Source organism: Monodelphis domestica, chromosome 1 (assembly GCF_027887165.1).
Source record: "Monodelphis domestica isolate mMonDom1 chromosome 1, mMonDom1.pri, whole genome shotgun sequence".
In the NCBI taxonomy this organism is placed as follows: Eukaryota; Metazoa; Chordata; class Mammalia; order Didelphimorphia; family Didelphidae; genus Monodelphis; species Monodelphis domestica.
Window position 1 is genome coordinate 622,485,105 of NC_077227.1, and position 72,089 is coordinate 622,557,193.

Below are 72,089 nucleotides of genomic sequence, written 5' to 3' on the forward strand. Positions count from 1 at the left end.
CTGTACAAATATTCTGTGGAGCTGGCAGCTGTGCACACAACAAGAGCAAACACAGATTTTTAGGCTCTGTTGTTAGGAAAAGCCAGCTCTCATGAACCCAATTCAGCTGCATTTGGAAACAATCAAGTTGAAAAGCGAAGGTTGATTCATTGTATGTGGCCTAGAATCCTTTTCTGGAAACAGGTGCAGAGAGCGACATCCAAGATGTGGAAAGATGATAATCCTCTTGAGGGCACCTTTCTTCCTGCCCTGAGACTTGTCCTTAATGGAAATCTGTATGTTGTCAATTAATAGGCTAATTTCAATTCTTTTCTTCACTGCAAGGAAGTGCCTTTTCATTAATTGAATAAACTCACAGCTGCCCAAGTTGTCAAATGGGAAATTTTCTGTTTTGCACATTATCTTCCTAAAATAACCTCTGAAATGAGCAAAGAGAAAGCAAGGCAAATTTGGAGGTATATGGAGACAATTTCTTAGCAAGGCTGCTTTGTGCATGGGGGAAAAGAGGGCTGATAACAGACAAAAATGGATTATGAGTCATATTTCCTTTGTGTTTAAGTTATTCCTTGGTTAAAAGTTAGTCACCTGGGGAAGCTATAGAAACTCTTTGAGGTCCTTCAGGTACTATTCAGTAAGTCACTACTTTACCTACCTAAATGATACTCTAGTGACTCCTCCCTTTCTATCCTAACTACTGTGTAGGATGGAATTTATGCCCTGGAAGTATCTATTTTTAAATGTATTTGCTTTAAGTTTCTTCCCCTCACTTTATCAGCATAGCCATCAAAGAGAAGCATTTAAAAACCCTCTTTGAAAAGTTATCTGTTCTTAATATGTATTACAATTCCTTTCTTGCTCTCATCCATTAGACAATATTTCTTGCCTATAAGATGAGAATTGTTAGAATAAAACAATACAAATTAATTCTGCTTCCAATTCATCCTATTGTAAGCTAGAGCACTTAAGAGGAACTATAGTGTCTAAACCAAAACCTATCGGTTGTTTTCATTGTAGAATATGACCAATAACTAGGTATAAACCTTAGCACTTTTTCTATCCAGAAAATGCCATAGTTTGTTTTTGTTATGGGCATCAATAAATATCCAAGCATTTCCTTTTGGCAGGATAAAAGAGAGACAGACAGAGACCAAGGCAGAGACCGAGACTGACAGAAACAGAGACAGACAGAGATACAAAAAGAGACAGTCAGAGAGAGATTCAGATACAGAGATTGACAGACAGAAACAGAGACAGACAGAGAGAGACAGAGACAGAGACAAAAAGAGACAGTGCTGTTCCTTAAACAAGACATTCTATCTCCCATCTCTGGACATTTTCTCTGGTTGTTCCTCATTCCTGTAATTTTCTCCCTTGTCAACTCTGCCACAGTGGTTTCCTATCTTTCTCTAAGTCCCATCAAAAATCCTACCTTCTAGGGGAGGCCTTTCTTAAACCCTCTTAATTCTATTGTCTTCCTTCTGTTTTATTTCCAATATATCCTGTACATAGCTTGTCTATTTGTTATTTGAATATTGTCTCTCCTATTAGATTGAGCTCCGAGAGAGCAGAATTGTCTTTTACCTTTCTTTGTGACCTCAGGGCTTAGTACAGCTCTCAATATTTACTAGACATTTAATACATAGTATTGACTGATTATGTGAATTCAAAAAAAGCAAGATAACTCATGCTTTCAAAAATTCTAATAAAGGAAGACAATAAATACATTGAGAACTGGAAGGGGGGTTAGTTCATTAGAAAAGGCATGGTGGAGAGTGAGACACCCTGGAGACATCCCCTTTTTCCATGAAGAGTGGGAGAAAGCAAGAATAAACCTAAGAAAGTCTGCTAATGGTGGTTGAACAGGAAAAGGGGTGGATGAAAATATAAGCACATACAAGATGGGCTCTTGCACTGATAAGGGCTGATGGCTTTCTTTGGTACTTCTGGGAAAGAAATTGTATAGTGAAAATAGCCCTCATGTAGAAATCAACAGAATATAAACTTGGTTCTATTACTAACTGGTTGTATGACCACGAGCAAGTACCTTACTCTTTCTAGGTCACAGTTTGCTTATTCTTTATTCTTTTTTAATTGTTATTTTATGGTTTTTTCCATATTATGTTGGTATAATTTTCAATAATTTTTCTGACATTTTCTGACTCATGTTCTCTTTTTTTCCTCCCCCTCCTCCCTCACCAGACAGCTTGTAAGTTGGACATAAGCTATCATGCAGTACATATTTCCATGTCTGTCATGTTGTGACATGATGTGAAAGAAGACACATCCCTTATACAGGAGAAAAATTCATGAAGGAAATAAAATGAAGACTGAATGCTTCAATTTGCATTCAGACTTTATCATTTCCTTCTATGGGAGTGGATAGATTTTTTTTTTAACATGAGTCCCAAGGAGTTGCTTATAGTTTCTTTATTTTTTAAAACAAAGGGATTGCAATAGGCAGATGTGTAAGGTTAATTATGGCCTGGTTATACTTATGATCTTACCTATTCCTGACCTGGAGAGGAATGCATTTTGTTCCTGTTAGGAAATTGTCTCTACCAAGAAGACTAGAAACCTCTTGGGAGAGGCAGACTAGTTAAGGGGAGTCTAATGAATATGAGTTAAAGATAGGAAGTCAAACTCAAAGCCAAAAAATATATTAGTAAGCTAAGGAAACTGCTGATAGCAGTCTCATCTTCCAAGGGTATAGATTTAGTTTTATAACTTTTCAGATCCATTTAGAGTAAATAGCCAGTAGGTAGCATTCTATCTTTTTTTTTTTTGGTTGTCTATTAGGCTTTTGTTGTTGTTGTTGTTGTTTTGTTTTTAGAAAATTAATTTATTTAGTCAATTTACAAGATTATTCCTTGGTTACAAGAATCACATTATTTCCTTCCCTCCCCTCCCCACACCCTTCCCACAGCCGACACACAATTACATTGGATATTACATGTGTCCTTGATCAGAACCTATTTCCATGTTGTTGGTGTTTGCATTAGGATGTTCATTTAGAGTCTACATCCCCACCCATAACCCCTCGACCCATGTATTCAAGCAGTTGATTTTCTTCTGTATTTCTACTCCCACAGTTTTTCCTCTAAATGTGGATAATGTTTTCTTCTCATAGATTCCTCCAAGTTGTTCAGGATCACTGCATTGCCACTAATGGAGAAGTACATTACATTAGATTATACTACAGTATATCAGTCTCTGTGTACAATGTTCTCCTGGTTCTTCTTTCACTCTGCATCAATTCCTGGAGGTCATTCCAATTCCCATGGAATTCCTCCACTTTATTATTCCTTTGAGCACAATAGTATTCCATCACCAACATATACCACAATTTGTTCAGCCATTCCCCAATTGAAAGGCATCCTCTCATGTTCCAATTTTTTGCCACCACAAAGAGTGCAGTTATGCATATTTTTGTACAAGTCTTTTTCCTTATTATTTCTTTGGGGTACAAACCCAGCAGTGCTATGGCTAGATCAAAGAGCAGACAGTTTTTTGGCACCATTTGGGCATAGCTCCAAATTGCCCTCCAGAATGGTTGGATCGATTCAACAACTCCACCAGCAATGAATTAATGTTCTGACTTTGCCACATCCCCTCCAGCATTCATTACTTTCCCTTGCTGTCATGTTGGCCAATCTGCTAGGTGTGAGGTGATACCTCAGAGTTGTTTTAATTTGCATTTCTCTGATTATAAGAGATTTAGAACACTTTTTCATGTGCATATTAAGAGTTTTTATTTCTTTAACTGAAAATTGCCTATTCATGCCCCTTGCCCATTTATCAATTGGAGAATGGCTTGAATTTTTGTACAACTAGTTTAGCTCTTTATAAATTTGAGTAATTAGACCTTTGTCAGAGGTTTTTGTAATTAAGATTGAATCCTAATTTGTTACTCCCCTTCTAATTTTGGTTGCATTAGTTTTGTTTGTACAAAAACTTTTTAATTTGATGTAATCAAAATTATTGATTTTATATTTTGTGATTTTTTCTAAGTCTTACTTGGTTTTAAAGTCTTTCCTTTCCCAAAGATCTGACATATATACTATTCTGTGTTCACCTTATTTAGTTTTAGTTTCCTTCTTTATATTCAAGTCCTTCACCCATTTTGAGTTTATCTTGGTATAGGGTCTGAGATGCTGATCCAAATCTAATCTCTCCCATACTGTCTTCCAATTTACCCAGCAGTTGTTTTTTTTTTTTTTATCAAAGAGTGGGTTTTGGTTCCAAAAGCTGGGATCTTTGGGCTTGTCATAGACTGTCTTGCTGAGGTCACTTACTCCAAGTTTGTTCCACTGATCCTTCTTTCTGTCTCTTAGCCAGGACCATATTGTTTTGATGACTTCAGCTTTAGTTTGAGATGGGACACTGCAAGTCCTCCTTCTTTTGCATATTTTTTTCATGATTTCCTTGGATATCTTTGATCTTTTGCTCTTCCAAATGAACTCTGTTATGGTTTTTTCTAATTCAGTAAAAAAAAAGTTTTTTGGTAGTTCAATGGGTATGACATTAAATAAGTAAATTAATTTGGGTAGGATTGTCATTTTTGTTATGTTAGTTTGTCCTACCCATGAGGAGTAGATGGTTTTCCAATTGTTTAGTCCAGTTTTAATTGTGTGGATAGTGTTTTGTAATTGTGTTCATATAGTTCCTGTGTTTGTCTCAGAAGATATATTCCCAAGTATTTTATATTGTCTAGGGTGATTTTAAATGGAATTTCACTTTCTAATTCTTGCTGCTGAGATGTATTGGAGATATATAGAAATTCTGATGACTTATGTGGGTTTATTTTGTGTCCTGCAACTTTGTTAAAGTTGTTGATTATTTCCACTAGCTTTTTAGTTGATTCTCTGGGGTTCTTTAAGTAGACAATCATATCATCTGCAAAGAGTGATAGCTTGGTCTCCTCATTGCTTATTTTAATACCTTCCATTTCTTTTTCTTCTCTAATTGCTACTCCTAGTGTTTCTAGTACAATATTAAATAATAATGATGATAATGGGCATCCTTGTTTCACTCCTGATCTTATTGGCAATGCATCTAGTTTATGCCCATTGCAGATGATATTGGCAGATGGTTTTAGATATATACTGTTTATTATTTTTAGGAAAGATCCTGCTATTCCTATACTTTCTAGTGGTTTCAATAGGAATGAGTGTTGTATTTTGTCAAAGGCTTTTTCTGCATCTATTGAGATAATGATGTTTTTTTTTTTGTTGGTTTGCTTGTTAATATGATCAATTATGTGGATGGTTTTCCTAATATTGAACTATCCTTACATTCCTGGTATTAATCCTCCCTGGTCATAGTGAATAATCATCGTAATCACTTGCTGAAGACTTTTTGCTAATCTATTTAAGATTTTTGCAACTATATTAATTAAGGAGATTGGTCTATAGTTTTCTTTCTCTGTTTTTGACCTGTCTGGCTTTGGAATCAATACCATATTTGTGTCATGCAAGGAATTTGGTAGAACTCCTTCTTTGCTTATTCTGTCAAATAGTTTGTATAATTTTGGGATTAGTTGTTTTTTTGAATGTTTGATAGAATTCATTTGTGAATCCATGTGGACCTGGGGATTTTTTAAAGGAGTTCTTTGATGGCTTGCTCAATTTCTTTTTTCTGATATAGGGTTGTTTAGATAGTCTATTTCTTCCTCTGTTAATTTAGGCAAGTAATATTTTTGTAAATATTTATCCATATCACCTAGATTGCCACATTTATTGCCATATAATTGGGCATAAAATTTTTTAATGATTGCCTTAATTTCCTCTTCACTAGAGGTGAAGTCTCCCTTTCCATCTTGGATGCTATCAATTTGGTTTTCTTCTTTCCTTTTTTTAATTAGATTGACTAGTACTTTGTTTATTTTATTTGTTTTTTCAAAGTACTAACTTCTAGTTTTATTTATTAAATCAATCGTTCTTTGACTTTCAATTTTATTAATTTCTCCTTTGGTTTTTATGATCATTTAGTCTTCATCTGAGGATTTTTAATTTGTTGTCTTTCTAATTTTTTAATTTGCATGCCCAATTCATTGACCTCTGTCCTCTCTAATTTGTTAATATATGATTTATCTCTGTCTGCTTCCCCACTGCCTATGTTGGACACTCTGAACCTGGAATAGCTTTGCCTACAAAGTACTCCCTCCAGACCAGTGCCTTTGCCTGCCCAGAGGTTCCAGCTGCCACTGGGGCTTAGCAATCTAGGTGGGGGAGGGGTCCCAGGACCTTCCTTCTTCCTTCCCTTTAAATTGGAGTCTTCTTGAATTCTGGCTTTTTGGGGTGTACCTTTTAAGTTGAGTCTAGCAAGAGGGTTCCTTGGCTCTGTCTTGTTGTTAGGTTTGATTTTTTGTTCCCTAGGACCATTTAGTTTGCAACTGGTAAGGAAGGGTTTTCAGAGTTCTGAACATTTGCTGCTTCTATGTTGCCATCTTGACTCCGCCCTCAATAGCCTTCTGAATTACCTTAAGATGGATAAGTGATACCTTTTACAGGAGGGAAAATGATAGGGAAGGAGAGATAGTTCAAGAGAGAAAGTAGTGGGGATCTGGGAAAATATTTACCATGCAGCTGGCAGAATTTGTTATTGGAATGAGAAGACATTTCCTTTTCAAGGGCAAGAGACAAGGTGAGATGACCAATATTTCTTCAAGTGTGAAAAAGGTCCCTTTAGACAAAGTTATTGGGTTGAGATAACTATTTAGATAATATTTCAGGTTTCTTTTGCCCAAAGGGAAGAAGTAGTTGTTATAAGTTAGTGTTTGATAAATCCAAATATCCCAGATTTTGGGATAAGAACTCACTATTTGACAAAAACTGCTGTAAAAATTGGAAAATAGTATGGGAAAAATAGGTTTAGATGAACATCTCACATCCTATACCAAGATAAATTCAAAATGAGTAAATGACTTAAATATAAAAAAGGGAAATTATAAGTAAATTAGGTGAACATAGAATAGTATACATGTCATATCTGTGTGTAAGGAAAGAATTTAAGACCAAGCAAGAGAACATTACAACATGTAAAATGAATAATTTCAATTATATTAAATTTAAAAGGTTTTATACAAACAAAACGAATGCAACCAAAATTAGAAGAGAAGCAACAATCTGGGAGAAATTTTTTATAACAAAAATCTCTGACAAAGCTCTAATTTCTCAAATTTATAAGGAACTGAGTCAAATGTACAAGAAGCCAAACCATTCCCCATTCACAAATGGTCAAGGCACATGAATAGGAAGTTTTCAGATGAAAAAATCAAAACTATTAATAATCACATGAAAAAGTGTGCTAAGTCCCTTCTGATTAGAGAAATGTACATCAAAACAACTCTGAGGTACCACCTTATACATAGCAGAAAGGAATATAATTAATGTTGGAGGAGATGTGTCAAAATTGGGACACTAATGCATTGCTGGTGGAGTTGTGAATTGATCTAACCATTCTGGAAGGCAATTTGGAATTATGTCCAAAGGGCTTTATTATGTCCAAAGGGCTTTAAAAGAATGGATACACTTTGATTCAGCAATATGATTACTAGGTTTATATCCCAAAGAGATAATAAATAATGGTTGTACAAAAATATTTATAGTTGTGCTTTTCGTGGTAGTAAAAAATTGGAAAATGAGGATATGTCCCTTGATAGGGAAATGACTGAACAAATTGTGGTATATGATGGTGATGGAAAACTTTTGTGTTATAAGAAATGATGAACTCCTTGGTTTCTATATGAACTGGAAAGACCTCCATGAACTGATGCAGGGCAAAAAGAGCAGAACCAAGAGAACATTATATACATAAACTGAAACATGGGACAATCAATATGTAATAGACTTTGCTACTAGTAGCAATGCAATGATCCAAGGCAATTCCAAGGGACTTGTGAGAAGGAATATTATTCATATTGAGAGAAAGAACTGTGGGAGTAGAAACACAGAAGTAAAACATTTTATTCATCACTAATTAATATGGATATTAGATGTGGGGTTTTGGTTTTTCAAAGATTACTCTTTTACAAGAACAAATAATATCAAAATAGATATTGAGTGATAATACAAATATAACCCAGTAGAATTGCTTGTCAGCTCTGGGGGAGAAACATACATCATATAACCATGAAGAAAATATGAAAATTAATAAATTTTATCCTCCCCCCACAAAAACCCAAAATATCATGAAAGAGGAAGCATTTTGTTCCATTTTGCAGATAAACAAATGAGATAAATAAACTAAGTCGGTGAGATAGTAATTATCAAAGATGAGATGTGAAGTCCAGGACTCTCTTTGCTACCAGACCCAACATTCTTTCCACTACCACATTATGTCTGGCATACCATTTTCTTAACTTGCAAAGAATTGAGGAGGAGAGCAATACATAAAAAAAAAAAATTCAGTTTCAGAAATTGTCATTTTAACATTTTAGCTTTAGAGTGGAAAGGGAATCTTAGAGGCTATCACAGATAGCTCTCTCATTTTATAGAAGAAAGAATTGGAACCCAGAGTTGAAATGACTAACTCAAACTCACCTGGGTGGTTAACTGTGACAAATTGGGATGCTAGCTCTGGTTCTCTGTTTTCAAACCGGGACACTTTTCACTGTGCCCTATTTCTTCCTTTGTGTCTAAGCTCATGGCTGAATGTTTTCATCAATGACTAATAATAACTTAATAATTACTCAACACCTGATAATTTGGGTGAGAAAAAATCTAGACAAGTGAAATTCATCATATTCCTCAGAAAGGTATCCAAAGAGTCTGACAGAAATCACCAGAAGGGAATTATTTCTTATATTTCCACTTCACTATGTAATTTAGTTCCATTTCTTCATATTTAGAATGACTACCCTTTGCTATTTAGTCATTTTTATATAGGTTTTGCTGAATTTATTAATAAAAATGCACTGATAGGTACCCTGGGCATATTTATGTATGTTGATAGACCAGAGAAAAGGGATAATTTAGAACAGCTCTCAAGGCCCTTGCCTTCTCTCTGAGGCTGTGCTTAAAAATGTAATATATTCAAATATATTCTCAAAGCACAGCATTTTCTCAGGGAAAGAATATTTGTGAAAATTTTGGTGACTAATGGAAGATGTGCATAAGAAACACAAAGAAAGCTAGAAACTCCTCCTAACTTTGTAAACATCAATGATTTTTTGTTTGTTTGTTTGAAATTTCCGATCTTATATTCACCAACAAAGTCATAGAGCTAAGCATCCTTCAGTGATATTTTAATGTCAGGAAGCAGCACAACAGGCTCACTTCCCAGTAAATATGAAAATGAATTCTAATCTTGCTCAGAAACCTTGATATTCCTGGTTTGTTTTTTTAAATGAATAATATCTGACCTTGAAAGTCAAGGTCTATAGTTTGTTCTGGAATTTCTTAGAAAAAGAAAAAAGAAAATAGATCTCCATCATTATTTTAATATATTGTGTCATTAATATAATTATATGAAATAGCATATTTATATGTATAATTAATATACTGTCAACTTTGTAATAATGTTGTGTTGCAGATTTCTAGAGATGAAGTTATTTTAATTTGTTGCAAAAATGAGAGCAATGTGGCAGGAATTTTTGCATTTATTTTGTAGAAGATACTCTTCAAAATCTCATCTTAAACTGCTATGCACAACAAGAAGTCTTGTCCTGGCTCAATGCAGAGAGCTTCCATTCAGCTGCTAAAGTTTCTGCTTAGTTTAGGTATCCTTGCTGCCTTGTGGCACAGATTCCATGGAAGCAAGGTTGGATGATTTTCAGATCATATCATCACTGGGTTTTTGCTGTCACCTAAGGCCTGTCATTAAAATTAATCCAAGCTCAAGAGCATGGAGTGACCCTGAACATGTACTATCAGAACCAGAAGGTACTAAGGACCTAGGAGCAGCTGTGGGCTGCTGAACAAAAGATTGGTTGGTGGACAGAGGTGAGGAGAAGATAATTGGAAGACTGATTTGGTAATATTAGATAATTCTAATTAAACTAGACAGTGATTTCTTCTTTCCTCTTCCCTTCCTGAAAAGTTGCTCTGGCACTGGTGAAGAGAGGAGGCAGGGGCAACCCTAGGCAATATTGGGAAGGAGGCAAAGTTTATCTTCCTTGACTCCAGCCTCTTCTTTCTGCATCTTTCCCACTAAAAGAAAGGCCAGCCCCCCACTTTAGTCTCTATGCCCCACAAAGACCTTATGCTTTTTCCTCAATCCCCTTAGTAGGGTCACAGAAGCAGATCTGGAAGGGAGCCCTGAAGCCATCTAATCTAAACTCTTCATTTGACAAATGAGGAAACTGAGGTCACCGGGTGTTTAGGAGTAAGTTTTAGCTTACACATGCAGTAAACATCAGAGGTGGGCTTATGAGCCAACCCATCCGATTCTCAGATTTGAGAATCAATCTTCTATTTTACCACACTACTCCATAAAAACCTACCCTCAAACAAATATTTATTAGCAGACATGTATCCTTTAATGGCATTGGTTCCATGAATGCCTCATCTCTCTCAAGCATATTTACTTTGGAAACTGTATCTCTATGAAATGATATATTCTGCCTTGCTTTATTTTCACTGAAACAAGAATTGTACTATTTGAAGTGCATAAGGCTGGGATTACTGAGTCAAAAATGAATTAGACCTTGTGCTCAAGGAACTTATATTCTAGAGGGTAGGTGGGGGGGGGGCTACAATATGCAAAAAGATAAGCAAATTATGTGTGTGAAATAATTTGAATCACTTTTCATCAGTTGATGAATATTTATTAAAAGCATACTATATACTGTGCCCTGGGGAAATAGAGGGAAAAGTAAGATAGTTTCTTCCTCCAAATGGCTGATAATCTAGTGATGGGAGGTAACATTGTGTGTGCTTGTGTAAAAATAGGAAAATATATAAAATAGATCATAAAATAATTTAGAGGGAAAGCTCTAGCAACTGGGAGAGATTGAGAAAGGCTTTATCTATAGGATGGAACTTGAGCTGAGCCTTGAAGAAAGCAAGGAATTCAGAAGTAGGGGTGAGGAAGAAGTGCATTCCAGGCATGGGAGCCAGTACAAGATCCAGAGACAGAGCATGGAGTGCCAAGAGTGAGAAACCATAGAAAGGTCAGCTTTTCTCTATCCTAGTGTGTGTGAAAGGGAGTAATGTGAAATTTACTTGAAAGGAAGAATGGGATCTAGTTATAGGTTTTAATTGTCAGACAGGAGGGTTTCTGTTTGACTCTAGAGATAATAGGAAGCCACTGGAGTTTATTATATGGAGTGACATGGTCTTACCCATCAAACCTTTCCTTAAGGTAAATTGCTTTGGTAGCTGCAGAGGAAGGATGAGAACGGAGAGAAACTTGAGGCAGGAAGGATAATTAGGATGGTATCAAATTTGTCAAGGTAAAAAGGAATGTTGGCCTGAACCTGGGTGAAGGCTTTTTAAGTACAAAGAGAAAGAGACACACTTGGGAGACATGGTGGAGGTAGATAGAAATGATAAGTTGGGCAACTGATTGGATATATGAGATGAGAGTTTGAGGATGACACTAAAGTTGAAAATGTGGGTAAATAGAAGGATGGAGATGCCCATGCCAGAAATAATTTAGAGGAGTGAAGGATTTTTGGAGAAATATAACGAGCTCTGTTTTGGACTTGTCAAGATTGAGATTCCCAGGTAAGAATTTAGATATAGATGTTAATCAGGAGTTGGTAATATAGGAATAGAGTTCAGACCATTAAGCAGCAGGTCAGGGATGATTTTTAAGAAGGGTGGAATTTTGGGGTCCTCTGATATCATTCTAGACAAGCAGATGTCAATTGTACTTATGCATGAGCAATCCTCTGCTTCCCTACTCTTCCCCCAGACGTTCACACTAGGTTCCACATTTTTGTGTGACTGTAGTTATCTTGTATAGATCACTTAATGAGTGTTTTGGAATCTTTGTAGAGGAAAGGTCATGAATGATGCAAACAAAACCTTTACATTTTTATTCGATGGATTCATGATTTCCTTTTACCCAGGTGGATCACAAGTCCTCTGGGACATCTGTGTCCTATGTCATTGCTGTCATAATTTATTTGAAAAGGAAAGGGAATGATGGAAATAGCCAGTTGTCCCTTTCCATCTTATCTCCTCCATCTCCTGTTTTGTTTTTGCCACTTGTATTCAGCACCCTTTCTCAGGGGTTCCACTTATCATCCTGTGTGGTGTTTGCTGAGGTGGTCTTGGCAGTTCAGAAAAGTGCAGCGATCACTTTCATGAATTTCATTAGAAATCATAATGAAATCTTCACAATTGACGCCCTCCAGAATCCTGGGCATTCGAGAGATGAAAGTTGTGTGTGTTATTCAGACTGTCACTTGAAAAGCCTTCTCAATTTCTTTCTCCGAGGTTTTATAGCTGCCTGGCTACATGGTGACATCCTTCAGGGGGTATTCACTGATTTGAGCTGACATCAGGGCTGAGCAAAAGAGTACAGAAGCCAACCACTGCTAGCAGGAGTCTCTGATGTTTGCAAGCCCACACAGGTAGTTAGAAACGGAAAGCCTGGATTAAATGGAAAAGATTTAAATGACAAGGCTGGGTGGTCTGATAGCTAGACCACAGACACTAGAGTTGGCAAGTTTGGGAGAGCTAGGAAGGATGATAGATACAGTGCTGGGTCTGGAGTCAAGAGGACTTGGATTCAAATTTGGCCTCACTTTCCAACTGTGTGTGACCCTGGGCAAGTCACTTAATGCCAACATTCTAACCCTTACCATTTTTTTTGCTTTGGAACTGGTACTTAGTATTAATTCTAAAACAGAAGTTAAGTTTGTTGTTGTTGTTTTTAAAGTCATAAAGTAAGGCAGAAAGATCTGTGTTCTAATCCTTGATTAGTCAATTACCAGCTTTCCCCTCATAGCGCTGGCAGGTAATTTGATGTATTATTATGCAAAGCATATTTCCATATTTTTCATTTTGTAAGTAATATTATAAAATATTAAAAAACCAAAACCCCCAAACATAACCCCCTCAATTGAAAAAAGCATATGCTTTCATTTGTATTCTGATTCTAACTATTTTTGCTCTGGAGGTGGATAGCATTCTTTGCTATAAAATCCTCAGAACTGTCCTGGATCATTGTGTTTCTGAGAGTAGCTAAGTCTATCACAATTGATCATTCTCCAATATTACTGTTACTGTGTACAATATTCTGGTTCTGCTTATTTCACTGTATCACTCCATGAAGGTCTTTCCAGCCCTTTCTCAAATCATCCTGTTCATCATTCCTTATAGAATAAGAGTATTCCATCACCATCATATACCACAATTTGTTCAGCCATTCCCTAATTGAGGGACACCTCTTTAATTTTCAATACTTCACCACCACAAAAAGTGTAGGTATAAATATTTTCATATGAGCAGGTCCTTCCCCCATTTTTTTTTCATATCTCCAGGATATAGACAGTAGTGGAATTACTGGATCAAAGGTTATGCATGGTTTTATAGCCCTTTGGGCATAAATTCCCCAGAATGGTTGCATCACTTCACAACTCCACCAGCAATGCATTAGCATCCCAGTTTTGCCACATCCATTTATCGTTTTTTCCTTCATTAGCATATTGGCCCATACAAAGGTGTGAAGAGGTTCCTGAGAGTTGTTTGATTTGCATTTCTCTAATCAAGAGTGATTTGGAACATTTATTTCATATGATTATAGATAACTTTGATTTCTTCATCCATAAACTGCTTATTCATATTCTTTGATCATTTGCATTATAGCTATTTTTAAAAACAAATTAAGGATCAAGTGTGTAGAAGAAAGATGAGATTTGTTCTGCTTTGCCTCAGAGGGTGAATTTCTTGGAGTATTAGGAAGGAAGTTGCAGAGATCTAGGTTTGACATCAGGAAAATCTTCTTAACAACTAGGGCCCTAAAGCCAGAGAGATTGTCTAGGTAGGTAGAGGGTTTCCCTTCACTGGAATAGCCTCCAGAAAAGGCTGGATAACAATGTTTTGGGTATGTTTCATAAGGAATTCTTTTGGGGAGCACAGATTGAATAAGATGGCCTAGAGGTCCCTACCTTACAATTTTAACTAGCCAGCCCTGTTAATGATTTAGAACAGTTGTCAAATCTTTTCTTTTTGCCATCAGTCACAAAAAGTCCACACTGTAAAACAAAATAAGATCTGACAAAGCCACATACAGTAAGTCAGCCTTTAAAGAAACAGTTACACTGAAAACTCAGGAAGAATAGAGCCCTGTTTTCTTGCCTTTTTTATGTTTGTCTTATCTGTACACGTTTAGCAGTTGGCTCACTAGAGAGTAATAGATAGGGCCAGAGAGTTTATGGATGACACACAAAAATATCCCCAAAGGGGAAACCATCATTTTAAAGATGAGTCTCTTGCAAAGAGGATGAAAAAAGGAAATTGAACAGAAGGCTAGATTCATTCTGTCATTTTTACTTTTATGCTAAGAACATGAATTGGTAAAAAATGTAATCTCTCCTCCCCACCCCACCCTCACCTTTTTTTCCCCCTGAATGCCATGCCTTGAGGTATTTCACAAAGGCAAGCAAGTAGTGGAACTAATAAGGTTATGAGCCTCTAATTCCTGGAGAATTAAGTGTTTTGTTAGGTGGTTTCCAGGTCCTCGGTTTGCTGCTTCATAGTAAGCATAATAATACTGCAATGGGAAAGAAAGACCAGCGGTAGAAGGAGGCAAAAGCACCATCATGTAATCAGGTTTTTCCCCCATTCGATAGCAATCAGCATTTATGCTGGACCTATCATCCTAGTGCCTATTTTGTGGCAGATTTCTCTCATTAAGCATTATTGGGGCTATTCAATTTCTTTTCCAGGTGCTCTCATGTCATTGACTTATATTCCAGGAATGTGATGAGAAGTGCAAGTGGGTGGTGGAAATGATTTTCTGGTTCCTACCCTTTTGACATGCATTTATAGCTAAAGGTAGCAGCCTGAATGGAAATATTTGGATGTTTTTGTTTTCGAATTCAAGAAATTCAGTCTGACCAAAAGTCTCCTGGCATATGCCACTTCTAGGGCTAGTATCTGGGTCCAAAAGAGCCATGTCGTGCCAGGAAGGTCTTTAAGGATTGGCTAGACCTTTAACTTCAGACTCTGACAATGTAATGAGGGTAGGATTGAATTCATATCTGTTAGACAATGTAGGGAAAGGTCAACCCTCTAGGCACCCTGAATTGAGCTATGAGATCAGATTTTATAGGAAGTTGTGATGATAGTCAATAAAAGTCAAGGCTCAAGGCAGCTTCTTGCTGTTACTGTTTTCTTGGGGAACTTCAATGTTGTGGATAGACCCCCCCCCATATTTGGGGTTCTGAAAGAACTCTTGCTAGAGTTCTTTCCATTAGACTATTTTTCCTGGGTAGAGTCTAGATAAACAATAGGGCAGACACAAGTTAAGCATGTTTACGACCAGCTTATTTCTGTGCAAAACCCCTTCAAATTCTAGTATGAGAGTTTAACAAGTATTCTAAATTGTTAGACATTTATTAAGCTTTTCTTTTGTGCCAGACACCATGCTAAGCACTGGGGATGCAATGAAAGGCAAAACTAATCCTTGTCCCCCAGGATCTCAGATTTTATTGGAGGAGACAACAACTATGTACATATAAGATATGGAGACATTAGTATTGGAAGGCTTGGGAAAGTCTCTTGGAGAAGATAGGTTTTGAGCTGAATCTTTAAAGGAAGAAGGGGAAGCTAGCAGAAAGAAGAGAGGAGAGAGAGCATTTTAGGAATGGAGGAAAACCAGTCAAAAGGCATGAAGTCTGGAGATGGGGAGTTATGTGTGAGGAAGCAAGAAAGCCAGTGTCTCTGTTTTGTAAAGCATATAGAAGGGATTCATATGTAAGAAAACTGGAAAGATGGGAAAGAACCTAGTTACAAAGAACTATTTTTATTAGTATTTTAAATTATAAATATATTTTATTTTACTAATTGCATATAGTAACATTTCCACATAAGTGTTCTGAAATCATATGTTCCAAATTGTCTCCTTCCTCCCCTCCTCTCCTCCTCCATCCCCTCCCAGATCTGGCAAACCATTTTATCTGGGCTATACATGTATTTTCATGCAAACCATGTTTCCATATTGATCATTTTTGTAAGGGAATAATCTTATAAAACCAAAACCCTACAATAGAAGGATCTTTCCTAAAAATAACAAACAGTATATATCTAAAACCATCAACTAATATCATCTGCAATGGGGATAAACTAGATGCATTCCCAATAAGATCAGGAGTGAAACAAGAATGCCCATTATCACCTCTATTATTTGACATTGTACTAGAAACACTAACAGTAGCAATTAGAGAAGAAAAAGAAATTGAAGGCATTAAAATAGGCAGGGAGGAGACCAAGTTATCACTCTTTGTGGATGACATGATGGTCTACTTAAAGATTCCTAGATATTCAACCAAAAAGCTAATCAAAATAGTCAACAACTTTAGCAAAGTCTCAGGATACAAAATAAACACACATAAGTCATCAGCATTTCTATATATTTCCAACACAGCTCAGCAGCAAGAACTAGAAAGAGAAATCCCATTCAAAATCACCTTAGACAAAATAAAATACTTAGGAATCTATCTTCCGAGACAAACACAGGAACTATGTGAACACAACTACAAAACACTCTCCACACAACTAAAACTAGACTTGAACAATTGGAAAAACATTAACTACTCATGGGTAGGACGAGCCAATATAATAAAAATGACCATCCTACCCAAACTCATTTATCTATTTAGTGCCATACCCATTGAACTTCCAAAATTTTTTTACTGATTTAGAAAAAACCATAACAAAGTTCATTTGGAAGAACAAAAGATCAAGGATATCCAGGGAAATAATGAAAAAAAATACAAAGAAAGGGGGCCTTGCAGTCCCAGATCTCAGACTATATTATAAAGCAGCGGTCATCAAAACAATTTGGTACTGGCTAAGAGACAGAAAGGAGGACCAGTGAAATAGACTCGGTGTAAGTGACCTCAGCAGGACAGTATACGAGAAACCCAGAGAACCCAGGTTTTGGGACAAAAATCCACTATTTGATAAAAATTGCTGGGAAAATTGGAGGACAGTGTGGGAAAGATTAGGTTTAGGTCAATACCTCACACCCTACACCAAGATAAATTCAAAATGGGTGAATGACTTGAACATTGTGAATTTCAAAACTACTCAACCCTGTTCAAACCATTCTTTAGAGGATGGGATTTAGCTATTTCCTGATTAATAACAATAGAGATACTTGGAATAACAGAATCAGGTCTTGGAAACTACAATCTCCACCCTACTCAGGGTAACAAGATTAGGAAGGGCTGCAGCAAAACTCAAGATTTAATTATTTGAGAATATATCCTTCACCAGACATGTGCAAAAAGGACAGACCTCTGGGCAGTCCTAGGTTAAGCTAGAGCCACCATTGGTACAGGTGAGACACAGGAAGTGAGGTAGAGGACAGCTCAGGAGTTCTGGGGACTTCCTGTGTGGAGGGAGATAGGTGGTTGGAGCCTGGTGCCTGGAGTGGAGGAGCCCTCAGACTGTTTCTCCATTTTTGGCCACCTGAGTGATAGGGACTGATCTCTTTTCTTTGCTTCTGCTATCCAGGGCCTTGGGCCTTTGGCTCAGCTCAAGCAGAGTGAGTATTTAAGCCCTATTTCCTTCTCTCCCTTTTTCCTCGCTCTCTCTCTCCCTCTAATACTTTTCTTCCTCCTGTTTGTAATTAAAACACCATAAAAAAGGTTGACAGCTGACTTGAGTTTTCATTTAGGAATTACATAGCTGAATTCCTTGGTGACCTTAAATTAATATATATCAGTCTTTTTAAAGTGATTTCCATATCACAACATAAAGAAGGAAACTATAAGAAAATTAGGTGAACACAGAATAGTATACATGTCAGATCTTTGGGAAGGGAAATATTTTAAAACCAAGCAAGACATAGAAAGAATCACAAAATGCAAAATAAATAATTTGGAATACATCAAATTAAAAAGGTTTTGTACAAACAGAACCAATGTAACTAAAATCAGAAGGAAAGGAACAAATTGGGAAGAAATCTTCATAAAAACCTCTGACAAAGGTTTAATTACTCAAATTTACAATGAGCTAAATCAATTGTACAAAAAATCAAGCCATTCTCCAATTGATAAATGGGCAAGGGACATGAACAGGCAGTTCTCAGCCAAAGAAATCAAAACTATTAATAAGCACATGAAAAAGTGCTCTATATCTCTTATAATCAGAGACATGCAAATCAAAACAACTCTGAGGTATCACCTCTCACCTAGCAGATTGGCTAACATGACAGCTATGGAAAGTAGTGAATGCTGGAGGGGATGTGGCAAAGTAGGGACACTAATTCATTGCTGGTGGAGTTGTGAATTGATCCAGCCATTCTGGAGGGCAATTTGGAACTATGCCCAAAGGGTGATAAAAGACTGTCTGCCCTTTGATCCAGCTATAGCACTGCTGGGTTTGTACCCCAAAGAGATAATAAGGAAAAATACTTGTACAAGAATATTCATAGCTGTACTCTTTGTGGTGGCCAAAAATTGGAATATAAGGGGATGCCCTTCAATTGGGGAATGGCTGAACAAATTGTGGTATATGTTGGTGATGGAATACTATTGTGCTCAAAGGAATAATAAAGTGGAGGAATTCCCATGGAGTCTGGAACAACCTCCAGGAAGTGATGCAGAGCGAAAGGAGCAGAACCAGGAAATCATTATACACAGAGACTGATACACTGTGGTACAATCAAAAGTAATGGACTTCTCCATTAGGGTCAATGCAATGTCCCTGAACAATCTGCAGGTATCTAAAAAACACTATCCACAAGCAGAGGATAAACTGTGGGAGTAAAAACACTGAGGAAAAGCAACTGCTTGACTACAGGGGTGGAGGGGATATGACTGAGGAGAGACTCTAAATGAACACTCTAATGCAAATACCAACAACATGGAAATGGGTTCGAATCAAGAACACATGTGATACCCAGTGGAATTGTGTGTCGGCTATGGGAGAGGTGGTGGGAGGGGGTGGGGGAGGAAAAGAAAATGATCTTTGTTTCTAATGAATAATGTTTGGAAATGACCAAATAAAATAATGTTTTTAAAAAAATACCAAAAGTTAAAAAAAAAAACCCTAAAACCAAAACCTAAATAAACTGAAGTGAAAAATTGCATGCTTTGATCTGCATTCTGAGTCCAACAATTCTTTCTCTGGAGGTGCTTAGGATTCTTTATAAGTCCCTCAGAACTGTCCTGGATTTTTGTTTTCCCCAAGAGTAGGTAAGTCTATCACTGTTGATAATTCCAGTGTTGCTTTTACTGTGTACAGTGTTCTCCTGGTTTCTTCTTATTTCATTCTGCTTCTGTTTTGAAGAACTTTAAAAGCCATAGGATTTTACATTTGATCATAGAGGAAATAGGGGAGTAACATGGTCAGATACTTAAGAGGATCATTTTGTGAAACATTGTGGAACAATACAATGTAATGAACTTTGCTATTATAAGATGATCCCAAGGGACTTACCAGAAAGAACACTACCCCCATCTAGGGAAATAACTGTGGGAGTAGAAACACAGAAGAAAAACAAATGACTTATTTGGATATATGATTTGGGGGGTTGGGTTTTAAAAGTTTGCTCTATTGTAAAAATGAATAATATGGAAATAAGTGTAAGTGATAACATTTATATAACACAATGGAAATTCTCATTGGATCTGGGAGGGAGAAGAGGAGGGAAAGAAAATGAAATATGTAAACATGGAAAATATTTTAAAAATTAAAATAAAAAAAAAGATCACTTTGGTAGGTTCATGGAAGATGGATCTGAGTAGAGAGAAATTTGAGTTTGGAAGACACCTAAAAAGCAATTGTTCAGTCATAAGAATAGTGTGTCCATGTGTGTATTCATATATGTGTGCAAGCATGTATTTATAATGTCCTTTTGTATGCTTATTTTTTTTGGAGATTGGATCTGGGATTTTATTAATGAGGGAACACCTGGTATGGAAGCTTCCTCTATTATACAGGTTAGCACTTTGTATGTAACATCTAGGTGAGATACCTGAGGGACTGGAAGGTTCAATGACTTGCCACAGTTAGTCATCTAGAGCACACCAGAGGCAGGGCTTGAATCCTCTCAGCTCAAAAACTGACATGCTGCTGCACCAGAATAGACCACAACCTTTCAGTTAAGCCAGTGTTGCTATTGATAAAAACTATCATTAACCTAGGGCCAGTTGAGGTAGGCCACTGGGAACCTTTCCAGTTTGATGGATCCAGTGGAAACTTCTACTCTAATGGCAAAGCCTCTGGGAACCCAGGGTCATCTTCATGAATAATAGGGCTTTGAAAGATGATTCTATCAGAGGACAAAAATATCAGATGATCATGCTCCCAATTTTTCTTTCTTTCTCCTGTTGGTTCCCTAACTTGAAAGAATAACATTTAATATGTCTACTTCAAAAGGAAATAAGAACGTTATTCAAGTTTGTTTATTTGTTCCAGTTTTGCAGTAGATAATATTCTGGCCTTGGCATGAAATTTCCTCTTCCTTTTCAGTATTTCCTTTTTGGCAATATTCCATGTAGAGAAGTAGATTAACATAGTTTTTTACAGATTACTTTTATTTTTATGGAATAGAATCCCTGAAAAAGATTATATTGAATCACAAGCTATTCTTGGCTGTCTTAGATGGCTTTATACATTTACAGTGTTGGCTGCTGTCCAGTCCAGCTAGCCTGGTCTATACTGTTCTATCCCTTCTCAAATTTCCTAAAGTACTCATTATCTATACCTTGGCCCTTGTTCTAGCATAGCTCTTTAACTATTCCCTGTCTATCCTTCTAAGTAGAGAGTTTCTCAAAAACAGGACCATATCTTATTAAATAAGACATATGAAATAAAATATTTTAAAAATAAGATGGTTGCTTGGGAAGGGATTGTGAATCTGATTTTATTCTGTTTTTTAGCTTTTTTTCTGTTTCTTTTATTCTGTTTACTAGCTTTGTGACCCTGGGCAAGTCATTTAACCTGTTTGCCTCAGTCTTTAATCCATTGGATAAGAAAATGGGAAATCACCTCATTATCTTTGACAAGAAAATATTAGAGAGTATCTGGTGAGCTATGATCCATGGGGACATGAAGAATCCGATACAACTAAACAATCTAAAAACAACCTCTTCAATGAGAGGGAGGCTGTGGAGCAGGAAAAGTCCTGGATTAAATGTTGGGAAATGTTGCTTTCAACCTGTCTCCAGCTCAGCTCACTCTCTGGATTTCTCTAGTTTTTCCTCAACAGCCTTGATTCCTTCAAGATGTCTCTGGGTCTTGCTTTCCTGACTGTTGAGTCCCAACAAGGACCATTATTTCTTGGAGCCCCTCATGAATGTGATTAGATGTCATAATCATATCACTCCAATCACTCTGGACTTTTCTGTCTCCTCCCCCAGAAGCCTTGCCCCAATAGGGGTACCCTTATCCTCCTCTTCCAGTATACTTTCTGCTTCCCTTTTTTGTTCTCTTTTCCTCTCAGCAGTTAAATTTCCAGGTTACGAACTCTTATTTGCTTACATCTTCATCACTTAGTGTCTGGCACCTTATAAGAGCTTAAACACTTTATTTGCTTGTGTCACTTGTAGGAACTTGGACAAATCACTTGGGTTAGTTCTCTTGGCGTTCTTTGTTCATTGACTCATTGAGGAAGTTTGATTAGAACAAGGCTTGGTGGGCAGTAGACCCTTAATCTATGTTTACTGACTGACTGACTGACTGAACTCTAATGTCCCTTTAAGTTCTAAAATTCTAGGATTCTAGGATGAATTCATTCTATGAATGAAAATTTCATAAAGGTAAAAATCACAGAAGCATTTCAAGATATGAATTTTTCTTTATAATACTTTTGTGAGTATTCTTGACAGCTTGAACTGAACTTTCTTGACACTAGGAGTTTTCCTTTCTATTTCAGAATTTTCTAGCTTAGTAGAAAGTCTAGAAAGTCAGAGGACCTGATTTCAAATACTAAATCTGTCATATGATACCTATTGTGATTTTGGTCTTTCTAATCCTCAATTCCTTCATCTTTAAAATGAGGAGAGAACACTGGCTAATCCCTAAGATCCTATAATCATCTGTCCACCATCTTGAAGGCCTAAATATATACAGCCATGGACTAGGCAACATTTTAAATACTTCTAAATGGGGAACCTTGGGAATTTGGGGAGCATTGACCCTACTCCCTCCAGGGACAAGCAACAAGAGGTCATATATTTAAATTAATCAACAACTTCCCTTTTTTAGTTATTACTACCTCTGACTCAGTAGTAAAGAGGCCAAATAATTTTTCTTTTTTATTATATTTTCTCCCTATTACATATAGTTACAATTTTTAATAATCACTTTTGATCTCTTGTGATTCATATTCTATTTCCTTCCTTTCCCCTTCCCCATCTCTGAGATGTCTGATAACATAATCTAGGTTATAGAGACCAGAATTCCTTCTTAATTTCTTCTTATTCTAGGACAATAGCCAGGTAGCACTGTGGATTAAACTCTGGACCTGAAGTAAAGAAAATTAAAATACTATTTCAGATACTTGCCAGCTGTGTGACCTTGGGAAAGTCATTTCACTTTTTTATGACTTAGTTTCCTCAACTATGAAAGGGGGATAAAAATAATACCTAGATCACAGGTGTATTAGGAAGAAAAATGAGATAATATTCATATAGTATTTTTGCTAGAAATGATAGTCATCATCATGGATTGGAATTTCATTTCTAGAGGATTTGATATTTTGCATATTACTGTATTTAGAATTATGGTCTTGTAGGGATCTGCTTGAATTCTTTGCTACATGCACAGGATTTTTTGGTCTACTGAGGGATCTTACTGCTATCCATCCATAGTATCCTTCAACTATTTTTCCACACTCCCTGTCTATGTAGCCCTTCATATTGACTCTTTTCTGGATGATTCTTAGGCTACTTCTAGGCAGCCCACCTCCCCACCTCACATCCCCACATCAATAGTCAAAAAACCCAGTGATGAGTATCATGTTGGAATGGGTCTGAATGTTCAGGCTTCCAGTGTTGAATAGGTGACCACAAGTTCATGCAAATAATGGTTCAAAACACACCAAGAATATAAGCCAAAGCAAGACTGGAAAAGGAATACATGACTCTCCAACAGGTGGGTATATTTTATCCCCTAAAAGCTTCAAATAAGAGATCTGAAATTTCTATAATGTCTTTTCTCTTCCTTTAGTCCTTCCTATTCACCCATTCTTCTTGTTTGAAAAGTAATGAATGGGACAATTGAAATTGAGTAATGGATTTCAATTACTGTGATGATTGCTAGATGAGTTATCTGGGCAAGTTACTTTACCTCTCTTTGCTTTAGTTTCCTAAATTATAAAATGGGGAGAGGATGGCTAAGTGGCTCAATGGATGAGAGCCAACTCTAGAGATGAGAGGTCCTGGGTTCAAATCTTAGCTCAGACATTTCCTTTCTGTACAATCTTTGGCAAGTCACTCAACCTCCCATTGCCTAACCCTTAGTCCTTTTCTGCCTTGGAACCAGTACACAATATTGATTCAAAGATGAAATTAAGGGTTTAAAAATAATATGATGTGGAAAATAATAGTGCTTACTTCCCAGGATTGTGAGGATCAAATGAAATATTTGTAAAGTGTTTAGCACAGTGCCTGGCACATAGTAGTGTTATATATAAATGACTGTTTCTTCCCTTCCATCTTTACTTCTTATTTTAAGGCTTCAAGCCTATGAATTTAGAGCACTGACACCTGGAAGCACTCACTATGTGAAGCATATTCTCCATAATTTTATATATATTAGAGTTTAGCAAAGGTGCCATTATGATTTTTGGCATTTTTTACGGATTGCATCTCAAGAATAATTGTTGTTGTCATTTAGTTGTTTTCAGTTGCATCTAATTCTTCACGAATTCTTATTGGGGTTTTCTTGGAAAAGATCCTGGAGTAGTTTGCCATTTCCTTTCCCAGCTCATTTCATAGATGGGGAAACTTTGGCAAACAGGGTTATATGACTTGCCCAGAGTCACACAGCTAGTATCTGAAACCAGATTTGAAGTCAGGAAGGCAAGACTTCTTGATTCCAAGACCAGTGCTTTATCCACTGTACAATCTAGTGGCTGAGTTGCTACTGTACCATGCTAAATATCAGAAAATACAAAACATGTTCTAATAATAATAATTCATATATTGGTAGATAGAGCCTTTTGTTTTCCAAAGCACTTTCATTATGACAACCTGGAAACAGACCAAGTATTATTATCCTTACTCCTTGGACAAGGAAACAAGAGGCCCAAAGGAGTCAACTGAATTCACCACAATAGACACATGAGTAGTATATGTCAGAACTGATTCAACCTTAAGTCTTCCAGCTCCAATTCTAGGACTTTTTCTGTTATGCTAGTCTGTCTCTTGCTATTTAATATAACACAAATTAAAATTACTAGGGAATATGATTTTGGGGGAAAGCATTGCCTTCCTAAGTAGGTCTGACACAGGAGAAATAATAGCAACAATGGTAATAATAATTAGTATTTGTATCACTCCATATACTTGCAAAGTATTTTATAAATGTTAACTCATTTTATCTTTCCATTAACCATAGGAGATAGGGGTTACTATTATCTCTATTTTATAAAGAAACTCTGGATGACAGAGCTCAAATGACTCTTCTAAGGCATCACAATTAGTATGGCCCTGAGGTTAGGTCCATTTAGGTGTGCCTGAATCCAGGTACAGTAATCTCTCCATTTCTCCCTCTAGCTGCCCTAGGTACTTTATGGTGTTATTGTTTACTCAGTTAGTTGTATCTAACTCTTTGGGATCCCATTTGTTTTTATAAAGATAATGGGATGGTTAGTCATTCCTTCCTCTAGTTTATTTTACAGATGAGGTAAATGAGGCAAACAGGATCAAGAGATTTGTTTAAGGTCACACAGATACTAAGTGACTTGGGTGAGATTTGAAATCTAACTCCAGGGTTAACATTTTATCCATTTTGCCACCTAGCTACATCTTACATTTGTGTGTAAATAGTAAAAGTAAGTTCCCTGAGAGTAAAGACTGTCTTTGTATCCTGGGTGCATAAGGTTGTATGTACCTTGTTTAGTTGTTTTTATTTTATTTTATTTTATTTTTTTAATTTTCAGTGCTAGAGGTTTTTTTTTTTTTATGGTATGGAAACAATGGTTATAAATACTTCTGAATGGCAGTTGGTTCTTTTTAAAACTTTTAAAATCTAAATTTATTCAATTATTTATTTGTTATATTAAAATGTCCAGGTAACTCCTTCTTTTAAGGAATTATTGATAAAAGTTTGTTAAATTGAATGGAATTCAGTGACCCTAGAAGGCAGAATATGTGTCAATAGATGGGAATTAAAGGGAAACAGCATTCAATTCAATATATGGAAGAACATGCAAACAATTAGAGATGTCCTACAGTGGAACAGGTGAAACTTTGAGGAAGTGATCTTTCCATTGTTGGAAGTGTTCAAATAGAGGCTAGAGGACCAAGTTTCAGAATTGTTTAGAAAGGAATTCACATTCCAAAAGGAAGCATTAGATAAATATAAATATAAACAATAAAGGCAGCTTAAAAAAAACATTTTCCCAAATATATTCATTTTCCCTCTCCTATCCAGCAAACCGCCCTTTTTAATAAAGAATTTAAAAAGAAGAAAAAGATTTAACTAAATCAAACTAAACTATCCACAATGCCTGACTATATATAAAATATTTGCCCAGAAAACTTCCTGACTTCCACCAAGAAGGAAGAGAGTTGCATCTGAAGTGGTGCACTTCACAAGTGAGTTCAAACACCTAGAATTTCAATTATTGGAACTGTGATTTATTAATAAAAGAACAAATAAAGAATCTACTAGCTGGGCAGCCTTTCCTAGTGGAAGACTGCTCCCATCTAACATTTTGGATAGCTTATGTACTTTCTAAGATACAAAGTTATTTCCTTTAACATACAGTTTCTTATCTGACAATAAAACAGACTTTAACTTTGGAATGTGAGGCTGAAGATGAGGAGACAATCCTGAGATTCCTGTGGGGGTTGTTATTTAGGGGTGTTTATTTTCACATCCATTAAGTCACTTAGCCCTAGTCAGCCATATGTTATCTTGCTTCTATGCTGACCTCTTTGATATTTCTGAAATTCCTTTGTCTTCCTGCCCTTTCTAATTCTCACCCCCAAGCTAAGTAGAGACTGGTCTGCTGTCTGCATAAACAGCTAAACTCCCTGGGGGTGGGAAGCCAGGTCTGTTCCTTAAAAATGCTGGCAGGAGTCTATCTGCTTTATCTACTTTTAATTTTTCCATCTTTGGCCTTTTTAGGGCTACTTCACATCTAACATTTGGTCAAACAATACAGTTTTCATTTTTGTTATTTTCTTCCTAATTGAGTCACCACTGTTATAAACTTTGATTTCCTGGTACCTCCCCATAGCCTTCTTTTCCTACACCATGAGAATATCCTATTACATTTATTTACCATCATTTGTTTAGTCATTTCCTAATCAAAAGATATCTACCTTGTTTCCTACTCTTTGTTACTGGATAAGTCATGTTTTGAAAACTTGGTCATCTTGATTCCTTTCTGTCTGACCTTCTTGGGATATATGCCTAGCCTCGGAATCTCTAGGTGGAAGTGTATAGATATTTTGGTTGTATTTTAAAAATCAATCAGTCTACAAACATATTAAGAAACAACTATGTACTAGGCACTATGCTAAGTGCTGAGACATATAAAGAAAGACAAATAACAGTCCTCGGATGTCAAGGAATCCTAGATCGAATTCAGAAGACAACATGCAAACAAGATAATTCGGAGAAAATCAACTAAAGAAAGGAATTATCATTATGGAGGATCAGGAAATGACATCTTGAGAAAGTGAGATTTGAATTGAGCCTTAAAGGAAGCCAAGGAAAAGATGAAGAGGGAAAATTCCAGGCACAGGGGAGAGCAAGTAGAAATGCTTGGAGTTAGGAAAGAGTGTCTTTAATGAGGAACATCAAGGAGGCCAGTGTCACTGGCTTGTAGATTATGTGGGAGCAAAGGTTATGGAGACAGGAAAGGTAAGAAGGGGTCTGGTTATGAAGGGCTTTAAAAGCCAACTTGTTCTCTACTGTAGTTTGACCAATTCTTATCTCCAAAATTGTGTAGAAGTATTCAGTGTTTCAATAGAAAATTCCTAAGTGAAAAATTAAGGTCTCTTTCTATTCTGGATTTGTTTCTTAGATTGTGTCATTCTACCTATGATGTTTTTATTTTTTTATACTCCTAGAAAGCTCTTCCTTGTTGCCGCTTAGTAGCATGATCAACACAGAAATACTTGCATTTTGGATAGAAAACAATGTGAGTCAGTGACTAAATAGGGTCAAAAAAGTAAAAACTTCCAGAAATCAAACCTAGTACTTCATTCTATTTTATTTTATTTTTTGCCTTGAATGGCAGGTTAGGTTTATATTTTTAGCTCCTTTGGTCTACAATTTTACTCTGATGGTCTGAGGCTTATAATTATTTTTTTGAATCTCAAATTACAGGAGGTATTTGCAGACAACTTGGCAATATTTTTAGGAGAAGTAAAGGAAGGAAGAATAATAATATCTGAAGTTTATATAGCCCTTTTTAGTTTACAAAACACCGTCCTAAAAAAGTCTGTGATAAGTAGTATATTATTATCCCCATTTTACATATGAGGCTCAGAGAGGTTAATGGAGGACAGAAACTGTGTCTTATCTAAAGTTTGTACCAACTCTGGTCCTTAGTTTGGAGAGTCCTTTCATCCTTTGAAGTATCATTAATTGAGAAGGGGAAAATGTTTTGGAGAAGGGTCCCATCACTCTGCCACCAGAATTACCAACTATGATAACCTCTAAAACTCTGGGAACAGAAATGTCTCTTATACCAATGACCTTGCTTACAGCTTGGTTTCTAAGTCATATATTCCAGGGAAACAACACCTCTCAAGATGCAACCTGTCAGCTTCCTGACTCTGCAGCCAACTGCCTCCTCAGTAGCCATAGTTTCTAAAGATCTTAAAAAAGAAATCTCTTGCCATCCAAGACCTTGATACTATAAAATAGCTTCAAATCAGAAACTGAAATGGTCTTATTAATGGAAACGACATTAAAGAAAATGCCAGTAAAATTGGACACTAATACATTGATGGTGGAGTTGTGAATTAATCCAAACATTCTGGAGGGCAATTTGGAATTATGTCCAAAGGGCTTTGAAATATTGCTTGCCCTTTGATCCAGCTATACCAATACTGGGTTTGTACCCCAAAGAGATAATAAGGAAAAAAAAAACTTGTACCAAAATATTTATAGCTGTGCTCTTTGTGATGGCAAAAAATTGGAAAATAATGGTGTGTCCATCAATTGGGGAATGTAGAATGACAAATTGTAGTATCTGATGATCATGGAATACTCTTGTGCTGGAAGGAATGATGAACTGGAAGATTTCTCTGTGAACTGGAAAGATCTCCAGGAATTGATGCAGAGTGAAAGGAGCTGAACCAGGAGAACATTGTACAGAGACAGATACTCTGTGGCACAATTGAATGTAGTAAACTTTTTTAGTAGTGGCAATGCAATGATTCAGAACAATCCAGAGGCATTTAGGAGAAAAAAATGCTATTCACATCCACAGAAAGAATTGTGGGAGTAGAAATGCAGAAGAAAAACAAATGATGGATCATGTGGTTTTATGGAGATATGATTGGGTTACTGGTATTAAAAGATCACTCTATTATTGCAAGTATGAATAACATGTAAATAGGTTTTGAACAATGACACAAGCTTAACCCATTGGAATTGCTCATCACCTCTGGGAGGTGGGAAGGGAACAGGGGAGTAAAAAATCACAAATCATGTATCCATGGAAAAATATTCTAAATAAATAAATAAATTGTTAAAGAAGATGCCATTACCATTTGATTTTTCCTGTATTCTGAAGACCATGGGCTTTTTCCTTATGACTTGGAGCTGAAATCTGTGTGTTTCCAACGTCCCCTCTGCCATTAGAGTATGAGTTCCTTGGAGCAATGATCACCTTGCTTTTCTATTTGTGTCTCCAGTGCTTAGCTTCTTCTTGTAATTGTTCATTCATTTCAGTCATGTCTGCCTTGGAGACCCCATTTGGAGTTTTCTCAGTGAAAACATTAGAATGGTTTGCCATTTCCTTCTCTAGCTCATTTGACAGCTAACAAAACTGAGGCAAACAGGGTTAAGTGACTCCCTCAGGGTCCTATACCTAGTAAATATCTGAGCCCAGATTTGAATTTAGAAAGATGAGTTTTCCTTAACCCAAGCTTAGCATTCTAGGCACTGCACTTCTGCCCAAGCTGCTTTGCCTATAAAAGGTGAATATAATAGGTGAAATACTCTGGGTTTTAGGTGTAGCCTTTCTCAAGACAGTTGCTTCTACTCAATATATGTCCTTTGCTCTAGTCTGTCATTCCTATATTACTACCTTTCTGGAATGTCTCAAATCTGGAAGGGATGCTAGAAGTTTCTATGTCTCACACTTACTGACCATTTCCATCCCTGTGATCTCACATATGAGTAACCAATTAAAGGTGTCCTAGTGAACTCTGTCTTTCCTTTTATGTTAGGCTATAAAACCTCTGACCCTTTTCTACATTGTGAAATAACCCTGATACATGGAGGGAAGAATCCACTTGTGCCTGGATGTGCTCAGGATAGAGGACAGCATTTCATAGGGTAATACATCTGTTCCTCTTTTTACCTCCCTGAACAATCTATCCTGAGTAACTCTGTATTAATGAAAAACAGAATTAAGGCAAGGACTCAAACCTAGACTGTAGATAGAAGCACTGTTACCTTTTGACTTTTCAGAAGGAATATTATTGATTCAATATATTTCTTAGGAGCTAGCTATATAGCTAATCAGTCAAGGAATTCAATTCCAAACTTGTCCTCTCCTCAGCCTGAGCCATTAGAACAATATGATGAGGGGAGTCAACAAATGTTGAGTCCAGGATGGGTTGACCATGTGAACTTTTGTATTCTTCAGTTAGCTGGTTCAAGTCTCAAAGTAGAAACATTATTAAACATAGGTTCTTGTTAAGATAACAATAACAATGATTTCCTAGAATATTATAGCAGAGTGCAATAAGAAACTGCTTTCTGTCAACAAATTTGGAGCTGTGGAGATTATTGACTTCATTTAAAATACAGAGATTCTCTACACACTATATGAGTGTAATTATAAAATAACTAAGTAATTTAGCAATTTTCAGATTTTTAATTTTGATTACATTTATATGTAATGCAATTTCAAAAATGCTTTGAAATGAAAAGATATTGCATTACTAAAAATTACAAAAACCTAAAATTCAATTTCTTATGCCTTGTTCCATATGAGGATCTGTGAAAGACTAGTCTAACTACATGTATTGAAAAATAATATAGTATGAATATAACATATAATATCTAGATATAATATTCATAATATAATATTAAGATTAATGATATTTTATATTTCTATAGCACTTAATGGTTATAGATTATTTTAAATGAATAACATTATTTGATCCTCACAATAATCCCATTAGGTAGCCAATATAGGTACTGATGGTGAAATTAAGGCTAGAAGAGATTAAAAATAGCCAATAGTCACAAAATTATTAACTGATAGAGATGAGACATGAATCCAGGGCTTCTGCTCTCAAGTCCAGTAACCTATTCAATTCACCATATTGCTTCTCATTCTGAATCCATCCTAGAAATATTAGGTGATCAGATTTTTAGAATGAAAATGGAGCATGCTAACTCCAATTATAAATATGTCAAAGGAGTACAATCGAAAGAACCTTGGAGTTATAGTCAAGTAAACTGTGTTTGAGTCCTAGTTCTTTTACCTATTACTTATATAGCATTAGGTAAAGCACTTTACCTCACTGATCCTTGACTTTTTCATCTATTAAATAGGGGTTAGGGTAGGCTATATGGCTTTTGAGGTTCCTTATGCTCCTCTGATTCTTGGAAAAATAAGTTTGCTAAATATATATTTTCTAAGAAATGGTAGTTCCCTGAAAAAAACCTACTACTTAATTCAGAGTACCTATGTCATTAGTAATTCTATTTTCAATGTTATTTTTTTATTAAATTCATTGCCCAAATCAAGTATTGAGTCTTAAAATTTATAGGTTCAGTCTTCTATTTGTAGAAATATAGGATTAGCATCTTTTCTATTATTATGTCAAGAGAATGTAAATCCAAAGATAGGTAAGGAAAGATATTATCACAGCAGGCTTTATACACAATATTTCCCATAATTTTCTTGGCAATAAGTCACCCTGATGTTTCTTCACACTTCAGTAGGAAAGTCATTACAGTTGTCTAGTGAATTCCATCAGAATATTTGTATTAATATGTGATCATCTTTTATGGAACATGCTTTTAGTTTCATGTTGAAATGAGAATAACTAATTGAATCATTTTTTGGCCACTAAAGTGAAAGTCTTAATATGTAACAGAACAGCTGAATTGTTTGATTTAGTCATCTGATGGTTAAATATATAAATCTGTACCAGGTAATGATGGGCATCATTCTAAATCCATCATCTTTATACCTTCCAAAAAAGTACTTGACTAATAAAACTTTTAAGACATTCTCTCTTTTAATCTATTAAATTAAATGGGGAGTAGTTCCTGGAGTCAAATTTATTGGTGCCTTGAGAATCCTTATTTGATCAGTTGGTTTCGAATATAAAGGTCTCTAAGATCACTGCTTTTACTATTATCATAATTATTATTTTGTATGTGTGTGTATCAAAGATAATAATGGTTAGTAATTATATAATACTTTAAGTTTTTCAATACACTGTATCAACATTATCTCATTTGATCCTCTCAATCATCTTGTGAAGTAGGAGCTATTATCTTGATTTTAAGAATAAAGAAACAGGGATGGAGAGAGGTTAAGTGGTTGCCCAGGTTAAAATATCTCCCTTTTAGTACCATCTAAAATCTCACCTTCTATAGGAAGCCTTCTCCAACCCCTCATAGTTCTAGTGTTTTCTTTCCTTTAACTATTTCATCTGTATAGCTTGCTTTGTATATATTTGCTTGTATGAAGTCTCCTCTACATAAGTTTGTAAGCTCCTTTAAGACAGGGACTATCTTTTGATTCTTTTTGTATTCCCAGTGCTCATAACAGTGACTGGTACTTAGTTTGTATTTAATACATGTTTGTTGAATGAATGAAAATAAATGTATCGGGTAGAATTTGAACTAATGGCTTCCTGAATCCAAATTCAACACTTCAATCAACAAAATAAAGAAATTCTTCTTTTTTCTATTTCCTTTTTTCTTTTCTTTTCTTTTTTTTTTTGTGACTTTGAGGAATCTGCTTTCATTACTGGTGTTTTATAATCTGGTCTATTCCAGGTTGGTCCCTTTTGGCTTTGGGCTTTATAACTCTTCTGAATTGGGGCTGCCTTCTTAGCCTGGTCCTTCTTGGTGAGGATTTTCTTGACAGGATCTTCTGGGGTTTAGCAGCTCCTTTTTTTAGAGCATGACTTCAGTACAGATATCCTTTGCAACCTATTCTCAGATATATTATTTTGGCCTTTGACTTTATGCTGGTCAAAATCTGTTATCTTAGCTTTTATTTTCCTCTAGGTTCAATCTTCTTGGCATGTCTTATTGCTGTCCATTTTTAATTTGATAATTTATTTTCTCAAGCATTCTGATCATACTTTCAAAAGCAATTTCTGGGAACTAAAGAAAGAACTCAATCTTTCAGCTGAGTCTACATCTGAATGGCATATCCTACCTCTTTAACATCACTAAAGTGGTCATTAACTAAAACTCTGTTCTGATCAGTAACATCCATGATACCTACCAGCTTGTCCAAATATGGCTTAAAAGAAAATTATGATTTAATGACCAATTTTCATACAGAGATGAATAACAAATTGGCAGCATTCAAGTGAGAAGTAAAGAAAATCTCTACTTTCCAAAATCTCTACCCAAATACATCTTTCTACCCTTAGAGAAATACTAAAATTATAATTTCTTTTGAGTTCTAACTTGAATTAGGGTAAATTCATTTTGTTCATTTTTAAGTCACAGATATCATTCAAAGAAAAAAGAAAGGATAAGGTTAGGAGGGGCAGAAGTTCATAATGGAGCAAATGTCATATGCTTGTGCTTAAAATAGTTACTTTACATATTCAGGAAGATCTTGAATCCATGGTGTCTCGTTTCAACTGTAAAGAAAGGAGATGAGAAATGAACAACCTCTTTATCCTCTTCACCCAGTCAAAGCTCATTAAAGCTTGTCTTTACATCGTGTGAAGTCTTCAAGTCCTTGTCCAATGTTCCCTAATTACATTATTAAATTATTTGAAAGTGTTAAGTGTTAAAGGCACATTTAAAATTTTATTTAAGCCTTTGTCAGCATCTCTGATCTATCTTCAGATCAAAGAGGAATGTCTAATAAGGCATCTTATGTAATAAAGGAATGCTATGTCTATCTATAAAGCAGGCTATGAGGCTTGGGAAAGAAAATCCAAATTAATAAGTCTTATACTTACTCTCCCTTGTCATATATAGTGATGAGCTTTGAATGTAAACCCAGGGAGAAGGCAAATCTCTAGTGTAGGAGAAAGATTTCTATAAAACTGACAATCTCCATAGGGACCACTGAAATTCACATGGAATGAAATCTCATTTTAACAGCTTTTTTTCAATTCCTCTGGAAATCTCATATTATAAGAGGAATTCACATATACACTTGTACATTTCAAAATATGTATAGCTATATTCATGACTAGCTAGGCACCTACTGTATAATTGTAGGGTTTAGATAAAATCACTATGCTTGAAACACTAAGGTTTAATTATATTTCTTTCTGGTTACCTCTAATTCAGTCCTCTTTGAGAAAGCACCAGAATATTACACCCACTAAAGTAGAATTGGTTGGCATGTTCTAAAAGAAGGAAATCTAAAAATAAATTGGTTTATTTTGCCTTTACAGGCAATGGGTCTTGGAATAACCAGTTGGAGTCCATTTAGGATGTGAATTTTTAGCAAGAAGGGAACATTCTTCACCTTTTTTTTAAATTTCTTAGAGATATTAATTTTAAAATAGAGAGAAGAAAACCTTTGTAACACATCAGCACAGACAAGCAAAATGAACATACATGAAGATCAAGCTCAAAAATGCATTCCTTTTTCTTTACCTAAGTCTATTACAAAGATAACTGTAGCACTAAGGCTCTCTATTCAGAGTTCTGATTCATGTAATCAGTTATCTACTTTATTTTTGTAATTTCTCCTCTTCCTTGTTAGGTTAAGAATATATCTCTTACCCATGGCTATAAAAAAGTATGTGATTTAGACTTTTGGAAGTTGAGTCAAAATGTCAGAAAAATTGCTTAGCTAAGTTCTCTTAACATTTCCCTCTGAAGAACTTCAAAATAATGCCTCAGATTGAATTCTGGAGAGGCAGAGACATCAAAATGCTATATGGAGACTTCTATCCTAAGAAAACTTGGAAAGTCAGAAAGAGAATTCTGTGACATAGAGGTGGAGGCTATCCTAGAGCTCATGTGGATGAAACACCAGTGGTGAGACTAGGTGGTATTTACAGAAGCATTAGTAGATTTGGGAGTTCTCACACAAGAAATGGTAAGGAGAGCTTGCATAATGTGATAAAAATTATAATCAATAAAGGTTCATGGAAAGGCAAATTAAAAATAAAAGCAAGCATTATTTGCAATGGGGATAAACTTGAAGTGTTTCCAATAAAATCAGAAGTGAAGCAAGGATGTCCATTATCATCACTATAATTCAATATCATACCCAAAATATTAGGTATAGCAATAAGATGGAAAAGAAATTGAAAGCAAAAAAATAGACAATGAGAAAACAAAATTGTCACTCTTTGCAGAGTACATGACAGTATATTCTGAAAACTCTAGAGAATCAACTAAAAAACAATTAAAAAAGTTAATTTCAGCAAGGTTTTAGGATATAAAATAAACTGTAATAAATCATCAACAATTTTGTATACTACCAACAAAACCAAGCAGGAAGAGATAGAAGGAGAAATTCCATTTAAAATAATGACAGACAATATAAAATACTGGGAGTTTATCTTCCGAGACAAACCCAGGGATTATGTCAACATAATTAAAAAACACTTTTCATAGAAATGCAGATCTAAACAAATGGAGAAATATTAATTATTGTGGGTAGGTTGAGCCAATAGAAAAAAAAAAAGACAATTCTACCTACATTAATTAACTTATTCAGTTCCATGCCAATCAAATTACTAAGAAATTATTTTATATAGCTAGGAAAAATAATTAACAAAATTCATTTGAGAGGATAAAAGATCAAGAATATCAAGAGAATCAATGAAAGAAACATGAAGAAAGATTGTCTAGTAGTTCTGTATTTTAAAGCTGATCATTCAAATCTCTCCAAGCCATGGTGTAGCATGAGATCAGGAAGATGCAAGACCAATGGTGGGAAAAAAAGGCAGAAGAAATCCAGCGCTTTGCTGATATGAAAAACTACAAACAATTTTTCAGTGCCCTCAAGACTGTCTATGGGCCATCAAAACCCACCACCACTCCCTTGCTATCCTCTGACGGTGACACTCTCATAAAAGATAAAAAAGGCATCAGCAACAGGTGGAAAGAAGACTTCAGTCAGCTTCTCAACCGACCCTCTTCAGTAGACCAAAGCGCCCTTGACCAGATCCCCCAAAACCGCACCATTGAACAACTTGATGTCCCTCCTTCAATAGAGGAAGTCCAAAAAGCCATTAAACAAATGAGTGCAGGCAAGGCACCCAGTAAAGACAGGATCCCAACCAAGGTGTACAAGGCCTTAAATGGAAAGGCGCTCCAGGCATTCCACATAGTGCTGACCAGCATATGGGAAGAGGAAGACATGCCCCCAGAACTCAGAGATGCCTCCATCATAGCCCTATACAAGAACAAAGGCTCACGAGCAGCCTGTGACAACTACAGAGGCATCTCACTACTCTCCACTGCTGGAAAGATCCTCGTCCATGGTGTTATACGCAATAGACTCCTGTCATCTGTTTCAGAGCAGAACCTGCCTGAATCACAATGTGGCTTCTGACCAGATCGCAGCACCATCGACATGGTCTTCACAGTGAGGCAAATGCAGGAAAAATGCCCTGAGCAGAACCTGAGTCTCTACATTGTCTTCATAGACCTGACAAAGGCGTTCGACACAGTGAACAGGGAAGCATTGTGGGTGATCCTTAGCAAGCTCGGTTGCCCAGCAAAATTGTCAAACTAATCCATCTCTTTCATGTCGACATGACAGTGGAAGTCCTATCTGGTGGAGAGACTTCCCATCGCTTCAACATCTCCAATGGCGTGAAACAAGGCTGTGTCCTCGCTCCAGTACTATTCAACCTATTTTTCACCCAAGTATTACGACATGCTGTGATGGATCTAGACCTGGGCGTCTACATCAAATACCAACAGGATGGCTCACTATTCGACCTTCACCGCCTGACTGCAAAAACAAAGACAACAGAGAGACTCATCCTGGAAGCTCTCTTCGCAGATGACTGTGCTTTCATGGCCCACCAAGAAAATCATCTCCAAACCATTGTGGACAGGTTCTCCACCGCAACAAAACTGTTTGGCCTGACTATCAGCCTCAGCAAAACAGAGGTGCTGTTCCAACCTGAACCAGGGAGGCCAACGAACCAGCCGTGCATTACAATCGATGGCACGCAGCTTTCTAACGTCAACACTTTCAAGTACCTGGGCAGCACCATCGCCAACGACGGGTCCCTAGACCATGAGATCAATGCCAGGATCCAAAAGGCCAGCCAGGCACTCGGGCGGCTGCACTCCAAAGTCCTCCAACACAGCAGTGTAAGCACTGTGACGAAGCTCAAAGTGTACAACGCAGTGGTCCTCAGCTCACTCCTGTACGGTTGTGAGACATGGACACTGTACCGGAAGCACATGAAACAGCTGGAGCAATTCCACCAACGCTCCCTCAGGTCAATCATGAGGATCCGATGGCAGGACCGAATCACCAACCAGGAAGTCCTCGACAGAGCCAACTCCACCAGCATCGAAGTCCTGGTCCTCAGAACCTAGCTACGATGGTCTGGACACGTCATCCGCATGGACCCACAGTGAATACCAAGACAGGTATTCTATGGTGAACTGTCAGCTGGACTCAGGAAACTAGGCTGATGGAAGAAAAGATTCAAGGATCAGCTAAAGTCCAACTTGAAGTGGGCTGGCATGACACCAAAGCAACTAGAACTCGTTGCCTCTGACAGAAGCAGCTGGCGAACCCACATTAACCATGCCGCCACCACCTTTGAAGATGAGCGACGTCGACATCTTGCCGCTGCGCGTGAACGCCGACACCAGGCCACACCCGCACCTCCTGTAACAACTGGCATCCCATGCCCCATGTGCCACACACTCTGAGCCTCAGCCTTTGGACTCCAAAGCCACATGAGGGTACACCGTAGATGAAACTGCACAAAGACAATAGTCATTCTCGATCACCGAGAGACTACTATATATACAAAGCGATGATCATTAAAATAATCTGACACTGGCAAAGAACCAGAGAGATGGATCAGTTAAATAAATTAGGTATACAATAAATAGTGGTAAATGACCATAGTATTCCAGTTTTTGACAAACCCAAAGATCTAAGCTTTTATGGTAGGAACTCAACATCTGACAAAAATTTCTGGGAAAATTGGAAGGCGGTTTGGCAGAAACTAGTCATACAACATCATCCCACACTGTATACCAAGAGATGGTCAAATGGATAAATGATTTAAATATAAAGGGTGACATTTTAAGTAAATTATGGGAGCATTGAAAAATGGACCTGTCAGATCTATGAAGGGAAGAGTTTAGGACCAAACAAGAGATGGAGAGGAACATGGGATATAAAATAGACAATTTTGATAACATAAAATTTAAAAGATTTTGCATGAAGCAAAACTAATTTAGCCCAAGTTAGAAGGAAAGTAAGAAATTGTGGAAACTTTTTGTAGTAATTTTCTCTGATAAAGTTCTCATTTCTCAAATATTTAAGGAACTGACAAACATAAATATAAGAGCCATTCCCAGGGATATTAACAAGCAGTCATCAGAAGAAGAAATCAAAGCTTTCATTAGTCACACGAAAAATGCTCTAAAGCACTACTTATTAGAGAAATGTACATTAAAACAACTCTGAGATGATACCTATCTAAATGGCTAAAATAATAGAAAAGGAAAAAGACAATGCTGAAGGAGATGTGAAAAAATTGATGCATTAGTGAACTATTGCTGGTATGTTGTCAACTAATCCAATCATTCTGGGAAACAATTAAGAATTATGCAAAAAAAAGGTTGTGAAACTATATAGGCTGTGAACCCACCAATACCATTGATGGTTCTATGTTCCAAAGACATAAAAAAGGACCTATGTGTACAAAAATATTTATAGCAGCTTCTTTTGTGGTGGCAAAAAAAAAAACACTGGAAATTGGAGGGATCCACATCCATTGAGGAATGGCTAACCAAGTTGTGGTATGTGATTGTGATGGAATATTAATATGCTATAAGAAATGATGTGGAAGAACAGTTAGGTAGCTCAGTGGATTGAGAGCTAGCCTAAAGACATGAGGTACTAGGTTCAAATCTGACCTCAGATATTTCCTAGCTGTGTGACTCTAGGAAAGTAATAACCACTGTTGCCTAACCCTTAACATTCTTTTGCTTTGAAACCAATCCACAGTATTGATTCTAAGATGGAAGGTAAGGATTATTGACAAAAGCAATAAATAAAATATTAGAAGTGAATTTTTGTGCCATAAAAATTATGAATAAATGATCATAAAAAACAACCTGGAAAAACCTATATGAACTGATGCAAAGTGTAGTGAGCAGAACCAGGAGAACATTACAGTAAGAGCAAAAAAGTATGACAAATTGGTCGTAAATGATTTACTATTATCAGCAATGGAGAGATTCAAGACAACTCCAAAGGGTTCATGATGAAAAAAGCTATTCATTGCTATAAAAGGAACTGAGAGATTCAGAATTGAGAATAAAATATGCCATTTTTCAATTGATTTCCTCCTTTTCTCTAGTGTAAGTGATATACGTCATCCTTCACAACATGATAAACATGGAAATGTTTGTATAATAACATATGCAATGCATATAATATTATTTGTCATCTAGGGAAGGAAGGAAGGTTGGGAGAAGATAAAGTACATGGATGGCAAAACTCCAGATAAAGGTTATTGTAAATGGAATCATATGTAACCTAGAAAAAGAAAAAAACCTAATGATAAGAAAAAGAAATGATGAGCAACATAGTTTCAGAAAGAAAACCTTGGAAGACTTATATGAACTGATGTAATGTGAAGTGATCAGAACCAGCAGAACGTTGTGTACAATAACAGCAATATTGTGAGGATGATCAGTTGTGAAAGACTTAGCTACTATAAACACAACAATGATTCAAAACAGTTCAAAAGGACCTATGAAGAAAAATACTATCTACTTCTAGAGGAAGAACTGATGAATTCTGAATGCAAACTGGAGTACTATTTTTTACTTTCTTTATCTTTATTGTTTTGTTTGTGTTTTCTTTTGCAACATAGATAATATGGAAATATATTTTGCCAGACTTAAATGTATAATACATATCAAATGTCTTGTTTTCTCAGGGATGGAGTCAAAGTGGATGGAAGGAGAGAATCTGAAAAAAAAACAACATTTTTTTTAAATGACAAAATTTTTTCATATAATTGGGAAACATTTAACAAAATAAAAATTATTTTAAAATATATATATGATATATGACCAATTTATTTTCTGATTTTTAATAGTATGAGATTTAAATTTAAAGACACAATATCCATGTTGAATTGATTGTGAAATATGGCATAAAATGTTGCTCTAAGACCAATTTATTCGAGAAAGCTTTCTAGTTTCCTCCAAATATCTTATCACATAAGAGTTCACTCCTAAATAATTTTGTTTTCTACTTTATTAAATACTGGGTTATTGAATTCCATTGTTTTTTTTTATTCTCCCTGGCTAATCTGTCCTATTGATTGATTTCTCTGTTTTTTTTTTTTACTAATATCTAATGATTTTGATGACTATTATTTTATATAAATTCAGAAAATGCTGTTCCTCATTCATTCCATTTTTGTCATGATTTCTCTTGATAATCTAGACCTTAAATTATTTAATTTAGTTGTAAGAAGTTTTCCTTTGATAGTTTGAGTAATATGGTATTAACATCTACAAAATGACTTTGACATTATTAATATTTTTTATCACATTGCAGTGGCCCAGATATGAGCATTGAATATGGCTCCAATTATTTGTTTGCTTGTTTTTTAATTTTTAAGGAACACTCTTCAGCTGATCTTATTCAAGTATTTTCTGTAAATTGATATATTGTTTCCAAAATATTTTATGTATTTTATAGTTTTTTTTTAATGACCTTTTATTTTATTCTCTTGTCTTTTGGGGTTTGGGTACCTAACCTATGGAAACAGAGGAAAATAGGGTATAATTCTTATTTTGGAGAAGCCTGAGAGGTTATGAGTTTTGAGGAAAATGTCTAGTTCACCATCTTGTTGATCAGATGACCCTAATGTCTCCTTATATTTTTCAATAAATTGTATAATGGTGAAGGTATGTTCTTCTGTGGGATACTGATTACAAAACCCTGCCTCTTCCTGATTAATACCCTCATTGATGATATCCTCAAGGAATGTGTAGATGATTATCATAAAAATGTTTTATAGACCGGACTATAGACTTAAAATTTAGGAGTCAATGATATTTTTCCTAGTCTATTTTTATTTTTGATTCATTTGTTTGTTTATTTACAAGATTTACTCCCAATTCTTTTGGTCGCTTTTCAGATAAACTGCAAGTTGATTGCTTAAACTTTACTCATTTATGTTTTTCCAGAATGCACCACTTTGTATTTTTTTATCTTACTGAGTTTCTTTTTAAGACTTTGCTTTCTTTTTTATCTTTGCTCCATCCTCCATCACCATGTCTGAGACTTTGAAGCCAGAGTCTGAAGGTATTAGCTTTATTGTCTTTTAATAGTGAAGGATTTTTGTAATATATTTGCAGAATTTTTCCATTTTTCCCTTTTTATTACTTTATTACTTGTTCAGAGATAAATGTCTGCATTATAGCTATGATTAATTTGGGATCTTGTCAAGCTTCCTTTAAATTGGGTTTTGGCTCCCATTGTTTCTTTCTGTTTTAATGTATTGATACTTTAGTAATTTTCTGTCCTCCTTTTCTTTCTTTAAGATTTTATCAATTTCTTATACTCTAAAGAAGTATTGACCATGAATGTGAGATTTCTTTTTTTTTTTAATTTTTTGACTGAGATTTCAATGCTTGGCAAATAGGTCAAGTGTTGGCTGACAAAAGCATTATTTAGACTCTTAACCTCTTTATTTTGTCAATTGATTTATATCACTAAACTTCTTTATGAAATAGTTCTGGTTTTTGTGCATGTATTTCTTGCTATCTCATTTTTCATCATTAATAACATGTTTAAGTAGGTCAAGATGGAGTAGTTTTAATTGCAGGACATAACTTTCATTCCATTTTAATCTTTTTCTAACTCCATACTAATTTTGATCTTTGCTCTAAAAAGTTGATGATTTGACTGTAAATAGCTGATTCAGGAATAATTTTCAAATCATCAATGAATCATTTCCTGTCTGTTGTGGCATAATCAATTTCATTTTTCTTGATTTTATTCATTGCTGCTTGTTTACAATGCCTATGAAGTTTTTTTTTTGAGAAATTATTCATGATGTAGAAGGGTGAAGCTTATGTAACCTACACATTTTTGACCTCTCATATATTATTCTTGATCCATGTTTTACAATATATTTCTTACCATTCTCACCTTCTCTCCTACTTGCATTAAAGCCACTGAACACCTAAATATATGTTGACTTAATTTGGAGGGTCATTTCAAGTTCTTTGTGTAATTTCTTATCCTCTGTGATAGGTATTGGCCAATAAACTGAAATTATTCACAGAGATTTTTTCTAAAAAAAATTGACAATGACCATTAGAATATGAGATGAACAAAAGTCTCTTGGAATTATGTTTCTCATTGCCATTGTGTGTATTAAAAAACTCATCATTTATTTCCTTCTAGAAAAAGCTGGGCTATCCTTCCATTTAACTATAATTTCCTTCTTACTCTTTTTGGAGAATAGATGTGCTAAATAAAGTTAGCACAGTACTTTTGAGAGCCATGGACTGATATCTCAAACATAACATGGTGACCTTGTATTCTAATGCTACCACTAATTGTGTGACAATGGGTAAATCATACAATACTTAAAACAAAGGAATAAATTGGTCAACAAGCACTTATTAGGCATTTACTATATTTTAGGTACTGTGCTAAGCCCAGAGAATATAAAGAAGAGCAAAACAGGACCTATCTTCAAGGAGCTCATATTCTAATGGAATGTGATAAATATTGTGAAGGCAGAAACTAGAAGATTTGACAATCTATGAGAATGAGGAGTAGAGGATAACCCTGAATTTGGGGCCTGGATGGACGTATGGATGGTAGTGCCCTCAATATTAATAATATGAGAATAAGGAAGAGGGAAAATTTGGGGTGGGAGATATATTAAGTTCTGTTTTAGAAAAGTTAAATTTGAGATGCTTATGGGACATCCTTCTTGATATGTGTAAAATGCAATTGGAGATTCAAGATAGGAGATAGAGTAAGCATGAGTATATACATAAGTATACATATATATGAATAATTTACATAGAGATCATAATTGAAGCATTGTGAACTAAGGAGATTTCTAAGTGTGATAGTACAAAAGGAGAAGAGAAGAGAGCCCAGAACAGCTTTGGTCACTAGGCCTAATATTGATGAAAATTGACAACATAACCCAAGGACTGAACAGATAAGTAGGAGAGATCAGTGTCAAAAAAGCCTAGAAAGGATAGAATATAAGGAAGAGACAATGATTCACAGTTCAGTCTACACTGATTGAAAAAAAGGCCATTGATTAATCAATTAAGAAAAAAATTTTAGAGAGAGTAATTTCAGCCCAATGAGGTCAGAAGCCATACTTCAGAGGGTTTAGAAGAGAATCAGAGAACATGAAATGGAGGCTCCAAATAAAGTTGGTTTCTCAGGGAGTTTTGTTTAGAAAGTGAGGTGAAACATAGGAAAATACCAAACAGACACGGTCCTATCAAGTATTTTTGCTTGTTTGTTTGTTTTAAAAATGAGGGAGACATGAGTGTGTTGCCATTAGGGAAATAGCCAGAAAACAGGAAAAGATTGGAGGAAGTGTTCTTAAGAAGTAGGATGTGATGGATAGGATCAGTGGTTTATATGGAAGGGCTTGCCAAGGCATGAAGAAAGGCCATGTACTTATGAAAGTCATAAAAGAGGAAGTAAATATGAAAGATGTCTTAGTGATGTGAAATGTGGAGGAGGGACAAAGGGGAGATCTAAACAAATGACCTGACTTTTGTTTGGTGAAATATAAGGTAAGGTTCTCAGCTGAGACAGTAGGAAGACAGGACACCAGGAGAGAATTGGTGAGGAATGAAAAACTATGGAATAGCCTTTCTTGCTGAGGGGTGGAGTGAGTGGATTAGAGATATTATAGAAGCATTGTCTTGCTACAATGATGGTCAAGTTGAGATTATGTAATATAAATATATGCTGGACCTAGTTAGGAGTTTTGTGATTTTTTTTCCCTAGCATAGCAGTTCATAGATAGGAGCAAAGGTGGCAGATAAGAAGATAAAATGGTAATGGGACAAGTCACAAGGAATTTGAGAGTTAAGCTAATTCACCACAGTCAAGATAGGGGAAGGAGAGAGGAATGTAGCCAACCACAGAGGTGATGGCCTGAGATAAGGACTTAAGTTGGAAGGATTGGAGGTAGCAGTGAAAACAAACAGGGTTAGGTTTTAAGGAATAAGAAAATATGAAATCTTAAAGGCCCTTTTTCCCAAATCATTAGTTTTTCAGATAAAGAAACTGAAATTTAACTAAGTGACTCATGGAAGATCATACTCCTAGATAGTGGCAATCACTTCAGATTCAAGACCTTTGTTTTCTCCTTTATAAAATGGACCCTGAAGTCTTTTCTAACTTGAATATTTTTTTAATGTAACTCCTTTATCTGTAATTCCTGTATCCTTTCTTAAGAACAGAGAATTGATCAGAAGAAGTGCATCAATATTATAAGGTTACAAGGAAGATAAACTTTCTTTTAGGATTTTGATTCCCTCTTTGAAAGGTGTGTTATAGGTGTTTTTCTCATTTAGATAAGTAAAGACATTTAGATATGGCTACTTTTAAACTCATTCATAGGACAATTCAGATGAATTATTAAATCACATTTTAGATATGTTATGATTGGCTCAGGCTATTTTGGATTTGACCTATCTTTTTTTTTTTTTGTAATAGGCCTATAAAAGAGAATATTTTAGATTAGAGTTGGATTGTTGGAGAGATGCTAAGAGAACTCAGGATAGGTCTTCCAAGTTGAACTTGCTCCATATAAAGAAAGATAATGGGATCCTAATTCACAGATTAAATCTATGGGATCTCATTTGGAACTATACAACTTTCTTTTAAGCTACACTACTTGCCATAGCAAGGAATGAATCAAGAGAGAACCCTCAAAATTGTACCACGTTAGTATATTATTGGAAACAGTATTTTTCTTGCTTTTTCTTTATTTTTTTTTCTGTTATTTTAACACTTCTTTTCAACTAGTCATTCCTGTTTAATTTTTTTCCATTTTGGTAGATGGAGAGTAGAGTACAGATCTTTAAAATATATGCATCAAGATGGCAGTGAGCCAATCGAATGTAATGGACTTCTCTACTGGAAGCAATGCAATAATCCAAGACAATTCTGAGGGACTTATGAGAAAGGACGCAATTCATATCCAGAGAAAGAACTGTGGAGTAGAAACACAGACGAAAAACAACTACTTGGTCACATGGGTTGATGAGGATATGATTGGGGATGTAGACTCTAAATGATCACTCTAGCACAAATATTAATAATATGGAAATATGTCTTGATCAATGACAAATGTAAAACCCAGTGGAACTGCTTGTTGACAATGGAAGGGGGATGAGAGGAGGGAAGGGAAAGAACATTAATCATGTAACAATGGAAAAAATATTCTAAATCAATTAATTAAATAAAAATTTTCAAATCTAAAAAGAAAACATTAACTAAGATAAAAAAAATAAAACATAGCAGTGAGCCTAGAGGAAACTAACTTGATTTCCTGTTATATGCTAGGGATGCATGTAAGAGCCAAGGTAGCTTATGTGTATGGAGAGCCTTAGACAGTCACAAAGGATTATCAGTTGGAATATTTATTTTTTAAGTTTTTTTCTTTTTATTTAATGTTTTTCTCAATAACACATAAACAAAGATTCTTAACATTTGCTTATCAAGATTTTGATTTCCAAATTCTCTCTCTCCTCCCACCCCCCTCTTTGAGAAGACAAATGATTTGATACAGATTATGCATGTGCAGTTATGCTATTTTTAAAAGAAATGAATTGGTGTTTATTCTTCCAGGTGATTACTTTCTCAAAACAAACAGGAGAAGACTATTCTTCCACTCATTCCCATGGGAACACCTCTACGATTATAACAACAAAAAAATTACTTTCCAAATTACCTCAATATAATTTTCAAAATCATATTTCTGATGTTTTAAGATCTCTGTTCTCTCTTTCCCTTGTACCAACCCTCCTCCTCAAAACAGAAGGTATTATGCTATAGGTTGTACATGTGTACATGTACATCACATATTTCCATTCATCATGATGTGAAAGTAGATGCATATCACTTGCACTAGAGAAATATTAATGGAGGAATTAAAGTGAAGAATGGTAGGCTTCAATTTGCATTCATACTATGTCAATTCCTTTTATGGGAGTGGATAGCCTTTTTTATCATGAGTTCTTTGGAGCTATCCCCAGTCTTTGCATTGTTGATCACAATTAATTCATTCACAGTTGATCATCATATGCTATTGTTGTTATTGAATACAACAATCTCCTCATTCTGTTCCTTCACTTTGCATCATGTCATAAAAGTCTTTCCAGGTTTTCTTTTATTGTATTGTTTGTCATTTCTTATGGTACAACAGTATTCCATTATATACCATATATTGGTATATATACCACATACTTGTTCAGTCATTCCCAGATTGATGGACATACCTTCAATTTCCAGGTCTTTGCTACCAGAAAAAGAAGTCATAAATATTTTTGTACAAGTAGATCCTTTCCCCCTATCTTTCATCTCTTAGGAATACAGTTCTATTAGTGGTATTGCTGAATTGAAAGACATGTTCAAAAGCATCCTTTGTTTAAACCCTTACCTTCCATTTTAGAATCAATAGCAAGGATTAGTCCCAAGGCAGAAGAGTGGTAAGGGCTAGACAAGCAGATTGAGTGTCTGAAATCACATTTTAACGCAAGACCTCTCATCTCTAGACCTGTCTCTCTATCCACTGAGTCCCTTTAGCACATCTTTTAAAAATCTTATTCCGAAACTCCTGTGGCTCCTTAGAGGTTCTGGGAAAAATATTCTCTCTCAGGACAGAAGATAAGTAAAAGAACCACCAACACTGTGAAATCTTGCCAAACCAAAGACATATCCAGAACTTGGAATATATGATGATATGATCAAAGGCACCACCAATATGATATTTCATGACATTACAAAAAGAAAAATGAGTTCCAAGGGACCCTCAAGGCAATTTTTCCAAACCATACCTGAAGGAAATTCCCACTATGATACACCCAACAAATAGTCAACCAATTTCTGATTAAAGATCTCCAATGATGAGGAAATTATCACTTCCTAAGTATCACATTCCACTTTTGGAGATAGCATGACTGAAGCAGAATGATGTTGTCAATAGAGAATCAGTTGGCTTTGGAGCCAGGAAGACTTGAGGATGTGAAGATTGGATTTGACTCTCCCCTGATTGTAACAATGAAGCTACTTAGCTCTTTTTTTTTTGTGAAGATTAAATTGCAATCCCCTGTCTATTTTTAGATTCTAACCCCAAAGTGTAAATTCAGTATTTAAAGTAGATCTAGGGGGAACCTGGGTATCTCAGTGGATTGAGAGCCAGGTCTAGAGATGGGAGGTCCTAGGTTCAAATTTGACCCCAGACACTTCCCAGCTGTGTGACCCTGGGCAAGTCACTTGACTCCCATTGTTTATCCCTTACCACTCTTCTGCCTTGGAACCAATACACAGTATTGACTCCAAGATGGAAGGTAAGAGTTTAAAAAAAAAAAATTAAAAATAAAGTAGATCTACACATTTTAACCACAAAAAGGTATGAACTACCTACAAAAAGGTGTGAACTAACCACAAAAAGGTATGAACACCCATTTCATACATTAAGTGGCAGGTATGTGACCCACTTGTGAAAGAATGAGCAGTCCTGGTGTGGAGCATTGGCTGTGATTGGTAGATATAAAATTTAGGGGAGGTGACACAAGAGAAAAAGGTCTTTAAATAGTGGAAACAGAGACACACTGGATTTGATCCATCACTTGGGCTTGGACTGGAATGATTCAATCTTTCAGAGTTGAAGTGGAGGGGAGTTACTTACTTGGGATTGGAGTGAAGAACAGTCACCTGGAGCTGGAGGGAAGACAGACACTTGAGAAGAGACTGGAAGACAGACACTCAGACTTGAAGTGAAGACACTTGGCTGTGGAACTGGACCCCTGGAGGAGCTCGTGCAGTGGACCTCACACTGCTTTAATTTTAGATGGTCACCATTGTGAATGTAAAAGTTGACTTAGTTCCTTGCCATTTCTGGAGGTGTGAACCTCTGAGAAAGGCCCATCATCTTGAGACTCCTTTTCCCTTAACTGATCAGAGGAAGCCGGAGCCTGCCTCTCTCTCTCTCTCTCTCTATCTCTCTCTCTCTCTCTCTCTCTCTCTCTCTGCCTCTCTCTCTTTCTCTCTCTGTTTGTCTCTGTCTGTCTGTCTGTCTGTCTCTTCCTTAATATCTTCCCTCTATTGTAAAATAAACTACCATTAATTCCATTTACTTGAGTAATTCATTTTGGGATTTAGTAATTAAATCCCTGGTGACCACCAATTAAATATTTAGGTCCAGCCATAATAAATCTAACAAGTTCAGTTCTTAACTTCAGATACATGCTAACCTCTTAGTCCTTTTTCACTTGTGAGAATTCTGCATAGTCAAGCAAAGAAATTCCTTCAATGATTACATCCAAAAATGTATTTCTTGTTTTGCATCTTAAGTTCTAAACAATTCTCTTGACTATAAGGTATAGGGCTCACATTATTAGAAGGAATTTCCACATTAGAAGTTACCTATATCAATAAAATTAACTGTTGAGAAATTTCTTCCTGACATGAACCTTAAATTTGCTTTTGTTTTTCTTTTGCAACTTCTTCACATCACTTGTTCTATCCTCTGGGGCCAACTAGAAAAAGTCTAATTCCCCTTCTACATGACAACACTTTATAAAATTAAAGATAGATACCAATTTTCACCTCCCCTGTTTTCCCAGTCTTTTCTTCAGTCTAAACATTCCCAGTTCCTTATGCCTATCCTCATAGGTAACAGCCTTGAGGCCTTTCATCATTTTGGTTGCCATCTGCTGCTCACTCTCTACTTAATCAATGTCCTCTTTAAACTCTGGTTCAAAGAACTGAATACAATTTTTCAAATGATGAGGGACCAGAGAAGAATGTAGTGAAACTAACATCTCTTTAACTATACTTCTTTTATTTTGATCTAAAGTTGCATGAGTTTTTCTTTTTTTGGCTGGCACATCACCCTGCTTTGGTCTATTAAATTTATAAGCCATTAAAACTTATTAGTCTTTTTTCAGATAGGCTGCTGAGTAACCATGCCTTTCCCTTCCTTTATCTTTAAAGTGGATTTTTTCAACCTTAATGTAAGACTTTACATTTATCCCTATTGAACTTCATCTTAGAAGGTTCAACCCAATGTTCCAGTTTGTTAAGATTTTGAAGGATTCTGACCTCATCATTGAGAGAGTTAAATATCCTTTTTTTGGTTTTGTGCTGTCAATCTCTTCATTCTTTAGCATGATATTTTTAAACATCCTTTTATGTGTCAGCCATTGTGCTAGGCACTAGGGATGAAAAGACAAAGTTGAAATAATTCCTACCTTAAAGGAACTTACATTCTAATGGTGGAGATTTCCATATAGGTATTCACAACATGTATACAGAGTAGATACAGAGATAATCCATGCAGTGAAAAGGTAATATCAGGTGAAGACAAGAAAAAGATTCATGAATGAGTTGGAGTTTGAATTTATTCTTGGGGGAAAGGGGATAAAGATAGGAAAAAGGGGAAACAAGAGATAAAGATGAAGAGGGAATTGATTCCATACATTAGAGACACATAGATGAAATATTATATAGCCTTACTTCTTACCAAGAAACCTCTACTTGTTCCAGTGATCCCATACCAGTCTCCTCCAAAAGTTTACCCCCTCTGTCTTTCTCACTCTATCTACATATTTTCATTCTCTCCAGCTCCCTGGTTCATTCTCTACTGCTACAAACATGCCCATATCTCATTTATTCTGAAAAAAATAAAAACCTTCATTTGATCCTTCCATTTTTGAAAACTGCCATTCTATATCTTATCTGCCTTTTATATAGCTCAGTTTCTCAAAAAAGGCTAAAATAGATACTGCCATTTTCATTTCTCCCAATTTCTTCTTAACCCCTTACAATCTGTCTGACCTTAACATTTCACTGAAATAGTTCTCCACAAAGTTAGCAGTGATCCCTTAGTTGCTAAATCCAATGATCTTTTCTCAATCCTTATTATCTTTGACCTCCTTGCAGCCTTTGACACTATCAATTACTCTCTTCTTGATGTTCTCTTCTCTCTGGTTTTCAGGAAACAATTCACTAAAACTACTGAATAAACTGAGTATATCTTTTTCAAATTAAAAACTTAATCCTATTCTCCTATACTCCTCATCTCACATTATACATAGATAGTTTCTGACACTAACTTCTCCCTCAACTCTCCATGAGGATATTTCCCATCTACTTGCCAAAGCAACCCCTTCTAAAACATTTTAAAATCAATTTTATTTTATATTCAATTCAAAATTTTCTCCTATCCTCACTGTGACAAGAAAATCACTTTAAAAGACTGATATATATTAATTTAAGGTCGTCAAGGAATTCAGCTATGTAATTCCGAAATGAAAACTCAAGTCAGCCGTCAGCCTTTTATAGAGTTTAATTACAAACAGGAGGAAGAAAGGAATTAGAGATAGAGATAGAGAGAGAGAGAGAGAAAGGGGAGAGAAGGGAATAGGGCTTAAATACCCCTCTGTTTAGGCTGGGCCAAAAGGCCTAAGCCCTTAGATAGCTGGGGCAAAGAAAGGAGATCAGTCCCTATTACTCACGTGACCAAAATGGAGAAACAGTCTCTGGGGCCTCCATCTCCAGCTTCCTTCAGAGCAAGCTTCTCAGAGCACCTCTCCAACCACTCCAAGCCAAAACTCTCCAACCAACCTTCAGTCCTCAGACCCCCCTATCTTTAAGGAAACCATCCAAGTTCCCTCCCCTCAGTTCTCACATCTACCAATCACTGTCCATCATTTGCCCTGTGCCAATGGTGGCTCTAGCTTAACCCAGGACCGCCCAGAGGTCTGTGGCTTTGCACATGTCTGTTGGAGGTCATATTCTCAAATAATTAAATCTTGATCTTTTGCTACAGCCCTTCCTAAATCCTGTTACCCTGAGTAGGGTAGAGATTGGAATAATTAAATTTTGATCTATGCTGCAGCCCTTCCTAAATCCTGTTAGGACTGAGTAGGGTGGAGATTGCAATTTCCAAGACTTGGTTCTGTCATTCCAAGTATCTCCTTTGTATCAATTCTAAAATCAATCATGATTCAAAGAAATTCCTGTTCTATGCTTAAGCATAGGTCAAAGTCCTTTCCATTGTTCAGCAAAAGGTTTCTGTCCTAAAGTAATCTTAAGAAGGGAGGAGGAGGAACCTCCCATGCCAATGGGGTTCACATTCCAATAGCCAAGACCCACTATCAATAGGAAATTTTTCAAGTATGAAATTTCCCAATGGTGAAATTTCCAACATTTATAAGTCTAAGAAATTTTAAGGTTTACATAACTCACTGGAAAGGAAGCCCATTACAAATATGTCATCATAAAAAAAAAAATTCCCACATTAGCCATGTCCAAAAAATACCAAAAAGAAAGAAAAAAGAAGAAAGCCAAATTATGTTTCAGTCTGCACTGAGTTCATTAGTTGCTAGATTCATCACAAGTCTGGACTTGTAATTGGTCATTGACTACAAATACTCTTGGTCCCATTCCATCCCCTTTTCTCCAGCAAATTTCCCCTTCTGCCATTCCTCACTCTCACTTATTTTCAGACTTTCTCTATCAACTGGCTGCCTCCTTATTGCCTACAAACAAGTGCATATTTCCTCCATCCTCAAAACTTGAAAGAGGTCTAAAATGTAGAATATGTTAATCATGGAATAAGAGTTTCAGAGGCACAGGTGGAGGATAGGCAAATCTAGAGTAGGACACTAGAGGGGTAGCATTGGAAAGAATGGAAAGGATATGACACAAAGGAGTGGGGATTCAGAATCACTGGGATAAGGGGAATAAAAAGGAGTGAAAGTTAACCTAATCATTAAAGAATTGTCTATGCAGAGAATCTGTAGATGAGAGATGCTGCACAGATGATGGTAGTTGAGTAGAAGCTTTCAGATCCTGACTTTGTTTCATGTCATTGCCAAGAGTGAAGAATGGTTACAATCTTGGTGTGATCTGTCCCATAGCCCTGCCTCAATCTGTTTTGCAGTTGTAGTGATTTAGGCCATCTGCAAATTTGATATGCATGCCAATTATACCTTTTCCCAAATCACTGATTTTCTCTAAAATGGCTGAATGATTTCAGCAATTTGGATGTTTTCTTCCATTGAGTCAGATTTCAACCCATCAATGCTTGCCCATCATGCATGGTTCTTGTTACCATATTCTAGACCTTCACTACATGGGTTCACTCAATGTTTTGTAAACCTTTTATACTTTTTTCCTAGCATCTAAAGAACACTACTGGAATACTCTTGTTGTCTACCTGTTATCCTCACTTTTGTAAAACGAACAGCCAATCTTTTCTTGTCACAAAATTATTTAATTTTTTTTTCTTTTTAGGACTTCCTTGTTCATTTTTTCTTACAGTCTTCTCAAATCTACTGTACACCTTTCCATCACCTTAAAAAAAAAACAACCTTACCTTGACTTTCAGAATACAATACTGTGTATTGGTTCCAAGGCATAAGAGTGGTATCGGCTAGGCAATGAAGGTTAAGTGACTTGCCCAAGTTCACACACCTCAGAAGTGTCTGAGGCAAAACTTGAATCAAGGACTTTCAATCTGTAATTCTGGCACTTCCACTGAGGCACCTTGATATCTCCCTTCTATTGCCTTTTACATGATACTCCTCAGTTTTTTAGAGGCAGTAGTATTTCATATCTCTATGCCATATGACCATACTAGACATGGTGTTGAAAGGATGGGGTCTATTTTCATGAGAAATTGCAGGTCAGAAAAGGAGTTTTGCAATTTTCTGAAAACCTGCCCTCCTTTTCAGCTCTGGAATTTGGGTATTAGACAATGTTTTATACATTTGTTCTTTCCTACACGGATGAACAAGTCAAACTCCTTTAAGTGATTTTAGATCTCTTCCAAGATGATCTGTACTCCTGGGGTATAATGCAATCAACATAATGTCATCCAAAAATAGGAGCACCTGGAAGACCTCAGAACTTTAGGGAATTCTTCTTCAAACTGAATTCTATGCAAGACCTCCTCTATCATAGTGATGGATACTTTCGCCAAATATGCATCCTCTCTGTTTTATGCCTCATCTGATGTTTATTATCAGAGGAACATTAAACAATGTTATTTCTTTTGTTATACCTCTCAAAGAGTCCTCAACCATCTTGTTTTATGGATGGGAGATATTTTGCCATAAAAGAGACTGTAAGGCAGCATTTTATTTTACCTTAGCAAATACTTTTCCAAGAGTACAAAGGGATTTTTATTCTGCATTTTTCACTTAATTGTAAGCAAAGATGTAGCCCATTGTTAAATATTGCTTACAAAATCCTATTTGATCCCTATTAATGTCCTCATGGTCAATACCCTTAGTTCATGTAGAGCTAACCCTGATGAAGATTTTGTATAAATGAGAGATTAATTTAGGATTTGTTGATGTTCTGTCACAAGTGTTTTTTCTTATGTCTGAAATTTCTTCTGAATTTTTTACATCTCTTCCAATTTTAGATACCTTGAAAATCAGTCCCTCAATGTTAATAAATGTATTGCCTTTAGTAGTTTCTTTTCTTTATCTTCTCTACTCTTTGACCTTCTCCTTCACAGTTTTGCTAACCACCTTAACATTCATACCAGTGACCATATCCAGAGGGAACTTCTACTGAAGGCCCCCACTGTGCTGATTTGTGATTCTGCACTGATTAGTAACTTCCTTTACTAACGTTACTTACTCCAGGAAAGCCTCAGGTATGCTTCATTTCACTCTCTTTTATTTAACCAGCTTTTCCATATCTTTATCCACTGTGGAGAGCCATCATACCCTCCATGCCTGACAGAGTTGCAGTTTGGGAAATAAAGGCTGCAGAGAAGCCTTCAGAAAATGAGGCACCCACTAAGCCCCCCTCTGTGTGACTTCTCCCACTAACTTCCCTTACTAATGGAATTGTTATGACTTGTTCTCTCCCTAATACAGGAGAAATAATATGAAAGCAAATACTTACAGGGTCAACACACATTTGTCCCACTTTAATTCCCCCCCCCCAGATTATTACCCCAAAAATTATATTCACAGAACAAAAACCTAAAGATCATTACTCACTACCCCCTCCTTTCTCTCTTAGCAGAGGTACATTCAGAGTCCCCACACCCATTTGTTAGCCAAACACACAAGTACCACATCAATCACTCCTCTAAAGCACAAGCTACTGACACATTCCACTGAATTCCTTTGTGGACAATAACCAGTCAACATCGTTAAGATGCTTTGATGTAACACAAGAAAAATGTAACTTGGAAATTGAGGAAAATTCCTGATTCTGGTCTGTATTAAATTACCCTTTAATCCCATACCTACCTGCAAGATGTTTTTTTTTTACCCATCTCCTAAGTAATTCTGATTGATTGTGAAAGCTGATCAAAAGCAACAATAATTTTCTTGGCTGTTCATCCCACAGGTCAGGGGGAACTAATCTCCAGATCACCCTGTCTATCTCATTTATCTCCATTATTCTCTATTGTAGCAACATGATAAATGATCACAGAGTGTTGATTAAGCAATTTGTTAATGTGTGACACATCCAATTACCTGCTAGAAACCATGCATGTTGAAAAATGATTGTGTGCCAGAAAAGCATGTACTCATTGAAGCTATATAATAAACATGAGCTCTATGCCTGGTGGAACAGCTTGGTGATGCCTGAGCACAAGGGTCTGAGCACCAAGTTATTTCCTACTCTTTATTTGTCTAAACCACCACACCTAGCCAGAAGTACCCTCGGTTTTGAGAGACTGCTGAATGGGCTTTCAATAATCCACCATCTTGCTTTTGAATAAAGACCCTTTGATCCTCATTTTCTTCTAGTTCTAGAACAATAAGCCATGATCCAATCATCTCTACCATTGTTACTGAATGGGATGTGCAAACAGATTTATTATTACCCTCGTCTTCCTAGGAATTTTCTGGACCAAAACTCCCCTTTGTTAAATACTATTTCCTCTTGTTCTTTAGATTTCCTCTTGAGGGAGAGGACTATCTTTTCTATATGAATCTTAGCACCTAACAGAATGTTCAACTCATTCTTCATTCATATTTTTAGGCCAATCCAGCTGCTTTCCCTATATTTATTCTCTGGATGACCATTTCTACTTTCTGTTAAGCATCTTAGGGGTTATGATGTTAGTGTCTAGGTATAGTTGTTCTATTATCTTTGATGGTAAAAATGGTTTGTTGAAATTCTTCTTGTATATATTTTTTAATTTTTCTTTACAGTCCTTCTATTTTTATCTTTGAATGCCCTTGGGATGACTTTACTTAGTTTCCTGTCTTGCCAAGTTTTCTTTAAACTGGTTTTACTTTCAATTCTATTTCATGAAACAATATTGCTTATTACTTATAAAAAACTAATTAATACAAGGTATTCCATGGGAGACTTTCTGCTGAGTTGATACTGAATGATGTAATATTTAAAATAGGTCCTTGCCATAAATAGTTGTCTGCCATAAACTGTGGCAGTTAAAAGAGTTGAAGTCATAAACTGTAATAATTAAAATAGTGGAAGATATAGATTGTAGTAGATATAAGAGTGGGTGAGTAAATTGTGACCACAGAAAATATGTTTTCACTACAGTGTTTTGTTTTAAATCAAATATAAGGTGGTTGCCAGGGAATTATTCCCAATTATGAATATACCCAAGTCAACTGGGTTTTATAGAGAATTTAATTAATAATACAATGAGGAATTAAAGAAAGAGAGAAAGAGTAAGAAAGGAATAAGTATGAAGGGCTTTAAGCCAACATAGCCTAGACCTGAGTCTTAATAGAGAGATCAGTCAGTCTTTAATCACTCACCACAAGATCTGCGAAGCAAGGATTCTAGTGACACCAGGCCAACTTCATCTCAGCTGATTCCACCAGCTCAATGCCTGAATCTGAATGTGTCCAATGTCCCCGAGAGAGTCCCGGGAGACGGACCCTTCAAGGCAGCCTTGGCCAGCTGCCTCCTTTAATTCAGCCTTTCCCAGTTGACTGTTTTCTACTCAGATTTCTCATCTCCTTATATAGGGCATTTTCTCCTTTGTCACCTCCCCTAAATTCTTACATCCACTAATCACAGTAGATGTTTTTCAAAGGACAGAGCATTCTTAATTCACATTTTGCCATCACCTTCTTAATTCACATCTTGTTCTCACATTTTCTGGGTAGACTAAAACTTCTGAGTAATTCACATCAGGAAAGCTGAGTAAGTTTTCACCTCTTTGCTCCTTGTAAGTTCACAAGTTGCCTGACCTTTATAGGTACTTAGCACCCTATTGTATTAATTCTAAAAATAGGCATGGCTTAAAGAACTTTTTGCCTCATTATAAGTATGGGTTTAAGTACTTTCATTGTTTAGCAAGGAGTTCTCTCCCCTAAAGCAGTCTTAAGTATGGGTGGAGTAGAGATCTTCCCATTTCTGATCTAATAGAGTTCTCACTGTCCAAATGGGGAATGTTCCCAGTAGGGAATTGTTCCAATGGAGAATTCCCCAATGGGGAAATTTTTAACATTCACAAGTCTGAGAAATTTCAAGATTTACAATGATCAATGACTAATCTTAGTGTCTCACAGTTCAACAAGCTGTGAATCTATCTAATCATCTCATTGTCTTAAATTTTTTCATTTTTTCCACAAGAATATTATGAGGTACTTTATCAAAGGCTTTGCCAAAATGTAGGTAGACTATAGTTATAGCATTACCCAGATCTATAGGATCATTTCAGTACTAATTTGTTAATAAGTGGTTCAGTAATTATTATTCAGTATATCCAGTAATTTTGTTACCAATTGATTAATTTGTTACAATGAAGTTATACTGAAAACTTTGATTGGAGCAAACATAACCAAAGAGTGCTGATTTTTGGAGAAATCCTCCAAATTGAACCTAGTCTGTATAAACTTAGAGCTTACAGTCCTGGGCCAGAGGATTTTTTTTTCCATTTAAAAATAATTCTTATTAGAGTTTTTTTTAAGTTCAATTGAATTTTTCCCAAATGCACATAAAAACAATATCCAACATTTTTCAAAGAATGTTGAGTCTCAAATTCTTTCCCTTCCTCCCTCTCTTCCAAAACCTTAATCCCCTTAATATGATAAATAAGTTCATATAGGTTTTACATGTACAATCATGTAAAACATTCCTATATTAATCTTTTTGTTGAAGGAAATGGAAATAGAAAAAATAATAAAGTGAAAAAAAGTTTGCTTTGGGATAGATTCAAACACAGTACTTTTTCTTTGGAAGCAGATGGAATTTTTTATCAAGAGTCTTTTAGTATAGTTTTGGATTATTGTATTGCTGAGAATAGCTGTTATTCACAGTAGTTCTTTGTGAAGTATTCCTGTCACTGTACAATGTTCTACTGGTTCTCCTTATTTCACTCTGCTTCAGTTCATGTAAATCTTTCCAGGTTTTTCTGAGCTTCTCCTGCTTGCCATTTCTTACAGCGTAACAGTATTCTATTAGAATCATATGCAATAACTTACTCAGTCATTCCCCAGTTAATGGGCATCCCTTTACTTTCCAAATTTTGTCCCCCCCAAAAGAAATGCTATAAATATTTTTGTATATATGGGTACTTCCTTTTTTTTTTATCTCTTTGGGATACAAGTCTAGTAATGGTATTGCTGGGTCAAAGAGAATATCTGTTTTACAGTCCTTTGGGCATAGGTGTTAAGTTGCTCTCTTGAATGATTAAATCAGTTCACAAGTCCACCAACAATACATTCATGTCCTAGCTTTCCTATATCCCCTCCAAGTTTTGTCATTTTCCTTTTTTGTCATAATAGCCAATCATATATATTGGATGGTACCTCAGAGCTGTTTTAATTTTCATTTCCTCAATTAAAAGTGTTTTAGAACATTTTTTTGCATGACTATAGAGAGCTTTAATTAATTTGAGAACTCCTTTTTCACATCTTTTGGTCATTTATCAATTGGGGAATGGCTTGTATTCTGACATAGTAAACTGATTTCTCTATGTATTTAAGAAATGAGGCTTTTATTTAAGAGACATAAAAATTATTTGCACCATTCTGGTATACGTATTACTCTTCATCCTATTTTTCCCTGTTTAGTTTCTGACCTCCACCTCTCCCAATTTGTCCACTTTTCTATCAGCCCCATCTCTTTTCTTATCTCCTTCCTCTCCTACTGTAGGTTAAGATAATTTTCTATACCCACATAACTGTGTATATTCTTCCCTCATTGAGCCAATTCTGATAAGAGTAAGATTGATATGCTCTCCTTTCTACCTCCCCCATCCACCATGAATGCTTTTTCATGCCACTTTTATGTGCAATAATTTATCCCAATCTATTTTCCCCTTTCCCCTTTATTTTTTTATACCATCCCATCATATTCAATTCATATATTCACTTTATGTCTGGTCTATATATATTTTCAACTCTCTTAATAATGAGAAAGTTCTTTAGTTTTATAAGGATCATCTAATGTAATAATATACACACCTTAACTTTATGGAATGTCTTTTTTTTTTTTGTTTAAACCCTTGCCTTCTTTCTTAGAATCAATACTGTGTATTGGTTCTAAGGCAGAAGAGTGGTAAGGGGAAGGCACTGGGGATTAAGTGACTTGCCCAGGGTCACACAGCTAGGAAGTTTCTGAGGCTAGATTTGAACCCAGAACCTCCCATCTCTGGGCCTGGCTCTCAATTCACTGAGCCACCGAGCTGCCCCCCTTGGAATGTACTTTGAGTTCTCTTTCTTGTTTACCTTTTTATAATTCTTTTGAATCTTGTATTTGAGGGTCAAGTTTTCCATTCAGCTCTGGTCTTTTTTATCAGGAATGTTTGAAAGTTCTCTATTTCATTGAATAACCATTCTCCCCCTAAAGGACTATGATCAGTTTTGCTAGGTAAGTACTTCTTGGTTGAAGTTCTAGTTCCTCAAACCTCCAGAATATCATATTACAAGCCGTGCTATTCTTTATGGTAGAAGTTGCTAAGTCTGGTGTTATCCTCCCTGTGGCTCTACAATATTTGAATTATTTCTTTTTGTCTGCTTACAATATTTTCTCTTCTATTTGGGAGTTTCATAATTTGGCTATAATATTTCTGGGAGTTCTCCTTTTGGGAATTCTTTCAGGAGGTGATCCATGGGTTCTTTCAATTTCTATTTTGACCTCTGATTCTAGAATATCGAGACATTTTTTCTTGATGATTTCTTGAAAGATAACTTCCAAACTCTTTTTTTTATTATCATGATTTTCATTTAGTCAAATAATTCTGAAATTATCTTTTCTGGATTTATTTTCCATGTTAGTTGTTTTTCTGATAAGATAGTTCACATTTTCTTCCATTTTAAAAATTCTTTTGACTTTGATTGTTTGTTGATTTCTCAAGGTGTTATTAGCTTCCACTTGCCCAATTCTGATTTTTAAGTCATGATTTTCTTTTGTACCCCCTTTTCCATTTTGTCATTTCTGTTTTTTTTTAAGTTCTTCTCTTCTTTGAATTTTTGTGCCTCTTTTACCAATTGGCCTATTCTGTTTTTTAAGGTTTTGTTTCAGTAATTTTGTACCTCCTTTAACAAGTTATTGATTTGGTTTTTATGACTTTCCTCTATCACTCTCATTTGTTTTCCTGATTTTTCTTCTACCTCTCTTATTTGATTTTTTTAAAATCCTTTTTGGGCTCCTCCAGAAATTCTTTTTGGGCTTGAAAGCATTTCATATTTTTATTGGAGGCTTTGGATACAGAATTATTAACTACTTTCTTCTTCTAAATTTGAGTCTACTCTGTCACTAAAATAACTTTCTATGTTGAGTTTCTTTTGTGTTTACTCATTTTCCTGCCTTTTTCTTTTTTGTAATATAAAAAACTGTTAAAAATTGGGCTCTTTAACTATGGTGAAGGGAGCAATGTTCCAAGCTTCAGCTTATTTGTGCAGCTGCCTTCATAGCTGGCCCTAGGGATCTATCTGCTTTTAGTTCTTCCATGGTGGTATAATGTAAGGAGAGGTATGTTTCATATTCTCCTAGTCTGTGCTCTGGTATGAGAGTCACCATGAATACTTGTTTCCCCTTGGAATTGTGACCAGAATCCCCTTTCCCTCAGAGACTACTAGTGCTGGTGTATGCTGGTGTTCCTCCTCACCCTGTGACTGCATTGTGGGGCTGCTACTTGGTTCTGCCAGTGGGCAATAAGACAAGAGTTTTGCATTCAGAGCCAGCAAAGGTATCCCTGTAATCTTCTGAGCTGGGGTCCATTCTCTTCCACACACCCCCATCTATGGCTGCAAATTATGGAAGCCTTGGCTACTGCTTCAGCTATGTCAAAAGCCTGCTGCCTTGGTGCTGCCTGCTCAGGCATGCTGTGCTCTACCTCCACCCTGGTGCACTAGATCCCTTGTGCCAGCCTGCTAAGTTCCTTTGACCTGAAAAATTACTTTACCTTATCTTTTTTTTTTGGGTTATGCTGCTCCAGAATTCAATTTGAGGCATTATATTGTAGCTTTTGGGAAGTAATTTGGTAGAAATCACATAGGTCCCTGTACCTTCTCAGTCATCTTGGCTCAACTCACCTGGGTCATATATTTCTAAGAAAAAAATATTTTTACTATTATTAGCAGATGACAGGAATCAGTGAGTTATTTTAAACGAAAATGGTATTTTTGGTGAAGAAGTATCATGGAACTTGTATTCAGGGGTAAAACTTGGATCATTACTTTTCAGATTCTCCATCAGACAGAAAATTGGGTTTCATCTCTGTTTCATACTGTTTCATACTGAACTGTAGTTAGGTTTCTAAGGAGCCTTACATATGCTGTTTGTTAAAGTCTGGAGTTCTGCCAACTAGAAACCTAGATAGTGTTGCCCTGACTGTGACCTGAAGATGCTGTTCTTTTGAAGCACCAGGCTAATACCAGGGGGGTTTTGCTATCTCAGCCTGAAGCCTCTCAGCAGTCTAGAGTTCAAAACAACCAAATTTACATCATAGCCACTCTGGCCTGAAAAATGAATAATGTTTGTTAACTCTTCATAGATGCAGTCAGTCACTGAGCAATATGCTTCAAGGTGGATTCAAAGGGAAACCCCAGAGGTCAAAGGTCCTTTGCTCCATCAGCTCTCACATATAGGTTGTTTTCATTAAGCTTTGGTGCAGATGAATTTTTGTGATAAAAATAAAAATAAAAAGCTTAAGAATTGATTTATCTTAGCTAAACTGTTAACCCAATAGGCAGTAAGTAGTCTTCTAGTTATCAGGGCATTATTCTTTTTCTTTTTGAAAAGTGTCATCAGATATATAATTTTTCTTTTGATTAAATACAGAAAGCTTTGTTTTCTTTTTCTACATTAGGAAATAACCATTCATACATACCACACATACACACAATGCAAGACATGATTTATATCATTTTTGGATGTCTTGTCCCTTCTTATAGATTATAAATTCCTTGAGGTCAGGGATGATAGTATAAGATAATGATTTATTCCTGTAAGACCTTAGAAGTAATTTAATCCAACATCTTCATTTAATACATGAATGAACAAAGGCCCACATAGTTTAAATAGTTTCACCAGAAATACACAGATATTAAATGGCATGTTTGGGATTCAAACACAAGTCCTCTGATGGTTGATATAGTCCTTTATGTTGTCTCCCCTCATTCATTTGACAACACTTAGCATACTATCTTAGGCATACACAAGGCACTTGATAAGTATTTACTGAATTGAATTGAATTAGTATATTTTGCAATAATCTGTTTATTCAATTTTAATTTATTTCCATATAAAGAGAATGATCTTGTTTCTCTTAAGTCTTCTTGATCATTTATAGTTCTGTGTTCTGTCATTCCAGTTTGGTCTATAACATTTTAGATTCAAGGGGTCATGTAATTTTAACTGAATAACCCTGCTCACCCTTTGGGATCCAGGACAAGTCCAAGGAATAGCTTTGAAAAAAGAATGGTTTCTTCTCAATGTTGCATTCCATATCATCTTGCTTATTCCTTTATTTCTTGTCCCTTTTCTACACTTTCAGAGTACTTCTGCTTGGCTCCTCATATCCCTTTTCCACTCACTTAAGCTTGTATCCTCATCCTGAATCTTTTATCATCCTAGCGCAGAGGTAAGGGATCTGATAAAATAATTCAAAATAAAGTTTTAGTGACAACTATAACATGTTTCCTCTCCTCCACTGTTCCCCGTTCCTCATCTTCAACTAAAAGTATCTTTACTTAAAAGTAAATTTTGGAAAGGGCCTCAACCTTAGAGAATAAATCTCTGGCAGGGGAATTCTACATAGTGATAGGGAAGATTTTACACAGAGTTGAAATGGAATGATGGAGAAGCAAGACTGACAGACAGGGCAGTTGGAATGTTAGAGACAGGGGCTGCTGGGAAAATAATCAATGGACAGAAGTTCAGTTCAGAACCTTGGACTGAAAGCAGCTCCCTTTCCTGTCTCAGGATTTGAAATGGTGGATGAGAGAGTAACAGTCTGCATTGTAAGGACATGGTTTGCTGGAAAACCTCATGCAGAAAGAGAATGGAATTTTTTTGTCAACTGGGGGATGGGGCTAGAAACTGCAGCCAAGAAAAGCAGATCAGCAGTTGGAGAGGGGGTTCTTCTCTTTTGAACTGGAAGAGAGAGGAGCATCTTGCTGAGCTCAACTTGTGGTGATCCCTCATGTATCTGAAGAAATCAGATTAGCCATCCTTTCTCAGTAGTAGTGGATAGAGACTTCTTCCTTTTGGGGAAGATAAGAGACTATCTACCCAAGAAGATTTTCAATTGATCTCTTCAATAACTGTACTTCTCTCTATATCAGGAAAATACAACAGCCTGACTCCACAATCTCAACAGGGACGCGGGTACCCAGACCTGAGTCCTCAACCCCTAAGGGGAATTTAGGACAAAAATAGAAATTAGGGATCTCCTAATTTGCCTCTACCCCAAACCTACTATTCCTAAATACCAAAAAGAATAAAAGATTTTCTTAATCCAGAAGAAACTGAACATCTTATTCATCAAATGTACTAAGGGGATCAGGATAATATATATCAAGGGAAGAAGCCAGAAACTAGAGACTGAAGGAGATGTCCTCCTTACCTTTCAGCTCTGAACCTTGATCAAATCTCTCCCCTTCCCTTGTGTAGCTCTAAGGGAGGAAGTAGTGCTTCTTTTTACCTGTCCCCTCTCTCTCTTAAACCTTTCATTCTTTAGTTCCTGACTCCTCACTAGTACGAAACCCACCATTTTCCTGAGGATTTCCCAAACGTATCCAATGACCACATTGACTGTGAATGGATCCTGTTTCTCTGCCATCTCAAGACCTGTGTGGACTAACTGGACATTCAGCTGCCTGAGAGGGTAGGCTGAGTCAGTCCAGAAGATAGAAACATCTCTCTCTATGTCACTTATCTTTAAAGACATTTGTTGTTTCTTCAACATTAGATTAGGATAGCCAGCATAGATAGAAGAAGACAGAGAAAGCTTCCAAGTTGGTCCTTTTGGACCAATGGGACCCATCATCAATCTGTGTTTTAGCTTAGGGAACCCCTATTTACCTCTTCCCTGATCTCCCCCTTGTTACCCTTTCCCAAATAAAGAGCAGTTCTATATAAATAGCCGTCAGATCTTTAATAGGAAGAATAAAAACAGTTGTTGGGTGGAGGAGTTTGAATCCAGAGGAAGATCTCTGTTAGAACCAGGTAAAGCTAAGTCCTGGTTTAGAAGCCATTGATCTTCCTCCAGCAAAGGGTTTTACCAGCGGGTCTCCCAGGAGGATTAGGTTTTGCAAAACTTTCCTATTCACCCATCATTCTTCACTCCTGTGGTGTGCCCAAATCTGGTTTAGAACTATGCTTTACCTGTGTCTTCATCTTATGAGATCAAGGACAGAGGATAGCCTTCTGCTCTCTGTCCAGACAGGGAGCTAACACCCTTGGGGGTTAGATCATCAAAACATTTAGACCAGTCTTTAAACCATCATTTCAGGGGTTCTCCACCTTTCCTTTTAACAATAGAGTAACATATAACACATGGAAAGAGATTTTTTGAGAAGAATACTATAATAAGGTATAGCATGGTTATTTTCTATAGCAGAAATAACATGTTACTTGGAGTCAGAAGAGCTAGAGTTGACTAGCTATGTAATTCTGGGAAGAGTAACTTGAATCCTTTGAGCCTTAGTTGCCTCATCTGTAAAATGAAGGAAATACTTAGAAGGATTTTCAGTGATACAAAAAGTACCAGAACTAAGACTTGAACCTTGGTCCTGCGTGTCCAAACCCAACACACTTTCCATTATACCAGCTGTCCTCTCTTCTTCTCTAGCTGGAAGGTCTGAGAATTCATGAAACTATATATGATTAATTTACCCTCGGACTTTTTGTCTGAGTCTTTACTTGGATGTCTTAGCCTTGAAGAAACCCACTATCTTTCTCTGGAGTAGTAATTCAAGGGCCCAGAAAACCTGCCCCTCACTGAGTAAAGCTGGAATGGAAATGGAATTTTACTGCTGGCATTTCCAGACCAGTTTGGCAGCTCAAACCTTTGTGCACCTGTTCAAACAGAAACCTAGTGACTATTACTCTTGCAGCCCCTGGACCACTGGACTGAAAAAGAGTTCATGAGCAATTCAGCATTTATTTTTCAGTTCAGCAAACAGCAAATTAAGTTTAATAATAGAACTGAAAAAAAGCCACACTGTGAAAAAGGTTTAGGACATCTTGGTTAATGCAAGAAATCCTTGATTAGAGTTGTTTGCATGCTATTTTAAATTTCATTCTTTAAATGGTATTAAAAATTGAATTAAAAAAAGTTTTATTTTGATGTTTCAATGTGGTACAGAGGTTCCCAGGGTTCTTGATGGCTATGCCAATGGAGTTCAAATTTTCAGGATCTTCTAAGCTGGAAAGGGTTTGCATATGGTTTCAGGAATGGGTCAAGTCTATTTTCTGAGAACCAGTCTGGCTAATTAATGAGAGCCAACTGACTAGTTGACCAGTCACCTGGTGGTGAAATATTTTGGACCACGGCAATCTATAAAACAAAGGCAAATTTTAAAATGGCCCTCTTTCCTATGTAGCCCTATTCTTTTTTTCTATAATGATGATGGCCAAGTGGTGAGGAAAGGAGCAGAAACCGCTAAGAATCACAGTTTTTAGCTCTTTAATAAACTTGGCTATTGGTATTTTAAATGTGAAATCCTTGTCTGATGATGGACAAATGAGTACTCTTACTGGAGAACCTGAATTGTATCAATTTTGACACTCTTGCTATTAAAAACAACAACAGGAAGCCAACAACTAGAAGTAGAAGGAATAAACAGGAAGATGTCTCACTTCACTATTGTAGAGACAAAGAAATGAGTTGACAAATTGGGTTTTTATCATATATTCAAAAGTCAGAGAATTATTATTTCATGATATGATTATAGACACATATGATGATGATAAATATTTGCAAAAACATCACCATGAAAATAATTTGAGATTACCTATAATGTTAAAGTGGTAGAGAAATTTTAAGAAGAGGAGCTAGATAAATGGTTCAGTGGATAGAGAGCCAGGTCTGGAGATGGGAAATTCTGGGTTCAAAAATCTGACCTTCGAGACTTTCTAGTTGGGTGACCCTTATCACTTAAGGGTCAAATCACTTAAGATTGCTTATCCTTTATTGCTCTTCTGCCTTAGAACCAATACATGGTATTCATTTTCAGATGGAAGGTAGGAGATTAAAAAAAAAAAGAAGTTCTAAGAATTCAATAAGACTTCAATGCAAAAGCAACAAAAAATGGAGAATGGGAAAAATATATGGAAAGGTGTGGTTCAAAAGAAAGAAGTCAGAGAACCTTATATATTATTCTTAAGTCTCATACTTCTATATTATGAACACTTTGTTCAAGGAAAAAATAGATAGGAAATAGGAATGGTGAGCACTAAACAATAACACAAAGAATGAAAATGACTTGATTTTAACAGGTAGGAAAGTGTTATTATGAGTAGGGATCCATAGACTTCATCTGACTGCCAAAAAGATTCATGACCAGGTCAAGGCTCCTTGTTCAAAAGATTGACAGGGTCCAGGGAATGTCTCCCAATTCACCTCCCACTTACCAGGAATGACAGTTAGGTAATGGAGGCAGCTGGGCAGCTCAGTAGATGGACCAATGAGCCTAGAGTCAAGAAGACTTGAGTTCAAATGCTGCCTCGGATGTTACCTGGGAAAGTCTCTTAACCTCTTTTTGCCCTATCCCAGTGAAAAAAATAAATGACAAACCACTTCTTTGTCAAGAAAACTCCTTGGACAGTACAGTCCACAGGGTCCATGAAGAGTCAGATTGAACAGCAATCAGGATTTATTTAATTGCCTAGAGCTTCCCTCCTCCAATCCCAGGCTGGTTGGAATTGTGTTCTTAGCAGCAACCGAAGAAGGTGAGCTCTGGGCATCTACCTTCAGATTTCCTCCATCAATTTGGAAAGCAGGGAAATCTGCACTCAGAACACCAGTTTTCACTTATCAAGATTATCTGGGTATCTGATAAATTTAGGTCTACATATGTATTTGATCAAAAGCAGACAAAAGGACAATTAGGATCAGTGAATCATTTTGTACTGCAGAATTGGCTTTTGAACTTAGGCATGGGGAGCCAGTGCCTTCTGGAGTCCAGAAGCAGTTTTGACTGGTCACTCTGCTGGATGCTTAGAAGGAATCAGAGGATGCAAAAAGGCAAGCCAAGAAAGTGACAGCAATGTCCAATGAAAAAGCCACAGAGAGCCCAGAGAATTCCCAATAATTCCTAAGCCAACCCCCTTCCCTACTCCTTCCTGAAAAGACTATTTAGAATGGGTCCAAGCACCCTGGCAGTGGACAAGGAAAATCTGCTTCCTGAACATCCTTTGAAAACAGAGAGACTGTTCATTTCATTGGTAGTTTAGCACTGCTCCAATTACAAGGCAAAAGAGGAAGCAGTGTTCAGCAGCATTCCAAGATAATTTGGTTCAGGGCATTTTGCTAATTAAAAAGGTATTTCAAAAATTCAGGGCAGTTCTACAGGGCAGACTGATTACTCTTGTGGGGAATTCTATCCCCACAGCCAGCCAATCCTGGCTGTGGAACACACTACATTGAATGATCTCATTCATTTGCTAATCAGAGCCAAACCATGAATTTACTGGTCAGGTCATTTGCCTACTTGCAAAATAAAACTAGCTGACGTGGCAGAGTAACAGGAAAAGAGGCTTAGGGTCTCTGTTGCTGTCACTGCTCCTTAAAATCTCCCTGCTGTCTCCATATTTCCAGTGATCATTCTCTTTTCCAGTTACCACCACAGCCTGATTAACTGCCCTCCATGGTTGATGATTGCTCCCTTAAAGATGGTGGTAGGTACACTGGATTATGGCAATTTTGAAGCAACAGAGCAAAGATGGAACATGACTGGTACCTGACCCTCAGAAAGGAGAATCATATGGACACAACCATCATCTTGCAGTTGTTCCGCTTCTTGGCACATTCTCTGATTCTTTATTTCAGTCTCCCAGCTTTTATCAATCCTTACCTCCTGATTGGATTCTGTGGCACTGTGAATTTGGCTTGACTTGACATCTTGTTGACTCTCTTGGATCCTGACTTGGACCACATCTTTTGGTGTGGGCTGGAAGGATTCATCTTTTCCCCTGCTTAAGAGAAGGAAAAGGAATGTTGCAGAAATAGTAATCAAATACTTCTTATGAATTCATGTAGCACAGCCACCTCACACAAAAACTTGTATTAGTTATATGACTCTGGGCAAGTCACTGAATCTCTTTGCCTCAGTTACTTCACCTGCAGCATGGGCGTACCAACTATCTCAAAGAGTTGTTTTCAGGTTCTAAAGAGAACACCTCATAAACATATAAATCTCAGTAGTTCATGAATGTTAGCTGTCATTGTCACCCTCCTGAAGAGGGCATTTAAAATATTAGTTGAATACAATTGCCATGTTTATACCAACATGGGAATTTTTCCAAGGATAATAAGATCAAAGATTTAGAGCTGCAAAGGACATTATAGGTCATCACAAGCCTCCTCATTTTTTAAAAAAGAGGAAACGTAGGCCTCAAGAAGTTATGACTTTCCTAAGGATCACTATTACTCTTAAGACCCTGATCAAAACATCCTGGGATACTGAACCCAGGAGCCTTTAGAATAGCAATGCTTCCAACTCAGCATCTACAGCCATCATCCTGGGATACAAATCTTGTGGAAATGCAGCCTGGCAACCACTTCTGCAGATGCTATAGCCAGATATTTCAAAGATCAAGCAAAGAAAGCTCTCACCACTGAAATCCTTGGCTCTATCAAGTAGTTCAACAATAGAATCTGATATGATTCCATCAGTGGAGATGACATTAAAGAAGAGGTATTGCTTTCTGCTTTATTATTATGACCTAAAGACTCTGGACTGAAACCTTTTATGTGTCTCACTTTTCTACTTGTAACCTTAGCACTTGGCACAGTGCTTTGAGTCTTGTAAGCATTTAATAAGTCTATTATTGATTCATTCATAAGAAGAACATTATGCTCCCTCTTCTTTGAAATCTCAGACTAGATAAGAGGTCCTTTTTCTCCCAAGAGGGTTATTTCTCTTTGGCTCTGTTAAGTAGCCCTTATTCATTAATACACATGGATTCCATTCCCCTCCTAGACATTGGTATTTTTCACAGAAAAGCCAGATCCAGTTTGAAACATCACAGTAACATTATTTATTGATTGGTCTTGTTTACATGACATTGTGGGGATGTCAGGAGATATGGTGTAATCCTAATTGCATGACTTTATCATGCCTCCATGCTAGGTAACCTTTCTCTCTCCATGTCTCCTAATTTCTGGCTTCTTTATGTGTTGTCTCTCCTTTAGATTGTAAACTCCTTGAGGGCAGGACTATCTTATTCATGTCTTTCTTTGTATTCCCAAAGCTTTGTACAGTATCTGGTACATAGTAGGCACTCAATAAGTGTTTATTAACCTATTTATTCTGACTTATGGTCCGTATCTCCCAGAGAGTTTACAATCTAATTGAGGAAATAGCATGTACACATGGAAAAGTAATTACTCTGTGGAGCAGGAATCAGGGAGACACCTGGGGCTTGAAGTTAAAATCTTGATTCTGATAGTCAAGAATCAAGCTTCTTTTAATCAGAATTTAAGCTTCTGATTAAAATATTATGCTAGTTGACATTAATAACCAGAACAAAAGCAACTATAGTAGAATGTCAGTCAAATTTCCAAAATATTTTGACTTAAAAGTTTGTAGGTTGTTTCTTTTCTTGTTCGTCCTGTTATAAATGTTTTTTTTTTGATGCTTTAAAACAATGCTACAGTCCCTTCTGAAGATGTAATCACTACTGAACAACACAGTAATCTGATGTAATAGCATATACAATAACCTATCCCCATAGTCTACTATCAATGTACAGAGGAGAGAAGTGTGGTCTCTCACTGTCCTTTGGAATCAGGATTGGTCAGTGCTTTAAACTAATTTCTGATGGATTTAATTAGTGTTTTTATTTTTATTATTGGAGTCAACCTTTAGAGTGTTCCCTTGCTCCTGCTTTTTTTACTTTTTCTCACTTCCTACAAGTCTTCACATGTTTCTTTGAATTCATCTTTTTTTTCTAGTAGCATCATAATTTTCCATTATATTAACACACCAAAACTTGTTTGGTTACTCTATAATTAATGGACACACATTTTGTTTCCTATAGATGATCCCTAAGGTGCCTTTTAGATGAGTCTAGTACATATTTCCTGGCATGCAAATCCTTGTTATTAACTCAGCAATTAGTCCAATGAGCTATCTAGACAGCCACATGATTAAAAGCACCGGTATTAATTATTTACTGGGAAAAACCATCATGAAAAGGGGTTTATAAATATTAAGTGCCTATCTGTGGTACTACAGAAAGAAAACAGAGCCTTGGACTTCTGGTCCAAATTGAAATATTCATTGGGGTAAGGTCAGTCTCTGAGTTCTCTCTCAATTCTGAAATGTTTTGCTTCTGAGTCCCAACCCTATTACTAATTAGCAGTGTGGCCCTGTGCAAATCACCTGAGTTTTCTATGCTTATTTTTCTCATTTGCCAAATAGGGATGATAATATACCTAACTACTACACAGGGTTGGATTAAGCATCTAATAAGCTGCATCTGTGAAGGAATTAGTGCTATAAAACAGCAATAATAATTATAGCTAACTTTTTTATATGTTGTCTGGGTGTGGCACTGACTCCCAAATTCTTTAAAATATCTCTCTGTCTCTGTTTCTGCCTCTGTCTCTGTTTCTCTCCCTTTGCTGAGACCGACTCATCAAACTCCATCGTGCATTCGCTTCAGGAAGTTGGAGTAGTATTTCCAGAAGAGTGAGGGGTGTGTATGTGTGTGTGCATGTGCACGTGTGTGCATATATATGTGCCCCTGATTTTTTGATAATTATGTGTTTCCATTTATATCAAATCAGTGACTCACACTATTGACTTAAATGTGAACCATTTACTCAACTATAATGCAAAAGCAAGATAATCATATTTACTCAGGGTGTAAAACCAGAGATAATCATAACTGTTATTCAACAGAAGGAAAAGGAAAGAGAAATCATAACATTTACTTAATAGCAGGCAAGAAATTCTACCCATAAACCTAGTTCATACTCTCCCACCAAAGCACAAAGTATTTAGTAGGAGAATGAGCATAAACTTGATAGAAATGTAGAAAGGAGTTACAGGAATGGGGAAACTCATCTGCCTGGAATAATTTATGAACCTGATGGCAGACCTTGACTGTGTTGGGCTCTTTAGAGAACACTGAACTACCAAGTTCTCTAATAGCCAAAGCAGCTTTTATTTATTTATTTGTTAACTATCAATTATTCTTCCTAGCTTTCTTGCTAAGCAAAGCTGCTTCTTTGCTATTCTTGGTGACAAACACTTTTAGCACATAGCCACTCTTGGCAGGATTCTGAGAATGTGTTCTGTTCTTCCAGTGACAAAGAAAAGAAGTAACAATCTTCTTAGATCATCCTGGGGTTTGAAGTATTTTTAGTCTTGCAAGCACTTGAAACCTTTTTATCAACTAGCTCTTCTAATAACAGCAGATTCAATTTTATCTGACCAGCTGTCTCCAAAACTGTGTCTTTTTTTTTTCACTACAAAGAACATGAAAAACCTGGATTTTCCCATTTCTTCTCCCTCAAACCAGACTCATTGAAAATCACCCTGAGATGTTTTAGAGAATGATAATCCCAGATTCTTCTCTACACAACATTTGGATTCAGCTCTCTTCCAAAGAGCTTCCAGTAGCCAAAGAGCCTAAGAGGCTTCAGTAAACTTGTAGCTGACTCAGTCCCTATTGGTTTGTTGAGCTCAGTTTTTTATAAGCAATTCTTCCCAAACCATTCTCTGTCTCTGTCTCCGTGTTCTCTTGGGCTCAGCTTTCTCTCTTGCTTCTCCCTTCATCCAGTCATAGCCGGCTCCTCTGATCTTTCTACTCCTGCTATACTAGTGTCTTTAAACATATTCTTCCTCTTAACAGTGAGACATCTCTATGGTGTAAAACTCAAAAGATCTAGGAAGCTTAGTCAATAGAATACTATACCTGGAGTCAAGAAGACATGAGTTGAAATCTAGTCTCAGATAACTTAATATCTGTATGATCTTTGGGAAAGTCATTTCATCTTTTTTGCCTTGGTTTCCTTTTCTGTAAAATGGGGAAAATACATAGAGCTTCCCTTCTAGGGTTATTGTGAGGATGAAATAAGATAATATTTGCAAAGCACTTTGCAAACCTCAAAGTGACATTCAAATGATTATAATTGCTGATATAAAAATAATTTAAAATCTCCTTTTTTTCAAGCATAACCCTTTGTTGTTCAGTCATTTCAGTTTTGTCCCACACTTAATGACTCCATTTGGGGTTTTCTTGATAAAGATACTGCAGATATTTGCCAAGATTAACCCCAGCAGACATTATATAAGCTTTCCATAGTCTTCACAATT